General features: G+C 34.8%; 7 protein-coding genes across 7 annotated transcripts; 3 read left to right on the top strand and 4 right to left on the bottom strand.

The window, feature by feature from the left end:
• Positions 1-351: 351 nt before the first annotated feature.
• LOC130246378 (C-C motif chemokine 2-like) lies at positions 352-3,199 on the bottom strand. Its single transcript, XM_056479307.1, has 3 exons — positions 2,893-3,199; positions 1,139-1,253; positions 352-1,050 (listed from the first exon to the last, which is right to left on the bottom strand). Exons 1-3 carry the CDS (start codon positions 2,966-2,968, stop codon positions 570-572), a joined length of 672 nt encoding a protein of 223 aa, XP_056335282.1. The 5' UTR covers positions 2,969-3,199; the 3' UTR covers positions 352-569.
• Positions 3,200-4,668: 1,469 nt separating this feature from the next.
• Positions 4,669-5,610, bottom strand: LOC130236895 (monocyte chemotactic protein 1B-like). Its single transcript, XM_056467637.1, has 3 exons — positions 5,529-5,610; positions 5,219-5,330; positions 4,669-5,072 (listed from the first exon to the last, which is right to left on the bottom strand). Exons 1-3 carry the CDS (start codon positions 5,593-5,595, stop codon positions 4,961-4,963), a joined length of 291 nt encoding a protein of 96 aa, XP_056323612.1. The 5' UTR covers positions 5,596-5,610; the 3' UTR covers positions 4,669-4,960.
• Positions 5,611-32,231: 26,621 nt separating this feature from the next.
• xcl32a.1 (chemokine (C motif) ligand 32a, duplicate 1) lies at positions 32,232-33,945 on the bottom strand. The gene is made up of 3 exons (XM_056467636.1): positions 33,370-33,945; positions 32,912-33,023; positions 32,232-32,784 (listed from the first exon to the last, which is right to left on the bottom strand). The coding sequence occupies exons 1-3, from the start codon at positions 33,437-33,439 to the stop codon at positions 32,586-32,588; spliced, it is 381 nt and encodes a 126-aa protein (XP_056323611.1). The 5' UTR covers positions 33,440-33,945; the 3' UTR covers positions 32,232-32,585.
• An 11,428-nt stretch (positions 33,946-45,373) lies between these two features.
• ccl34a.4 (chemokine (C-C motif) ligand 34a, duplicate 4) lies at positions 45,374-46,337 on the top strand. The gene is made up of 4 exons (XM_056467635.1): positions 45,374-45,495; positions 45,576-45,690; positions 45,769-45,849; positions 45,946-46,337. The coding sequence occupies exons 1-4, from the start codon at positions 45,420-45,422 to the stop codon at positions 46,088-46,090; spliced, it is 417 nt and encodes a 138-aa protein (XP_056323610.1). The 5' UTR covers positions 45,374-45,419; the 3' UTR covers positions 46,091-46,337.
• A 3,950-nt stretch (positions 46,338-50,287) lies between these two features.
• On the top strand, positions 50,288-52,091 carry ccl34a.3 (chemokine (C-C motif) ligand 34a, duplicate 3). The gene is made up of 4 exons (XM_056467628.1): positions 50,288-50,363; positions 50,443-50,557; positions 50,649-50,735; positions 51,940-52,091. The coding sequence occupies exons 1-4, from the start codon at positions 50,288-50,290 to the stop codon at positions 51,995-51,997; spliced, it is 336 nt and encodes a 111-aa protein (XP_056323603.1). The 3' UTR covers positions 51,998-52,091.
• Positions 52,092-54,563: 2,472 nt separating this feature from the next.
• si:ch211-122l24.6 (uncharacterized protein LOC557261 homolog) lies at positions 54,564-62,026 on the top strand. Its single transcript, XM_056467605.1, has 5 exons — positions 54,564-54,692; positions 55,038-55,130; positions 55,367-55,508; positions 58,166-58,280; positions 61,889-62,026. Exons 1-5 carry the CDS (start codon positions 54,617-54,619, stop codon positions 62,024-62,026), a joined length of 564 nt encoding a protein of 187 aa, XP_056323580.1. The 5' UTR covers positions 54,564-54,616.
• A 199-nt stretch (positions 62,027-62,225) lies between these two features.
• ccl20l (C-C motif chemokine 20-like) lies at positions 62,226-64,611 on the bottom strand. The gene is made up of 4 exons (XM_056467617.1): positions 64,471-64,611; positions 64,206-64,323; positions 62,642-62,719; positions 62,226-62,458 (listed from the first exon to the last, which is right to left on the bottom strand). The coding sequence occupies exons 1-4, from the start codon at positions 64,538-64,540 to the stop codon at positions 62,362-62,364; spliced, it is 363 nt and encodes a 120-aa protein (XP_056323592.1). The 5' UTR covers positions 64,541-64,611; the 3' UTR covers positions 62,226-62,361.
• Positions 64,612-71,236: the final 6,625 nt, after the last annotated feature.

Below are 71,236 nucleotides of genomic sequence, written 5' to 3'. Positions count from 1 at the left end.
GAGCAGAAGTATGATAAGGCATTTCCATCTAACCTTCAATTTTGGTATAATCTCATAATTATTGGAATGTAGAAGAATGGTGGAGGGCATTTCATTGTGAGAAAATTGTTTTAGGACATAAATGCACTTTAAACGAAGCAGATTACATTGAGGATGATGATAACACTTTAGTCAATGGGTACCAGTTACCAGCATTTTTCAAAATATCTCAAATAGTTTTTGAACAGGTCAAAGGTGAGTAAATGATGGCCAAATTTTAATTTTCTAGGTGATCTATCCCTTTAATATGTTTACATCAAAAATCATAAATACATTTATTTTAATTAGTTTATTTATAGAAAAAGTACACAAAACTGAAGTCACCACACAAAAAGGAATGAAAATGCCATGAGAAAACAGAGACAAATGGGCTGAGAGAAGCTATAATGTGGACTTTTCACCACTTTTATCACATGATTTACTCATTATAATTAGATGTCATTCATTTATCCTTGTATTATTGTTACATAGAAATTGTTCAGCTTGTTCCAACACACCAAGTTTTAAGTTCGTAAGTATATTGCTTTTTCCTACTTTAAACAAAAGTAATTGTTGGTGTTTTTATATGTGTCATCTACTTTAGATAACATTGTTACTGATGTTGCCAAAGACGTCACCTGTTTCTCCTCCACCTTGGACAAAGGATCCTGCTGATCTGTCTCTGTAGTTTCAGTTGATGTTTTTCTGTCGTCCATCTTCAGTCCAGATGTTGTTGTACTCTGGCTGTACTCTGTTCTATATGTTTCGATTGTTGTGAGAGTTGTACTTGTGCTGGTCTCTGGGCCAGATGTGTTGATTACTGTCACTGTTTGTTGTACAGTTGTACTCTTGCTGGTCTCAGTGTGTTTTCCTGATGTTGTGTGTGTTTCAGTTGTAGTTTGGCTGGAATTTGTGTGGCACTGAAGGTTTTTTTTGTGAGCTTCGTGTGTCAGACTCAATTTCTGAATCACTGTCTTAGCCCAGTCACTATTTGGATCTGAACAAATAACTTTGTTTTTCTTGGTGTAAAATCTGGGAAAAAAAAACATAATTGGAATATCCACACATTTATTTTTGAGCTGAGTAAAATTTCAAATATAACAGTATGACTTGATATTACCTGACAGCTTTGATAGAACATAACGGTGGTTCTTGTATGCTATAATTCACAATATTTACAGCTGGTATTCTGGTATTTGACACAGTAAAACAGCAGTCTGTTGGACGTTCATGACCTGTTGGAAAAGCACATGATAATATTAAGGCTAGTGATCATTACCAGTGTTGGGGAAAGTTACTTTTGAAAGTATTGTATTAAAATATTAAGTTACTCCCAAAGAAAGTAACTAGATGCCTTACTTAGTTACTTTTTATGGTAAGTAATGTGTTACATTACATTTGATTTTGCATTACTTACCTTTGCATTACTTGCATAATTTTTTTATGTAGGAGTGCTGCAATTAACAATGCACTGTATAACCTACATCTTCATTTACCTGTTATCAGATTCAAAATAATGAGAATATATCTATCACCGAAATGTAATTTTTTTTATGCGTCCCAAGATGTACAGTATTTGTTTTTTTTGTTTTCTATTTCCTTTCTCTTTCTCTGCTCTGCTCTCAAGTAGGAGATAATGACTATCACCTGTTGACGATGATCTGTTCACTGATTGGAGGATGAGAGGAGCAGTGGACATTTAAGCAGCATGTCTCTTCTGTTTTGTGTGTGTGGAGGCTCTTGTTTGAGGCTTTTCATTTCTGATCCTTTAAAGCATTATCTGTTGTTTAAGAGCGTGAAATGTTTGTCAGTTATGTTAATGCTGTTGTTAATAGGCATGGGATGATAACCGTTTTCAAGATATAACGCGGTTTGAAAAAGTCAAGCTTTTAAAACCGTCAAAATTTTCTGCAATACCGTTCTTAAAGTAAATGCACAATTTTTTTATTTGTTTATTTTTTCAGGACAAAAGTATCTCCAGCAGTTAATATCTCAAAAGATGCTGTTTTAAATTGTTAAAAAATCTGTGTTTATGAAAATAAGGAAAACAGAAGTCAATGATTCATTTAGCCTGACATGTTTACTGTTTCAAAATATTTAAAATGTTTCTTAAATTAAAATATATTGTCTTCAAAAGGGAAAATAGAGTAGTAATCACATTACCGCAAAACCATGAAACCGTGATATTTTATTCAAGGTTATCACCGTCAGAATCTTATAGCGGCCCATGCTTAGTTGTTATTCATATGTAGTTTTTGCCTCAGAAATCAACTTTTTGTTAATTTTGGATTGGGTTTGTTGAAGAGGGGTACTGTTTTTACTTTTTGTAAATGTTTTTCTCCTGGTTATGTTAGTAAAGGTGTGAGGGTTTAGTTTTTCCCTTTCTATCAGTTTGAGAACTTATTGTTTGTTGTTTTGGCTTAAAGCTTTCTTGAAACCCTCCCTTAATAATTAAATAAATAATTTGTTACTCTTAGTTCAGTTTGCATTGTGACTTTCCTCTTTGGGTAATTTCTCTTCCGTTTAGTCTTTTGAAGATTGTCATGCGACCTCATTGCTGACACACACACACAAACACACACACACGCAAACACTCCACTAATATTTTGTTGCAAAGCTGTGCTCCTCTAGACAGGAATAGGCAATGTAACACTTTACCCCTTGCTTAGAAAATCAATATAATAATGTAGTTCATATTTCTTGTAATGTGTTACCCACAACACTGATCATTGCATTAACTGATTAAGATCTACACACATGTACACTCTCTCATGAAGATATAGTATCAGCTCAAGTTCTACATTTTAGTCAAATGTAAGACACTGCGGCCAAAACATGTTATTTATCTTCAGAAATGAAATAACCATATCTCACCGTTCACTCGTTCACCACTGCCAGATATTATCCACTGTGTTGAAATAAGAAAAACAGCAAACTGGTTGAACTTCATCTTGTCCTGTTTCTCCCTTTGTGAATGTGAAACGATATAGGAAAAAATCCAAACTTTTCATCAATTACAGTAAAGTTACTTTGAAACTGCTGACTATTTTTACTTAAAGAAAGAAACTGAGATACAGAGAACCTGTAAATCGAAGTTGTAAATGAGGGCTTTGGTAGCACTTCCTTCCTTTATAAGCCAGAGCAGTACATCGTGTTCAAAAATAAACACATTATGTTTGTGTGCTTCTGGGGCAAAATTGAACTACTGTATTGCAAACAACTCAAAGGGGATTGGGCTTTTACTGTGACTGCAACTAAATTGTGGAATGGACTGCCTCTATATGTTAGACGAGCATCTTCCAACTGTTTTTAAATCTTTTCCTAAAACCCACTTGTTCAATTTGGCCTTTAGCATGGCCTGAGATGTTGACATTGTATGTTCATTTATTTGTATTGTGAAGTATTGTTACGCTTTGTTTTGCTCTATTGTTAGCACTTTGGTCAACTGTGTTGTTTTGAAGTGCATTATAAAAAAAAAAATTGAATTGAACTGAAAAACAACTACGGTGGCGCAGTAGGTAGTGCTGTCGCCTCACAGCAAGAAGGTCGCTGGTTAGAGCCTTGGCTTAGTCAGTTGGTGTTTCTGTGGATATATAATGTTTTTAGCAAATTATAATTGTTCATTCAAATAAACCTTTATTCCAATTTTCAAATTTTAATACTTGTCCCCAAATTTCGAGAGGGGTCTGGATGCAGACTCAGTGCAGTTCAATCGTAGCTGCATCCAATGCTTTTTAATGCGCTCACCTAACCCTTCCCACTCCTTTGGGTGCATTGTGTCTGAGTGATGCAATCTCAGCTTGCATCATAAAGGCTGCATCCAGATATTATTGCAAATTTCACTCCCATATAATAAGATTGGTTTTATAATAGCGTGATATAAGGCTTAATTTAAACAGACTTTTTTATGCACCTGTATGCTGTATGTAAAATCCATTGAATAATTGCAGCATTAGATGATGATCAGAACTTCTCCACTAGCTCAACATCTACCCACCATCTGCTGAAGAGCAGTTAAAATTATCAACAGCATCATCCACACGTCTATATAAGGTATAGCTACAAAGTAACTACTAGGGTATAAATAACTTTATAATGTATTGGGCTTTTAATGGGGAAGACTGTGGACCCCTGTGGTTCATGAAGGTACATTTTACATACACACAGGCACACAAATAGTTTTATGACGTTTATTTTTGTGACGAGTTGTAAAAAAATTTCAAAATGCTGTGCGTTGGACATGCTTATAGTTTGTGCCTTCATCACACACACAAACAACTACTGCCAGAGATGTGTTTCCATCACCTATATTGAACTGTACGGAATTATTATTTTATTATTGTGTATATACAAGTGTATAATAGTTAAACAACTACTGGCTAATTCTCATATTATCACTTTCTCTCTTTTTGAACATTTTAATAAGCTCACAGCTTCCATCATCTTCTTCAAATGTGCAAAGTTCAAAAACACAAACTTTATTTTGTACATATCAGTACTGCAGTTTACATGGCCCACTTTTCAACATCAAAAGTTGCCACAATGCAAGGTCCCACAATGCATTTCAAATCTTTAAATGAATGCAAATTTTTTTTTAATAAAAATCATAAAAATATTTAACACTATTAGTTACTTTGATTATGTGTAGAGTACAGGCAGAGATTACAACAATTTTAACAACAATTCCATTTTTCATATCAGACAAAACCATAAAACAAAACTGACCAATGGCAAAACCATTTAAACTCACTATTTTTGTCCTTTAACACATCTCTTTCCTGATATTTTTCCTTTAACCTTCTATTGGACATTTGCGGTTGTCTGGGAGTTCTTTTGTTCACTCGTCAGCATTGTTGTTGTAACTCTGCTGTTTAGTGGTATTTCTGCTGTTATTGGATCTTCTGTTCCTCTGCGTTCGTCTACTGAAGCTCCCTCCACAGCTTCAGGATCCTGCTCTCAGCTTCCTCTGGTCTTCATCCACCTTCCACATAGCACTCTTTGTCCAGCTACTTTCAGGTTTAGAACAGAGCGTCTTCCCAGCGACCGTCTGGAACCTATAAATAGAGGGATACTTTCTTATTAGTGCTCTTTATTATTTGATTTGGTTCTTGTCATGATTTTTATGGACTTAAAGTAACTTCATATTACAATGATTGTCAAAGAAGAAGTCAAAAAGGCAGTCACTTGTTAGTTTACTTACAAGACCGCTCTTATCGGACACATTTCTTTAGTTTGTATTCTGTAGTTCAATATTTTGTCCAAATGTGGTCTTCTGTCTCCAAGTCTGAAGCAACAACTCACCGGAGGTCCATCTGTAAACAGAAACACAATACAGACAAATTAAACGCTACGGTTAGTCGATTCACGTTGATTAAGAGCTTCTGTATGTTATTTCTTACTCTTATTCAGAGGAAGGTGTCCACCAAACCATCATAGCTAAACACTCAAAACAACATATACACCATCTTTAACTTCACTCTCTTTGTATGTGTAATCTCACATACACTTACCTGCAAACACGCTGATGGACCTGAAAATGACCACCAAAACACAAGCTGTGAAAATCTGTCCGGTCATGTTGATTCATCAAACTAGTCTGATCAACAAGATGCGATGGTTTTAATATAGGGGAAGGAAACCACACATCTGCCTACCTGCTTGACGTTGTAGCACTTGTGGTCACAAGTGTTGTTGTCCAGTGGAAAAGATGACTTGAGCTGGTAATTGATTTACACACAGACTATAATATAAGCTGTGATGACAAATCTCCATTATCAAAGTGATAAATAGATCAAAAATGACCAGTATGGGTACGGAAATCATTATTTATTTTGCATACGTGTGAAATTTCAGTGGTGAGATTAAGTCATTTCCTTTGGAATTGGAGTGATCAGAAGTTCTACTGTCAGTTTTTACTCGCCTTCAGGTTGATCACTTAAAGGATGCAGACCTGGTGCAGTTGCAATCTGATCTGTATGCAATGCTTTTTAATGGGCTCATCTAACCCCACCCTTAACCCTACCCCTCACAGTGATGTCACTAGCTCCACTGAGTGCATTGTGTCTGATATTGCATAACCAAGAGATGCAATCTCAGCTTGCATCATTAAGGCTGCATCCAGATACTATTGCACTTAAATTCATCATGTTGACCTAAAAAAGCTGTTTGAAAGTGACTTGAGCTGTGCTTCATTCAAAAGCACTATTCACAATAAAAAGAGCCCAACATTTTACTAATGTGATCACAGCTTTAGGTTTTCACTCTTTTAAAAATTGGCCTTCACTGACTAGACTTTGAGACTTTGACCAGAGTTTTTGTCCAGAAGACCTTTGCACTGTTTCTGTTCTCAACTGTTTCATCCGACAACAACAAATATGCAATAACATTAAAACATTACACTGTAAAAAATAAATCCGTAAAATTTACAGTAAAAAAACGGCAGCTGTGGTTGCCAGTATTTTACCGTTAAAAATACGATACAAACCGTAAAAGTAATTCCTCATTTTTACAGTAAACTACTGTATTTCATTAATTTATAAATGTAATATGTCTGTATTTTGAATTATTAACATCATCTACACATCTTTTGTTACACAGTTAGACACGTTAACACAGCCATATGCAGATGGTGATGAGGGAGTTAGATAATGAACCAAAGCTCATCACAAATAACTTTTCTCACAAGTAGAAAAGTGTATCAGTTTATAGAAGGTGCTCAGTGTCATTCACACAGCTACTAAACACCAGTGTGGTAACACACATAAAATTAAAGTCATGAAATAAACATTGTTAATCAACATTAGATGTAACATAAATCTCTAAAGTACATAACTGATGGGGAAACAACTAAAAATATCTATATTAATGTCAACAAGAAGCATAAAAGTTATGTGCCATGCAGGGAATTCTGGGAAAGTCAATTTATGGTTATTCGCCGTTTATATTACGGAAACATACTGTTAACCAGGTTACGGATTTTTACTGTAGCATTTTTACAGTTTTTTTTAGCATTGAAATCACGGCCATTTTTTTACAGTATTAAAAGTACTTTTATATTTTATTTTGATTTACTAAACAAAAAACACAACATTAGATGAATTATACAAAATTAGTCAAAGGTATAGTTATTGCCAAATAATTTATTCTCCTTAGTTTTAAACCTTTATCAGTTTATTTCTTGTTTCAAACATAATAAACAAAATGATCAAGAATGAGTTTTACAAGTTTAAAAAATTTTTTAAAACAGTGCATGTTTGTAATAAAGTAAGCTGAGGCCGGTAAAATCATTGTAATTCATCACCACATCCGCATGTCTGTACAATTATAAGAGAAGACGCTTCAATCCCGGTTTTTGGACATAAATTTGGTTTATTTTGTAGATCAACATAACGGATATCCATACAGCAGTGGATATTAATGTGTATCCTGTCACATGCTGTGCAAAAACAGAGTTAAACGCATGCGCTGCGCGTGCGTGTGCATGTGCGTGAACTTTGTAACAACATTGTGTGTGACTCTTTGTTATGTTTCTTTATTTAATCAGTTGTTTGTTAAAAAGGATAAAGTGAAATGATTTTATTGGGCTGAGCTCAGACATTTTTAGTTAGACTGAAGAGTATTCCAAGATGAGGGGTTGGCATGACTGAAGACTCGCCTCACCATTTCAAATTCAATGATAAGATTAACTTGAACATAGGGCATACTGGCTTTTTGACATATGAAGAAGGGAACTTCGGTATGAAGGCACCAGTCCCACACGAGCCTTGTAGACTAGAGTCATCTAGTGGGTGTACCTTCTTACATTCAGAGACTAACCCCTAGCCTGTAACAAACCTCAGAGTGCTGTAAGAAACAGAATTTAAAGGCTGAAGACATTTAGTTGAAGCATTCATATACAGTACAAAACACCCTAGTCAATCAATAGTAAAAATGTTGCAGACACCAAATGTTTACGAGCTTTAATAAAAAAGCAGGATGCAATTCGATTTGGTTAGTTCTAACCAAATTTGCTACGTGTTCTTTGAAAGAAAGCTCCTGATCAAGTAAAAAGCCAGATTTAAAACCATAGATTTTATGAATTTGCAAAACTTCTTTAGATCATTTAAATGTTTAGTCATTTTAGAGAGGTAAAACTTTGACTTGGCTCTCACTGTCATGCCAATTCTACATTGTCAAAAAGAGAGACCCTACACCATTCAAAATGACACAAGTCATGGGCAAAAGCTTGCTTATTGAAGTGTTTGATATCTCTTTTGACAAGTATCTGAGACTTCAGTTTAGGCAGCTTAACATTTCTGACCACAGCTATGGCACAGTGGTCACATAGGCTGCATTTACACTGCATAGTTCAAGTGACTCAATTGCAAATTTTTATTTATTTTTTTTCTCCCATGTGACAGATCGGATATGGCTCATGTATGTGTAAGCAGGAACAAATCACATGGATTCCGATTTACTCAAATCAGATTCAGGCCTTGTTCATATGTGGAAATTTATCCGATATGAATCGGATCGGTGTTCTCATATTTGCAGTGTAAGCAGGTACAGTAGATCGGATTTTCACCCTTCAGTGCGAGTCGCACATCATTAAAAACCGTAGCGAATAATATCAAGTCTGACGCTTTCTATTCAAAACAGACTTCAGCAGAGTCCCAAACCTTAATTCTTATATACGAGGACTAAAACAGCTTTTATATTGTCATATAGCACAAGTATTTAAGCATGTTAACGAGAGCGAGAAAGCGCAATGTCCGCCACGTAACCAATATAAACTAATATAGCACGCACACATCACGTGCATAAATCACGCCATGGACATTACATTAAGATGCCTAAAGGTTTTAAAAAAGCCTATATATCAAAAGAAGATGGCCAAATGAGAACTATCTGTTATAAACTATAGTAAAACAGCTTGTCAAAAGCTGCGAACAGATTACATACATTAATAGAGAAAAGAGCGCTCTTTTATTATCAGCTGTCAGTCAGCGCCCGCTCTTTTTTTTTTCTAGTCATTTTGCCTTTGCCATGTGCTGTGTAAATGCAGACGATCGGATACGTGTCACTTTTAAAAGATGATGTAAGCAGGTCATCAAATAAATCGGATACAGTCACAAAATCGCAATTGACCATCAAGATCTGCAGTGTAAATGCAGCCTTAGATCATTTACAAATACCCCAATATCCATATATTTGTGTGGGGCATTTGTGAGGATTAAATCAAGCAAAGATGATCTAGAGGGACTTTTGATATTTAGCCTAGCTGGACAATGAATTATTTGGCTAAGGTTTAAGGAATCACAAATAGATTTTAAGTTGTCAGATGATCTCGTTAACCAGTCTAAGTTCAAATCACCCACTAACACCAGTTCATTGGAATTCAACTCAGAAACATAGTTATACACTGAAGGGGGTCTATAACAACCCATAATTGTGAGAGACCGTTACTTTATAAATTCCATTTTTAGAGCAAGAAGTTCAAACTGTTTTGGGATAGAAACAGAGGATAGGAGGGTAGCATGAAATTAGTTTTTTTATATATAAAGCTACACCTCCACCTTTTCTATGGCGATCACAGTGATAAATATTATAACCTGGAATAGAAATATCAATCACCAGGACTGCTTTAGTAAGCCATGTTTCAGAAAGAACAAGAATGTCAACATCTGTAGATTGAATCCAAATTTTTATAAAATCTAATTTTGGTAATAGGCTGCGAACATTTATGTGTATAATACCAAGATCAGACCTGCATGTAAAATCACCAGATGTACCACTATTATTTATGGGGCGACCAGGATTTAGCTCGACATTGCCGTATAACAGGAGCAGAAGTATGATAAGGCATTTCCATCTAACCTTCAATTTTGGTATAATCTCATAATTATTGGAATGTAGAAGAATGGTGGAGGGCATTTCATTGTGAGAAAATTGTTTTAGGACATAAATGCACTTTAAACGAAGCAGATTACATTGAGGATGATGATAACACTTTAGTCAATGGGTAGCAGTTACCAGCATTTTTCAAAATACCTCAAATAGTTTTTGTACAGGTCAAAGGTGAGTAAATGATGGCCAAATTTAATTTTTTGGGTGATCTATCCCTTTAATATGTTTACATCAAAAATCATAAATACATTTATTTTAATTAGTTTATTTATAGAAAAAGTACACAAAACTGAAGTCACCACAAAAAAAGGAATCAAAATGCCATGAGAAAACAGAGACAAATGGACTGAGAGAAGCTATAATGTGGACTTTTCACCACTTTTATCACATGATTTACTCATTATAATTAGATGTCATTCATTTATCCTTGTATTATTGTTACATAGAAATTGTTCAGCTTGTTCCAACACACCAAGTTTTAAGTCCGTAAGTATATTGCTTTTTCCTACTTTAAACAAAAGTAATTGTTGGTGTTTTTATATGTGTCATCTACTTTAGATAACATTGTTACTGATGTTGCCAAAGACGTCACCTGTTTCTCCTCCACCTTGGACAAAGGATCCTGCTGATCTGTCTCTGTAGTTTCAGTTGATGTTTTTCTGTCGTCCATCTTCAGTCCAGATGTTGTTGTACTCTGGCTGTACTCTGCTCTATATGTTTCAATTGTTGTGAGAGTTGTACTTGTGCTGGTCTCTGGGCCAGATGTGTTGATTACTGTCACTGTTTGTTGTACAGTTGTACTCTTGCTGGTCTCGGTGTGTTTTCCTGGTGTTGTGTGTGTTTCAGTTGTAGTTTGGATGGAATTTGTGTGGCACTGAAGGTTTTTTTTGTGAGCTTCGGGTGTCGAACTCAAGCTCTTAATCACTGTCTTAGCCCAGACGCTATTTGGATCTGAACAAATAACTTTGTTTTTCTTGGTGTAGAATCTAAAAAAAATACATAATTGGAATATCCACACATTTATTTTTGAACTGAGTAAAATTTTAAATAGCAATTTTAACATTATGTCGTGAAATTACCTGACAGCTTTAATAAAGCATAGCAGAGTTTCTTGTATGCAATAATCCACAATTAAATTAACTGGTATTCTGGTATTTGTCACTGTAAGACAGTAGTCTGGTGGACGTTCATTACCTGTTGGTAAAGCACATGATAGTATTGAGGTGAGTTACCAGTGTTGGGGAAAGTTACTTCTGAAAGTAATGGAGCTCTGCAATTAATAATGCATGGTATAACCTACACATTCCTTTATCTTAAAAACGCATACAAAAATAATAATGTAGGATAATGTTATCTTCTGAGAACTTCCTGACCCCAGACCTTTATGTGTCGGATATACACATTATTGAAAGTTTAAAGCAATGTGTTTGCTAAGTTTTAACTTTTTGTCACATTGGTTAAAATCTGTCCATTGAGACAATCACATTTTCCTTTCCTTTGACGCATTCAAAATAATGAGAATCTATCCATCGCCGAAATGTGTCTCTCATTGAGTGCATGATTCAACTTGACTACATTATTTTCTTAGCAATTTATTTTTTAAAAGGGAATTCATTAAACTCGCATTACATTTTTTAAAAAAGTAACTCAAATATTATTACTTATTTTTAAGTAATGCATTACTTTACTCATTACATATAAAGTTAATATAATTATGTAATTCATGTTATTTGTAATGCACTACCCTTAACGCTGATCATTCCATAAACTAATGTACACAATGATAATAATGTACACACAATGATACTGCGGCCAAAGCATGTTATTAATCTTCAGAAATGAAAAGCTCATATCTCACCATACACTCGTTCACCACTGCCAAAAATCATCCACTGCATAGAAAAAAGAAAAGCAGCAAACTGGTTGAACTTCATCTTGTCCTGTTGCTCACTTTTGTGAATGTGAAACAATGGAGGAAAAATCCAAACTTTTCATCAGTTAAAGTTACTTTGAAACTGCTGACTGCTGTTACTTAAAAAAGAAATAGGAATACAGAGAACCTGTAAATCGAAGTTGTAAATGAGAGCTTTGGTTGCACTTCCTTCCTTTATAAACCAGAGCAGTATACCTACTTCATGGTTAAAAATAAATACACAGTTTGTGTGTGTGTGTTCTGAGGCAAATAAGAACTATAACAGCAAAAACAACAACAATAACAATACTAAAATTATAATAATAATTTACTTTACATTACAAAATTTGTAATTTTCTGTACATAACAAAAGACCATCATATAAAATACCTTGTGTCTTTTATTTATAAATATTTTTTTTTTTTATATTTTATTCATTTATTTTATTTAATGACATTTTTTCTTCTTCTCATTATAACATAGCATTTTAAATATTAAAGGGCACCTATCATCTTTTGTAAGCTGTTTTGTCAGAACTGTTAAAAAGTTAAAGACGGTAAAATCGTTGTTATTAATTACCACAGTCGCATGGCTGCACAATTATAAAAGAAAATGCTTCAATCCCGGTTTGTGGACGTTAAATCAGGTTTATTTTATACATTAAAGAGCCCCTATTATACATTAAATAGGGTCATATTTTGGTTTTAAGGGTCTCCAACAACAGGCTGTTATGCATGCAAGGTCAAAAAAACACTTTTATTCTCTTATAATATGCATTTATTTTCACCTAATAATCCCAGCGACTCCCATATGAATCGTTCAGCGATTTTATTTGTTCCCAAAACCCTCCTTAGCGAGGAAACCCTCCAGAGCGAGCAGAAGGGCTGCCAAAATCACTCTGGACCCCTCACACCCAGCACACTGCCTCTTTGAACTTTTACCTTCTGGTTGACGCTACAGAGCACTGCGCACCAGAACAGCCCGACACAGAAACAGTTTCTTCCCTCAGGCAATCCATCTCATAAACACTTGTTGATAATAATTGCGAAACCAACATCACTACTTGCTATACACTTTTATACACATATACACTTAATTAACAACACACTTTACATGCCAATTTGCACATAACAGCTGCACATATAACGTTGTATATAGTAATAAACATGTACATACACTTGTCAATCTTTATATTTGCACTCACTACTTCTATTTTTTTCTAAATATATTTATTATCTGTTTTTTGTCCTGTCTCTGTTATCCTGTTGCACTGTCACGAAAACAAATTCCTCGTATGTGTGAACATACCTGGCAATAAAGCTCTTTCTGATTCTGATTCTGATTCTTAGCGCGAAGCTAATCTGCACTAATTGGACAGATGACAGCATGTTGCATTTGGTCGACAGCATTCACCGTGAGACAGAGTAAAATACCCAGCACGACATATCAACAATATTGAAGTATTCAGAGTGCATAGTTTATGTGTGAGCATACCTGCCAACTCTCCTGTTTTTCCCGGGAGTCTCTTGTATTTCAGACCCATCTCCAGCTCCCCCACCCCTTTTGTTATTTATCCCGGAAAGCTCCCTTAATTTCTTCCTTTAACAAACGGCAAACAAATCCCCAATTGTAAGCATGTGAATTGTTGAAGGACTCGAACAGCACAAGCCTGGGCTATAATGCTGTGGTATTTTTGACAAAATAAACCTCAACCACACTCTTCACAGTTTTATCTTTGGGTAGAGAAAATAACACAAATTTTCCCTCACACTTCCAGTAATATCCAGCTGAGCACAGCGTCTTCATGACTTGATTCAACCGGATCTGATACAGTGTTTGTCTTCCTCTTTTTCTTTGCTACTGTTTGTGGGCGGGATTTGCGTGTGCAACAATTGGGCAGGGCTTAAGTTTTGTATCATCATCACGCCGAAACGGCTAAAGACTCGTTATTAAGACGATTAATTTGAAGCAATACGAGTCAACTCTTTTATAAATTAATTAATAGTTTTAAACACTGTCCAACTTTCAACTTTTCATTACAGAAAGGCGTGAATTACCCCACAACAAATACATCCAATAATCATTGTAGTATTTCTCATCTGCTTTCTTCATGTTTGTCACTGTGCTGTTTATCGGACGCAGCTGAGGTGGAGATTGAGGCACACTCTGACAGGCACGTGGAAATGATGGGCAGAGAGAACTAGCTCATTTGCATTAAAGGCACAGGCAACAAAAACAGCAATGTGCCCAGGGCTGAAATTGCCAATATTCTGAAAGGTGTAATAAATAATCTGATGGGTATTTTGAGCTGAAACTTTACAGACACATTCTGGAGGCACAAAAGAAGGGGTAAAATATGTTCCCTTTAATGCCTGATTGCAGTAGGTGTGTTTGAGGTTTCCACCTCTGACTGACAGAGAGGAGATGAAAGTAGAGGGATAATGTCTGACACTTTATGCTTTCCAACGTGATGCTTCCAAGGTGTTTGCATACTTTATAATGAAGTGTCAAACACACAGCTGTTTTCCTCATTTTCATTAAGTAACAAAAACACTTGCCATTCAGTACTCCATGTAACATTTAAACAGTGCCTGTATGTACAGTGCAAGCGTAATGATCAGGCCACACTTTCACTGTCTGTAAAGTGAATTAACTGCAGTTAGATGATGATCAGAACTTCTCCACTAGCTCAACATCTACCGACGATCTGCTAAGGAGCATTTAAAATTAGGAACAGCATCTTCCACACTTCTACATAAGGTATACATTAGCTACAAAGTATGACTACTAAGGTATAAAGAATGTTATGACTATGGACCCATGTGGTTTACGAAGGTACTGCAAGGGTCTGTGAACATTTTACACACACGCGCACACACACACACACACACGCACACACACACACACACGTGTATTTTATGACATTTCTTTTTTGTGACAAACTGTACTGAATTTTCAAAATACTGTGTGCTGCCTTCATCACACACAAACAAACAAATACTGGCAGAGTATTGAACTGTGAGAAACAACATGATGATGTTGATGGTGTTAGTCTGCACCAGAGTTTGTTTGCATCTGCACATTGGTTGCACATTGATGGCTTTTCTCAAACTTACTCAAATAAACTGCATCCATCAGACTCAGAACGTAATTGCAGAATATTATATAATTAAGACCCTGGTCTTAAGTTAACTGTGAATTTGTAAATAATAAAATCTGAGAGTTAAAAAAAATTTAAGTACTGAGAAAACTGCATTCAAATTTACAAAATGTCTTCACTTAATATTTTAATCATTTTGGTCAAAAAATAAAAAAATGGACTCTTAAAATGTATTGTTTGGCTATTCCCACAAATAAATGTGCAGCTTTAGACCTAATAGCTTGATGTTTTTTTTAGCGATGCAGGATATATCGGCGACCATATCGATATCGGCCGATAAATGCTAATTTTTAAGATTATCGTTATCGATCCGATGTCTAAATTAGTCCGATATCTTTAAGCTAATAAATTACGGAATTGTACAGAACTACCTGTCTCGCACATGCGTGGGCGGAACTTGTTCAGACTTGTCCTGTGCACCATAATGGAGCTCTCCTCCCATTATTTATTCCTTCAAAGTCCGTCCTTTCTTCATGTGGTATTGCTGTGCGTTAATAACTCAGTAAGTAACCATATTCCTTATCATTGCAGATATGTTTGATTGAGTGCCATTGTGTATTTTGGTTTAAATCACCTCAGGAAAAAATATTACATGTGTAAACATAACAGCAGCGATGCGCACGTGCTAAACAACTCGTTGGGTTGTTTATAATCTAAAATGATTATTTGTTATTATCAATGCGTTGCTTGCCATTTGTTGTTGATGTAAGATTGTATTCAGTTTGATCGGAATATTCATATTGATAATAACGAGCGTGCATAAGGGCTGTCACCGCGTGCACACACACACACACACACACACACACACACACACACACACACTCACTCACACACTGATCTGACAGCATTCACCGCAGCACGGAGGAGATGTGCGCAAGTCACTGAATCCAGCATAGGGGTTCTCAATTCACCACCACCACAGTGTGTCTTTATATTATGCTCTGTGTTTGTCATAAAGTCATCTGTGCTCAATAATCAGGTGTTGTATCAAAATCTGACTCCGAGGGCAAATCTGAGCCCGCAGTTGAGTAAAACTCACAGCGGTTTATCATAAACTTTTCATCGATCAATTTTTCCCACAATTGACAGCAAGAATGAATGCAGAAGCATTGTCTGATCGGCAAGCAGCACCTACATGTGTTCAAAAGAATCTAGAACTCCAAATAGGATGAATATATGCCGCATTTTCTAAATTAATACAATCTGTATTTAGCTTTTCACTTGTACGATGGCTTTGAACTGTCAAAACACCTCTAAAAAAGGCTTTTTCGGACATTACACATTTGTACATATGTACATCACTGTAATACGTTTTGTTCAAGAAAATCTGAGCTGGTTTCAGTCCTTAGCGTTTTAATTTTCATTTTATTTAAAATATATTTAACTTGTTTATCGATTAAATCCCATGTTGTTATTTAACCTATTATTTTCATGCAACAGTCAAGTTGCATGTTAATTTGCTATGAAGAAAAGGAAATAATTGATTTTTGGCATGCTGACTTATGTGAAATCGTGAATATAGGTCTATATATTCACCTTGCAATTTTGAATGTAAAGCTTTTTTGCTTTGATTATAGACTATTCAGTTCATAAAAGCAGTTTAATCTTTTATGAAGTTTGCTGTATAAAAATACAACATTTTGAAATATTTATAATTATCGGCCTATATATATATATATATATATATATATCGTCTATCAGCCTCCAAGTCTGAAGAGTAATTGGTTATTGATATCGGCCAAAAAATCCATATCAGTGCATCCCTAGTTTTTTATTTTTTTTAATTATTATTATTATTTTATAATACTAATTGTAATAAAGAACTATTGGCCAACTACTGGCCAATTTTCATATTGCCACTTGCTCATTTTTTAAACTTTTGAATAAGCTCACAGCTTTGATCATGTTCTAAAAATGTGCAAAGTTCAAAAACACAAACTTTATTTTATATATGATTGGTACTGCAATTTACATAACCCACTTATTAATATCAAAATTTCAAACACTTTAGCTGCCTTTCCACTGCACACGACATTTGGACACGACTGTCGGAATATGCTCCCTTGTGGCAGTCGCACAGAATTTTCAGTTTTGTTGTGCACCACAGAAGAGAAGCTGATTCTTGTGGTGTTAGAAATAAAGGAGTACAAAAGCAAGAACTTTTATTCTCTCTGCATTCACCGTGGTTGAATGAATGAATACTAGAAACTCATAGACTGCAAAAAATTTTGGAGTGAATGTGGAGACAACATAAAAAAACAATATGTTTTATTACTAATTTTATATAGACTTTTTTTCTGATTAAAAAAATAACGTGAATTTTATTTCTCATCTCGCACGCATGGACCTGCTTGGACAACACTGGAATACATCACATCCGGTCGGCCGATCGCATACAGTCTAGTTGCAGGAGTACAAATATTTCTTCTAAAATCTGATCCAAATTTTCTGCTTACGGAAATGAATGGAACTCCCGGACTATTCACCATTGGAAATGAATGACTTCCGGTCTGTCGTTTGTTGTGTGCAGTGGAAAGGCGACTTTACAAATGTGTAAAGCTATTAGTTACCTAAAATATTATTTTAAAGTGCAAACAAACAGTTAACAACAGTTAAACTTTTCATATCTTACAATAACCAAAACAAAACTGACCACTATTTTTGTCCTTTAACACATCTCTTTCCTGATCTCTTATCTTTGGTCCACTTTTGGGCATTTGCGGTTGTCTGGGAGTTCTTTTGTTTGCTCGTCAGCATTGTTGTTGTAACTTCGCTGTTTAGTGGCATTTCGGCTGATATTGGATCTTCTCTTCCTCTGCGTTCGTCTACTGAAGCTCCTTCTACAGCTTCAGGATCCTGCTCTCTGAGCTTCCTCTGTTCTTCTTCCACCTTCCACATGGCACTCTTCGTCCAGCTATTTTCAGGATCAGAACAGAACTTCTTGCCAGTGACAGTCTGGAACCTATAAATAGAGGGTTACTTTTTTATTAGTGCTCATTATTATTTGATTTGGTTGTTGTAATCACTTTTTATGTACTTAAAGGTGCAGTATATAAGTCTGACATGCAGTGGTTGAATTAGGTATTGCATGCCTGGTTCAAAACACATGCAAGTGCAGGTTGCCAGATTGGCAACACTAACAGGAGGGAACCTGACTATCGAGCCTAAAGACTCATTTAAATTGTGTTCTGGAGTGCCTGTCATTTTGGTTTCTGTCAGTTCACACAGGGAGCGCATTCTCTCATTCAGTGCATGATTCTTTACATAACTTTCAGCAATTTTTTAAAAAGCTAATTATTAAAGTAAAAAGTATCTCACATTACATGTTTAAAAAAAATTAACTAAAATATTATGACTTATTTTTTAAAGTAATGCATTACTTTCGCATTACTTGATCAATGTTGAGGGTAACACATTACATTTCAGTAACTGAATAAGATTTACACATACTCTCTCTCATAAAGATATCATATCAGCTCTACATTTCTACAAAAGTTCTACATTTCTACAAAAGTTCTACAATTCAGTCAAATGAAAGTTGCTGTGGCCAAAACACTTTTTTTTTTTCTTTTTATCTTCAGAAATGATATTTATCTTATACATATTTATCTTCAGAAATGATATTTATCGTATACATATTCATCTTCAGAAATGAAACGGTCATATCTCACCATTCACTCGTTCACCATTGCCGAAAATAATCCACTGTGTATAAAAAAAAAAAAACACAGCAAACTGGTTGAACTTCATCTCGTACTGTTGCTCACCTTTGTGAATATGGAACAATAAAGAAAAAATCCAAACGTTTCATCAGTTAATGTTACTTTGAAACTGACTATTGTTACTCCAAAAAATAAATTGAAAATCAGATAACCTGTAAATCGATGTTGTAAATGAGGGCTTTAGTAGCACTTCCTTGTTACTAATACGTACATCATGATCAAAAATAAATACAAAGAGTCTGTGTGTGTGTTTGTGTTTCTGGGGCAAAGGTGAACTATTGCAAACAACAGCAAAAACAACAAAAACAAAGCTATAATTTACTGCAAAAGGACATTACATATAAAATATCTTGTATCTCTTATTTCTAAATCATTCTTATTTGTATATTTTATTCATTTCTTTGGTTTAATGACTAATTGTTGACTTCTTGTTATAACATAGCATTTTAAATATTAATGCCTGATTACAGTAGGTGTGTTTCTGTCAGGGTTCTGCCACTCCGGTCTTGTAAATTATTGTTTTAGTGGCAAAGTCCAGACACTAGTTCTGTCTTGTATGTTGTGCTCGGCTCGAGTTTTCTCAGGTCTTTTCTGTCAGTAGTCGCGTTTCCACTGTCACTTCCTGGGCCTGATCGGGCCACAGCGGGGCTTCCTTGGGGCCAGCGGTCGCCCTTTTTCGGCCTGCCAAATACCTTGGGCCAAAGAGGGCCAGCTGGGGCTTCGGGTGGAGTGAAATGATAGGCGGACTTTGCCCGAGTATGGTAAAGTTGGCGTGCTGCCATTACACTAGTTTTTCAATTGCATGCGAGTACATGCAAACATTATTATTACACCTCCCTAGGTAGGCATCCAGGAGGCATCTGAAACAGATGCCTGAGCCACCCCAGCTGACTTCTCTCGATGTGAAGTAGCAACAGTTCTACTCCGAGCTCCTCCCGGGTGTCAGAGCTTCTCACCCTATCTATAAGGGTGCGCCCTGCCACCCTGCGGAGGAAACTCACTTCGGCCGCTTGTATCCGAGATCTTGTCCCTTCAGTCATGACCCAAAGCTCATGACCATAGGTCAGAGTAGGAACGTAGATTGACCGGTAAATCGAGAGCTTTGGCTCAGCTTTTGGCTCAGCTACTTCTTTACCACAATGAACTGGTACATCAACCGCATTACTGCTGCTGCTGCACCAATCTGCCTGTCAATCTCAATTTTTTATTATTATTATTTTATAATATTTTTAGTTATAATACTTGTTGTAATAAAGAACTGTTGGCCAACCACTGGCCAATGTTCATATTGCAGGGTTCATAAGGTCATGGAAAACCTGGAAAAGTCATGGAATTTTGACATGGCATTTTCAGTATTCAAAAGCCCACAAAGTTTTGGAAAAGTCATGGAAAACAGATATCTGTATACTTGAATATAGGTTATTTACTTCTTTTCTGTCCTTGGCCAATCACATACTCTCTCATTATTAGTGCGGTGTAAACATTATCAATTTGACAATTATTGAATTTGAACTTGCATTGTTTTTCTTTTACCAAGCATAAGTAGACATTGCATGAAACAATAGGTCATAAAAATTTACTTGAAAGTCTTGAAAAAATCGTGGAAAAGTCATGGAATTTTAGTAGTACACATGTGTATGAACCCTGATATTGTCACTTGTTTACTTTTTGAACTTTTGAATAAGCTCACAGCTTTGATCATGTTTTAAAAACACAAACTTTATTTTGTTCATATCAGTACTGCAATTTACGCTCATGACCCACTTCTCAATATCACAAGTTGCCAGAACAGAGATCAAAGCCCCACAATGCACTTCAAATTCTTAAATAAATGAACAAAAAAACATTCACAAATATGTAAAGCTATTAGTTACTTAAAAAGATTATTTTTACAGTGCAGACAAAATGTCAACAATTCCATTTTTCATATCTTACAAAAAACCATAAACAAAATTGAGCAGTGACGAAACCATTTAAAATCACCATTTTTGTCCTTTCCTGAGCTTTTTCATTTGACCTCCTTTTGGGCAATTGCAGTTGTCTGGGAGTTATTTTGTTTAGTCGTCAGCATAGATGTGAACAGCACTCTGCTGTTTAGTGGTATTTCTGCTGTTATCATTTGATCTTCTCTTCTTCTGCGTTCGACCACTGAAGTTCCCTCTACAGCTTCAGGATCCTGCTCTCTGAGCTTCCTCTGTTCTTCATCCACCTTCCACATGGCACTCTTTGTCCAGCTACTTTCAGGATCAGAACAGAGCGTCTTCCCAGCGACTGTCTGGAACCTATAAATAGAGGAATACTTTCTTATTAGTGCTCGTTATTATTTGATTTTGTTGTTGTCATTACTTTTTATGCACTTAAAGTAACTTCATATTACAATGATTGTCAATGAAGGAGTCTCTTGCTCCTGTGGTTTACTTACAAGACTGCTCTTATTGGACACAAGTCTTTAGTTTGTATCCTGTAGTTCAATATTTTGTCCAAATGCAGTTTTCTGTCTCCAAGTTTGAGGCAACAACTCACCGGAGGTCCATCTGTAGATTCAAACATAATGCAGACAAATTAAAAGCTACGATTAGTCTGTATTTTATACTTCACGTTGATTGAGAGTTTCTGTATGTTATTTCTTACTCCTATTCAGAGGAAGGTGTACACCAAACCACTCGAGCTAAACACTCAACCACATTAACACCAGCCTTAACTTTACTCTCTTTATATCTTAGATAAACTTACCTGCAAACACGCTGATGAACCCCAAAATGAACACCAAAACACAAGCTGTAAAAATCTGTCCGGTCATGTTGATTCATCAAACTAGTCTGATCAACAAGATGTGACTGTGTTAATATAGAAGGAGGAAACCACCCATCTGCCTACCTGCTTGACATTGTAGCACTTGTGGTCACAAGTGTTGTTGTCCAGTGGAAAAGATGCCTTTGAGCTGGTAATTGATTTGCACGCAGACTATATTATAAGCTGTGATGATAAATCTCCAGTGATCAAAATGATAAATAGATCAAAAATGACCAGCATGGGAACGGAAATAATTATTTATTTTGTATACGTGTGAAATTTCAGTGGTGAAATTCAGTCAGTTCCTTTAGAATTGGAGTGATCAGAAGTTCTACTGTCAGTTTTTACTCATTGGTCACTTTATTCTGTTTGAAAGTGACTTGAGCTGTGCCTAATTCAAAAACACTATTCACAAATACAGGGTATATGCAGGAATCCTAAAGGTAATTTCAATACTTTTTAAGACTTTCTAAAGACTTTCTCAGAATATTTTAAGTGTGACCTCATTGCCATTTCAAGTTCTAATTGGTATCAAACCTTTAACTTAATAAACATTTGTTAATAAAGAGTTGTAGTTAAATAAATTAATGGAGCACAACCATGCAACAGAACTTAGATAAGCTCGGAAGAAACAAAGCTTGAAAGAATAAATAACACGGTTGTTTTCAGCGACAGGCTTAAGCCACTGTTTCAACTCATCTTTCTCCAACCAGGAGTACGCAAACATACATTTTCCCATTGTGCCGTCTGTTTCGCTTTATGGTTTCGCTACATGTGGAGAGCGTCACATCACCTTCCCGTGTTTGTCGCAAATTACGTGACATCACCCGGACTGAACCAATTGCATGGATCGAACATGTCGTTGTTAATATTAAGAGGCAAATAAATATATATTTTTTGCTGTCAAACACTTTGGACAACGACCTTGTCAAAACGTGATTAAGAGCTTTTAATATCTTTTAAGGGCCTTAAATTTCTCATAATTTATTTGTCAACTTTGTCAAATTTTTTAAGACCCCATGGACACCCTGAAATAAGAGCCAGATATATTACTAATGTGATCACAGCTTTAGGTTTTACTCTTTGTGTGGTCAGTGAACTTTACTGACTAGACTTTGAAAACTTTTTTTTAAAATAGCACCAACCTAACCATACTTAAATTTGTGGTTAGTTGGGGGCTAAGTGGAAGATGTGACTGGGGCTTTAGGTGCAGACAGAATATATTCATGAACAGACTAGGGTAAAAGTCATCAAAATCATAAATAAATCCCCAGTGATCTGAGTGATGGAACATGCCGTTGGAGGGTATTTTAATTCTTCAGTTCCTCTGTATTCTTTATGTCCAAAATAGCTCCCTACCCACTACATTAGGTGTTGGACACTCTTTATGAATGTCCAAATTCTCAGTATATCATTTCATCACTACATCATTTTCCAAAATCCAGTGCATGGCTTGCCACAAGAGTCAACTTGAGGACATTGACTGATAACATCATAATAATTAATGCATCAATTATCAATTGTGCATATACTTGTGTAGGTTGTTCTTCATGATTATTATTTTTTTAATATTTATTAATTTATAGTCTTTTTATAATTAGATTTTTCACAGTAGTGTTTTTTTATATAATTCAAACAATATAAATGTGACAAGCGGGTTTTCTTTGTTAGCAAATAATATAATAAATGAGACAAAACGATCAGGGAGTTAGATTCAGAATTAGATAGATTCAGTAAGCTCAACATGACATATTACAGATAATAAAATGAAATCACTGTCAAGAGGAGGCGGAAACGTTCAAAAAAAAATTTACGTTCTAAAGTTGCCATGACATTAAAATGTTCTCTTCTTATATTCTTTTTATATTTATAGTAGAATTTGGTATAAGTTGTGTATCTGTGCATTCATGCATTCATTCATTCATTTTCTTTTTGACTTAGTCCCTTTATTAATCCGGGGTCACCACAGCAGAATGAACCGCCAACTTATCCAGCATATGTTTTACGCAGCGAATGCCCTTCCAGCTGCAACCCATCACAGGGAAACATCCATACACACTCATACACTACGGACCTACCCAATTCCCCTGTACCACATGTCTTTGTACCACAGACAAATAGTAACTCATGCACTATACAAAACAAGAGAACATTTGTTTTCAAGTGTAGCTGGTTCGATTAAAAGTAGAGATTTCGTCGGCGCAATAGCCTAGTGGTTAGCGCGTCGACATATGGTGCAGTAGCACGTCAGGGCGTCGCGAGTTCGAATCCCGACTCGATGACATTTCCCTACCCTACCCCCCTCTCTCCTATCTAATAAAGGCAAAATGGCCAAAAATAAATCTTTAAAAAAAAAAAAGTAGAGATTTCAAGCTTTGTGTTGATGTATACACTCACCAGCCACTTTATTAGGGACACCTTACTAGTACAAGTTGGACCCACTTTTACCTTCAGAACTGCTTTAAAACTTTGTGGCATAGATTCAACAAGGTACTGGAAATATTTCTTAGATATTTTGGTCCATATTCACATAATAGCATCACGCAGTTGCTGCAGATTTGTCAGCTGCACATTCATGATGTGAATCTCCCGTTCCACCACATCCCAAAGGTGCTCTATTGGATTGAGTTCTGGTGACTGTGGAGGCCATCTTAGTACAGTGAACTCATTGTCATGTTCACGAAACCATTCTGACTTGATTCGTGCTTTATGACATGGTGCATTGTCCTGCTGAAAGTAGCCATCAGAAGATGGGTACAATGTGGTCATAAAGGGATAGACATGGTCAGCAACAATACTCAGGTATGGTGTGGCTTTGACGCGATGCTCAATTAGTACTAATGGGGCCAAAATGTACAAAGAAAATATCCCCCACACCATTACACCACCACCACCAGATTGAACCATTGATACAAAGCAGGATGGATCCATACTTTCATGTTGTTGATGCTAAATTTTGACGCTACCATCCTGTTTTCTTAGGTGACAGGAGTGACACCCGGTGTGGTCTTCTGCTGCTGTAACCCATCCGCCAAAGGTATGACATGTTGTGCATTCAGAGCTGCTCTTTTGCATACCTCGGTTGTAACGAGTAGTTATTTGAGTTACTGTTGCCTTTCTGTTAGCTCGAACCAGTCTGGCCATTCTCCTCTGACCATGTCTATATTTGCACCCACAGAACTGCCGCTCACTGGATATTTTCTTTTTTCTGACTATTCTCTGTAAACCCTAAAGATGGTTGTGCGTCAAAATCCCAGTAGATCAGCAGTTTCTGAAATACTCAGACATATTATCCATCTGGCACCAACAACCATGCCACATTCAAAGTCACTAAGGCACCTTTATTCCCAATTCTGATGCTCGGTTTGAACTGCAGCAGATCATCTTGACCAAGTCTACATGCTTAAATGCATTAAGTGGCTGCCATGTGATTGGCTTTTTTGTGTTAACGAGCAGTTGGACAGGTGTACCTAATAAAGTGGCCGGTAAGTGTATCTCATGTCTGTGAAGCAAGTATTTGCTAAGATTCCTGTGTGTTTGCTGATCCCTGATTGTTCATTACAAAAAGCTTCTCCCCCGGAGAATCCTCAGTATATAGCGATCGATGATTGGCTCCTGTACTAGAAGGCGGGGCTTCATTCGCCATATTGATCGTTACACTTTTCCCCATTCAACCCAATACAAGTGACATGTCTTGTATATTACATAGTCTTTGTCTTTCCCATCAACCACTGGATTGATCAGATTGATCTCTAATGTAAAAGATGCCTTTAAGATTTTCTGATGTTTTGCTTTCTAAATAAAGTCACATAACAACATGTCAATGTGGTCAATCGATTTGTCAAAATTATTGTGGACCATCAACTGAGGAAAAAAAAAGAGGCATGAAAGTCAAACCACATGCATAAATCTAAAGGCTTATCTGTCAGTAAAACCACAGGTATACTTTCATCATCACTCTAACCCAACACTTACCTTGACATGTGAAACTGCTCCTGGGCTTATCTACACAACACTGTACTTCCTGTGTCACTGCGTGCTGCTTGTCGGAAATACATACTGTTATGCCTTCCGATAGTCAACAAATAGAACATATTTCATGTCACATAATTATTTTACTGTATTTGTTTAGCTACAAGTGAATGCTAAATCACATGTCTTTGGGGGAAAAAAAACATGCGTGGAAACTAAAAAGGGGGGAAAACCCTCTGAACTAGCGCTAGCTCTGTGTAGTAGCAGGCTCTTTCTCCTATGGTCTGAAACACTCATGCTGTGAAACGCTCATTAACCCACATACTGAGCTCTCAAAGTGAGGTTTTTCTCTCTCACGCCTGCGACACCACACACACACGTGGAAAGCGTTTTGATTTCAGCCATTATGGAGCTTTTCAGTGGGGTACACGTTTCCATCATATCTTATAGCTTGTATATATTTTTAAAATGGTTTGCTCCTTTTGGTTCATCTTTGGAAAGTCAGATAAAAATGGGAGATTTCTGTCCCTCCACAGAAAGTGTATTTACCCAAAAGACTAAAGGAGATCAAAAGGCAAGTCTGTGTGACTCAAATGGTGCAATGCAAGTCAAATAAATAGATTGTAATAAGTTGGAACAAATTGAACACTTTTTTTTATTATTATCATTAAGGCTCATGTTTGTGTGCCGTGATGCACATTTTAGCTTTCACAAGAACCGATGATGTTTGTTTTGTTTCAGGCAGAGCCAATCCTCCCTATATGCTGTATACACATGATCCATAAGGCCATAGAACCACCAGGGGGCCCCCTTGCTATCCTGATTATATTTTGACAAGTGCTATGCCATAGGTGTCAAACTCAATTCCTGGAGGGCTGCTGCTCTGCACAGCTCTAACCTTGATCAAACACAGTTGATCCAACTAATGGTCTAACTTCAATTATTTAGATCAGCTGTGTTTAATTGCAGTTACTTATTATGTACATGTTTAAATACTGTTCACAAATTCAACAGTTGTGGATCAATCCATTTTGAACATGATGTTTTTTTTAACAACAATCTTTTTTCAAAATTGAACATGCTTGAGAAACTATGAACTGAAAGCCAGAAATTCATTTCGATATATGGTATGTATGGAATGTTGTGTTATCACTTTGAAAGTTTTAATAATATTGTTAAATATCCCAATATTTGTTTTGTTTTTAAAATTATCCACAATCTTTCTGCTCCATCGTAATAAAAAAAAAAAAAAATCCACATTTAAAAACATCGCGAATGACACGTTCTATGGTAAGGGAATGTATTGTCCCTAGACAAAAACATCTTTTGGTCAGTCTTCTATTTATAAAGCCACACACCTATGGAATTCTCTCCCAACATAAATAATCACATGTACAAATTATAAAATGTTTTCATGCCTGACTAGGGTTTTTGTCAAATTTGTACACACTGAGTGAGATGTTTTTGACTTGTCAGTGTTTAGGTCATACGATGCCTGTATGTTTTAAACTGACTTTTTAACTAATTAATTATTACTGTTTTAATTTTTACCTGTCCAGGGACTGCAGGTGGAAAATAGCAAACCAACTACAACCTGGCACAATGCATCTTTCCTTTTTGAGGTTAATGTAATTTTTTGTGGATGTCCCTTTGTAAAAAATCCATTCATTCATTCATTCATTCATTCATTCATTCATTCATTCATTCATTCATTCATTCATTCATTCATTTATTCATTCATTCATCCATTCATACAAAATGTTTATAATTCTTAAAGTCATATTTTTTTAATCAATCTAAAAAGTCCTGTTTTGCTCATTGAAATAACTAAAATAGTTTAATTTATATTGTCCATGCGGCATTGAGATTTATGCATTTGTGTTGAATGTTAAGATGTGTTTAGTCAAGTAATTTACAAACTTATTGAGTAACTGATTTACATTTCAGACACAATAATTAAAAATGTGATTTAAATACAATTGTAATAATGTAATTAGTAATTAATTGCTTTTTTTGAAGAAACTTAGCCAACAGACACTATGAAGTTATTAAGAAAATTGCAACATTCAATTCCTTTAAAGTCATGCACCATTCTTATGTATTTCCTATGCGCATAGCTGAAGCTGCTCTTCAGTCTTTCGGCATTCAGCAGTGACATTTAATTTACTAGAACTTCATCTGGTTCTCCTCCCAAAATGGCCTCTTTGGCTGCATTTACACTGCATGGTTCAAGTCACTCAATTCCGATTTTTTTTTCTCCCATGTGGCACAGATCGGACATGGCTCATGTACGTGTAAGCAGGAACAAATCCCATGAATTCCGATTTACTCAAATCAGATTCAGGCCTTGTTCATATGTGGAAATTTATCCGATATCTGATAATTTAATTGAGATAATCGGATCTGTGTTCTCGTGTCTGCAGTGTAAGCAGGTAGATCGGACTTTCACCCGTCAGTGCGAGTTGCGCATTATTAAACACCGTATCGAATGACGTCAAGTATGATGCTTTCATTTCAGAACAGACTTCAGCAGAGTCCCAAACCTTAAATCTCATATACGAGGACTAAATACACTTTTATTTTCCATATAGCACAAGTATTTAAGCATGTTAACTAGAGAGAGAGAGAGAGAGAGCGGGAGAGCGTAACATCCATCACATAACCAGTATAAACTAATATAAGCTGTTGAACACATCACGTGCATAAATCACACCATGGATATTACATCAAGATGCCTACTGGTTTAAAAAAGAAGATTAAAAGAAGATGGCCAAATGAGAACCTTTCTGTCATAATCTATATTAAAACAACCCTGCAAACAGATTAAATACAGGAACGGAGAAAAGAGCGCTCTTTTATTATCAGCTGTCGGTCAGCTCTTTTTTTCCTGGTCAATGCGCCTTTGCCGTGTGCTGTGTACATGTACACAATCGGATCCAAGTCACTTTTAAAACATAATGTAGGCGAATCATAAAAATAATAATAAATCAGATACAGTCACTAAATCGGAATTGACAATCAAGATCTGCAGTGTAAATGCAGCCTTTGTTTACAAGTTTGTGAGCATTCGAGTAGTTGCTCGAAAGTGTTTGCGTTTAGTGGGACGAACTATAACTTGCGCTTGATTCTTAAAAATTACAAAACAAGAGAGCGTTTGTTTTCAAGTTTACTCAGCAAAAGTAAAATTTACTCAGTTTAGATTGTATGGGTCTCTTTCTAACTTGAGTTAAAGTTACTCAAGTTAATGAGACAATTAAAGGATTAATGAGGTGATGATTGCGCACTGATGAACACTTGCTGTTAATAAACAGAAACACAGAAGAGAAACATAAAACTACAACTGACTTCAGTTTACGGTAACAGTTAGATGAAATCAGCTGAGATATAATACATTGAATCTCTCAAAATCTCAGCAGAGGATCATTAAGCAACTCCACAAACAGCAGCTTTACTTATTACCAACCTGTTTGCCCTTATTTAAAGAGGGACCAAATACTCTCTGAACTGAGTAAATTTTACTCAAAGGATTTTGCTGTGTAGTTGGTTTGATTAAAAGTAGAGATTTCAAGCTATATGTAAAAACACGTGTGGTCATTTGCATTAGCAGTGTAATTTAATAGAACTCATCTATGTTAAGCTGCTTTGACACAGTCCACATTGAGAAATAAAGATTAATTGGACTGAATGTAATGTATTCCCTGTATTTTGTTTATACAGTGAAGAAAAAGTGTCATATTTTTTTTATTAATTATTTCAGTATTTATATTACACTTAAATTTAATAGTCTAAGTTGTTCAATTTGCTCTTATTTTTTAAATGAATTGCATGACAGTTTAAAGAGCATCTGTAAAATATATTGTTGTAACGCCACGCCAGCAGAGGGAGCCCTCACCCAACTACTGACACAGCTCCGCTCTCTCTGCAGTGACTTCCTATTTGTGCTGTATTTCAGCAAAAGCTCAGGCCATGCTTCCTCGCAAAATATTGCCAGTCTACCTGCCTTACCAAACTCTGCCTTACCAAGTTTTTCCAAGAGACTTTCATGACTGCCTGCCTGTGTATGACCCTGCCTGCCTTGATCAAATACGTTATCCGTCTTTGCCCTCTTTCTTTGTTTTGGACTGCTTATTGTTGCCTTTAACTTTTGCCTGCCTTCTCACAATGTCTTTTGGATTTGCGCCTGTGTATCTTGATCTGTTTTGGACCGATAATTGTTGCATTGATCCTCTGCCTGAATTACTACTACGTCTCCTGGAATTGCCCCTGTGTTTGTTGTTCGGTTTGGATTGCTTACATGTTGCCGACTTTCCGCTTGATTACTCGTTGATGTCTCTGTCTAATTCCATTAATAAACTTCTGTATATGGATTCTAATACTGTCTCAGACTGACCGTTACAATTGTAAGTGTCACTGCTAAGTGTGGATTTGTTAAATAAGCTGTCAGAGAAGAAAATATTAGTCTTGAAGATGTTATAAATAAGTTTTGAGAGTTGATTTTTGTGGATATGGGCTAGATGCTGAACATGCAGACCTCACTGAATGTCAGAGATGGTAAAATTATCTAAAATTGAATATCTACAAACTCCAAAAGGTAACATGTTCATTATTTAATTTTTTTTATTATTATATAGTTTTTTTGCCATTGCATTTGTGTTTAGATATACAGTTTAGTACCATGTCTCTAAAGACCCATATACTGTACTGCATGTATATTGTTGTCAATATTCATGGATACCAAGAGTTGTGGATTAAACTTCTTAATTGGTATGGATTTCCGTATGAATTTTATATGTTAAAAAATGTTTAGAAGCATGAGAGTTTTGCGTGATTAAAATTAAATGGATGACAACCATGAGTCATTGAGAATTCAGTCTATAAATTAGTGTCTGTATTGTTCTCTAACTTGAATAACTCTGCTATACATTCATAATGCCTGTAGCTCACTTTGTGCTGTCCCCTATGCGTGTTAATAACAGACAGACACATTGTCTCCTTGTCATTTAGCACAGCTGGAAAACCACAAGGAGGTATTTAAGATGACGACTTGCCAAATCAACCACAGCAAAGAAACGAGGACATTTGCTCTTCCACAGAACTGGGGATGTGGGTGTAAAAACAATGACCTACTAAAACAAATTATAATTAATTAGAACAGTAGAATGATCAAGCAACCATACACTCTGTTTCAGAAAGTTAATAGTTTGTACCAAGCAACAAATAGCATTCTTTCCCCTGTTAAACAGATAATGATAATAAATTCAATCCATTAAGTTAAGAGCAAATAAACATACAGTACGTAACAGGATGTTGGTATCAAAAAGGTATGTGTAATAGAGGTTAGTCAAAATTTGTGAATTAGTTGGTGCCAATGGCCTAGTGGTTAGTGTGTCGACATATAGCACCCATGTGCTCGTGGCGACCCAAGTTCGATTCCCGGCTCAAGGTCCTTTGCCAATCCTTCCCCTCTGTTTGCACCCCACACTTTCCTGTCTGTTAATATCCACTGTCCTGTCATTACTGGTGAAAACCCCTAAAAAATAATAATAATTAAAAAAAATTGTGAATTAGACAAATATTATAAAACAGTCAGAATTATTAACCCCCTTTTGATTTTTTTTTTCTTTTCTTTTCTTTTTCCAATATTTCCCAAATGATCTTTAACAGAGCAAGGAAATTTTCACAGTATGCCTGATAATATTTTAAGTATTTTGTTTGTTTTATTTTGGCTAGAATGAAAGCAGCTTTTATTTTTTTTAATCCCATTTTAAGGTCAAAATTATTAGCCACTTTAAGCTATTTATTTTTCCGATAGTCTACCAAGCAAACCATAGTTTTACAATAACTTGCCTAATTACCCTAATCTGCCTAGTTAACTTAATAACCTAGCTAAGCCTTTAAATGTCACTTTAAGCTGTAAAGAAGTGTCTTGAAAAATATCTAGTAAAATATTATTTACTGTCATCATGGCAAAGATAAAATAAATCCGTTATTAGAAATGAGTTATTAAAGCTATTATGTTCAGAAATGGGTTGAAAAAAAATCTTCTCTCCGTTAAACAGAAATTGGGAAAAAAATAAACAGAGGGGCTAATAATTCAGGAGGCGCTAATAATTCTGACTTTAACTGTAATTTGATTTAGGTATATAATGTATATAGATAGCTGTAGTTCATTTGTCTGTTTAAGACTTGTTGTTGACATTTACAACAAACGTTCACATCTTTAGGGGGTTTCATGTATTCATTTTGTCCTACAGTGCATGATAGAATTTAGTCAGAAGCCTTTGATTTATCATTGTTTGATTTCTTTTATTGCTCACAGGTGGTTTAGCTACTGTACCGTGCTGATATGGTATATAGATAGTTTAGATGCTGAACTTTACATTGTGGTAGGAAAATAACTGTTAGCAAAAGAATCATATACATTTATATAAACTTTACAACAACAGCATTACGCTTGTTTATTTTTATTTATATATAGTTACATTAATTGAATACATGCAGTTCAAATGGCTTGATACAAAGGATTTTAATTTATTTTACAATATTACCTCTACTGTATGTACAAGAATACAGGATCACAACAAACACATTAGACCAATAAACATTACAACATAGAGCAAAAAGTACAAAAGCACTCTCAATGGGTGCTCCGCCAAACAGTAAAAGGTGCACAAAAAAAAAAAAAAAAAAAAAAAAAAAAAAAAAAAAAAAAAAAATATATATATATATATATATATATATATATATATATATACAAAAGGGTGGCAACACCAAAGCTCCAAAAGTATAGCAATGTATTAAAAGAAAAAGGCTGACACAAAGTGTGTAACGTTTCGAGCACACAGCTCTTCATCTGTCTGAAATGTTACACACTTTGTGTTAGCCTTTTTAATTTAATAAATAGATTTTTTTGAGCTTTGGTGTTGCTGCCTTTTTGAATATATATAGTTGTTATTTTAATAAAAATATTTTGTAAAAATATATAAAATAAAAAAAACTTTAATTTCTTTATTATTACATTTAAAAAAAACTGTTCGATGTACAATAAAGTGCATTTTTTTCTCAAAAGAGAAAATCTTTAAAAAATGCAAAAGTGATACTGGTCAGTTCTAATGGTGATTTTTCAGGTCTGTTTTTTAATCTGTGCTGATACCCGAGCCGTATTTGTCGTTGATGTATCCTTATGAACCACCTTCACTGATGGACGGATTGTAATGTTTGACTGACGTCGTTTTTTCTTTCCATTCAGGTGCTTCATTGCTTTAATGGCCCATGGTGAAGTCGGATCTGAGCAGATTGTGACTCCTTTTATTGTAAGAAATCTACACAATGAAACACAACATATAATATTTCAATTCACATCATGGGTCACAAAAGATAAACTAAAGTTTTTAGTCTAGATTTAGTTTGTGTCTTAATAATACAAGATAAATCTGAACATATTCTTACCTTACAGCATGTACAGGGAACAAAGGTTTTTGCTGGATAGTGTAGCTACGCAGATTCGTGTGAGGAGTTTTAGTATCTGTAGTAGATAGACAGCCGGTTTTATGTGTGTCTTCTGGAAATAAAAGCAGGACATTAGTTTGGAGCATAAACCACAAATTACAAAAAAATTATAATAAAATAGAAATATAATTATCAATAATTCAATATTGCGTCCAGTTGCAACACTACAACCATTATACTGTACACTGAAAAACATAATTCAAAGACGATTCCTTGGATTTACAAAAGTCTTTTAAGGTAGGTGGTTGTAAACAATTTGTTCGTGCTAAATTGAAACAAACAAATTAGGTTGAACGTTACTAAATTCAATTTGTTTGTTTAAATTCAACACAAATAAATAGTTTGCAACAATTTTGCAGACAACATTTTTGTCAGTGTAAGTAAAGTGTTAAACCCACCTTGTACTGAAGACGAGACCAGAAGCCACAGCAGAAGAACTGCGGAGAAACCTGACACATGCAACTTCATTTTCCAGTTTGTTTGCCACCAGTGATGTGACCCCCTCAAGAAAGACTGCGTCTATTTAAGCTCAGCCCTGATCTAGGGCTAATGGAAGAACACCCCCTCAATCAGCTCCACTGTCATGCCACAACAGGTTAAAAACTGAGTAATACCAAAGCCACTAACCTGAACGCTGGCTAAGGGCTCACCATGTCATTCATTCAAAGTTGTATAATTACATAACGACTAGCCAAAATAACTATTTAGAGACAATAAATGCCACACTCAATGAATAGATAAACAAATAAATAAATAATTGGCAAAGAGCTTCTCTCTATATAAGTGGCCTAATGATAGATGTTTATGTATGTGAGTAGCTTTCAAAGTCATAAATGTCAACTTCTAACAGCATCAACAGAGTTGTTTAAAAGAATGTTCTGCAAATGCATTAATAGTATCGTGCATCTCTTACTTTGAAGTTGTACTTTGCAGGATTGAATCTGGTTGTTGCATTTCCTGATTTTCTAGGTCATGGTGGCCTTTTCTTTTTCTCAGACCACAAACTGAGGGTCTTTATCGTTTTTCAGTTGTCAAGAAGGCATCGTATCAGATCTTTGTGGCTGAATGCAAAGGTTATGTAAAAAGCTGACAATTTTTTTGGTCAGACTGTTTACGTCAATTGTATTGATTTTAATCTCTGTAAAGTATAACAGTTGTGTTGAGTACTTTGGGCTCCACGAAAGACGAAAACATTTCTGCTGAGAATGGGAAGGTGAATTTATTTCTACAATGGTGAAAGATAAGTGCATTTGCATGTTGTAAAATGAATAAAGATAAATAAAAGTACAGCCGTCTGCTTTAAAAAAGCCATTAGTTGACTAATTAATATGTCAGTTAACATGTTGCCTTAAACTTAGTAAGTAAATGAACTACTGTATGTGCATAATTATAGAAAATAAGTCATTCATTCATTCATTCATTCATTTTCTTTTTGGCTTAGTCCCTTTATTAATCTGGGGTCACCACAGCAGAATGAACCGCCAACTTATCCAGCATTTGTTTTACGCAGCAGATGCACTTCCAGCTGCAACCCATCCCTGGGAAACACATTCACACTCATACACTACGGACAATTTAGCCTACCCAGTTAACCTGTTCCACATGTCTTTGGACTGTGGGGGAAACCGGAGCACCCGGAGGAAACCCACCCGAACGCAGGGAGAACATGCAAACTCCACACAGAAACGCCAACTGACCCAGCCGAGGGTCGAACCAGCGACCTTCTTGCTGTGAGGCAACAGCACTACCTACTGCACCACTGCGTTGCCGAAAATTAGTCAACTTAACAATTTTAAGTTACAACAGTAAAATTAGTTTGTTGCATTTAAGGGTACTGGTTTACTCCCTTAAAGTAAAGTGACTTATTGCTTGGGGCATCATGGTGGCTCAGTGGTTAGCACTGTTGCCTGACAGCAGGAAGGTCAAGTCCCAACTGGGCCAGGAGACCTGTGAATATGAATATGAATATGAAGTTTGCATATTCTTCCTGTGGTTCCATGGGTTTCCTCTGGGTGCTCCGGTTTCCCCCACAGTCCAAAGACATGTGTAAATGAAAGAGTGTATGGGTGTTTCCAAGCACTGGGGGTTCATGAGTTATTTATGTCATTCACTACATAAAACAAAAAAGCAATTCACTACATAAAAAGAGTAATTGACAGTTCTTTCTGCTGTGGCGATCCCTGATAAATTAGGGACTAAGTCAAAGAAAGTGAGTGAGTAACTAATTGCTTTTTACTAGTGACCGACATCAGAGTGCCACTGACTGGATGTGTGCTACAAGCAGAGAAACAAACAGCAGAGAACTCACGGAGAGTAGCTATTCAGTCACAGTAACTTCACTCGAATAATGACATTTGCTGTTTGTTCAAACTGCTTATTGAAATAGAGCTGAAACAACACAACTCTTGAGTTCTTTGAGGAGACAACTTAGACCCAATCCCAATTCTATTTTTGTACCACTACCCCTTCCGCTTGGCCCTTAAAACTGAGTGTGAAGGGGAAGGGCTTCAAAATTTACCCCTAAGAAATGAGACTGCACTACAGCACCTGCACATGTCTTCATACAGTATGTCATCTTGATCTCTTGCTTCATGAGATCAGACGATTGGGACTGCTGTTGTTATTCCAGTTGTGTTATTTTTTTTGGTATTTATCTTCAGGAAATCACTGAAGGCATACAATATGTTATCATAATGATCTAATGTGGCAATAAGATCATAACTATACTGTGCATACACACCATGGCCATATTCATCAATGTAAACACACCAAAAATATTCTTGGAAATTTTCTTACCCCTTGGTTTCGAGTGTAGTCCTGAAAAATCTTCGTTCTAAGGGCCATTCACCCTTAGCCCTGCGCCTTCATGCTAAAGAGAATTGGGACACCCCTACCCCTTCACGGGAACGCGCAAAACGAGGGGGAAGGGCTAAGGGGTAGAATTGGGATTGGGCCTTAATTGTTTTATGTTCAATCCACTTAAATTAGTAAAAACTAAATTAACTTAATTCCTTGATGTTGTCACAAAACAAATTGATTGTAACAAAGTAAAGTCTGTGAGGTCTTAAATGACACACTGCTCTTTTGTACCCCTAAAAAATACTAAAGAATGGCGGCTGTGAGAGATGTACATATTTATAATCATGCCTTCTCCAGCACAGGAACTGCTTCATGTGTTTAGAGACATGACATGGAGACATGGAGTGAAGCGGTTGCGCTTTTCATCATGCTAGTGACCTCTTCAGACTTTAAAATCTCCCCATGAGCAAGGTGTACACACAACTGTACCAGCTCTGCTACTTCACCCTCCAGTGTATTCATGTTCACGTTTGGCCAGCGAAGAAATTAAATTGGTCGTGCACAACTGAGTCTGGTTTCTCTCAAGGTTTTTTTCTTCACTTTCACCAATTAGTGAAGTTTTTTTTCCCTCTCCGCTGTCGCCACTCGCTTGCATGGTTCGGGATCGGTAGAGCTGCGCATCGTTGGATTTGCTCTTCAGTGTTTGGACTCTCAGTAGTGATTTTTAAACCACACTGAACTGAGCTAAACTGAACTGAACTTAAACACTACAAACTGAACTACACTGTTCCAATTTACTATGACCTTTTAAGTGAAGCTGCTTTGACACAATCTACATTGTATAAGCGCTATACAAATAAAGGTGAATTGAATTGAATGTTGCTAACTTGGTGATGTTGTTCTCCTCTCTGTCCTCCTCTATAGATATGAGGTATGAATCAGTCAAAAATCAAAGAAGGCCTAGTTAGATTTCCCAAAAAAGTTATCTTTGGTGATGTGTTTCAAACTGCCAAAAATTTTAAATTTGTTTGAAATGATGCCATTTCAGTTTGTTTTTCAGTTTAATTTAATGTATAATGGACCTTATGCAACAGTTTGCCTTCTGATAAAATTGTCAATTGATTTTACTTGTTACAAATTTTGTTTATTATTCATTCATTCATGTTACTTCAACTTAGTCTCTTTTTCAGAGGTCACCATAGTGCAATGAATGATTTTTGGCCATTCAAGCTGCAACCAAGTACTCGGAAACACCCACAGACATTCATTCACACACACACTAAGGGCATTTTAGTTTATTCAATTCACCAGTAATGCATGTCTTTTGGCTGTGGAACCAACCAGAGCACCTGGAGGAAACCCACGCGAACACGTGCACATGCAAACTCCATACAGAAATGCCAACTGGCCCAGCTGGGACTCGAACCAGTGATCTTCTTGGCACCTCATATGATCTACGCACTGCAGGGTACATTGTCAAACATTGTTGGTTGCATCAATTTAAAAGTTTCAAAGTAGGGTAATCAAGACCTAAATAAAAGGTCTCAGTTAGAAATGCAATATCTGCTTTTATTATATGTCGTTTTTTTGATGGACAGACCTTTGCCTCTGGGATCTTGATCCTAAAATGGTTGGTCAGCAAAAAATTGTTCTGTAGAAACTCTTTAATGAAATGTTCTGTCATATATCATAGTCATAAATCTTTTGGTTTTTCAGAAGAATGAGACTATGTGAAATGGGGAAGCCCAAAAAAGGAAGGCAGAAAATAAAAGCAAGTCTGTTAAAGAATTAAAAAAAACAAGAAAAAAAAAAAAAAAACGGACAGTAGGCAACATCCTTTTGCAGTATTACAGTAATACGCCAATTCCTGAATCATGACTGTGCACACAAAATACAAGAGAAATGTGGGTTAGTGTGGGGGTGAAAGTGGAAGGTTTACTTTAAACCACATTCCCCATATTTTAACACTTCGATTGAGGTCAAACTGTGAACTTGAGCTGTGAACTGAAGCAAAACCATAAAGCACATTTAAGCAGAAATCTTGATAAGGCCATCATGCCAGCCACTAGTATGTTTTTTGGTGAGAGGAAGCACTCAATAGCCTCTAGATAATTTAGTCGTTCCAGAAGAAACATAATGGCAACTCCTAGCAAGTGAAACAAGAAATCTTTTTTTTTTTTCTAGGTCGGAAGAGTGCAGTGGCCTGATTTGGTGTGCCGGAAGCCTTGTGTGCTGCTGAGCAAAACTCATGTGAGACTCTAAAGGTACTGTATGTGAAGCATATGCTCTCCAACCAGGCTGAAATCACAGGACACTCACGTAACAAACTAATGTCATATGCTAATTAAAATTTAACATGTTGGTATAATTATTACACTGACCTATACCTACAGTACATCATTAAAGCAGAAAATAAATCCGTTCTACAGTGCTTCCATAATTATTAAGTTTTAATTCTGATCATATTTTTCTCAAACACACCGTACCAATTCCAAGCCATAAAAAACATCATAAATACTAATCATTTTGTATAAACATTAATAACCTTGTTAACCTTGTTAACCTTGCACTTGTTAACCTTTCAAGGTAGAAGTCAAGTTGAAGGGACCAACACCGTTTTTCTTGTACAAGTTTAAAGAGTTTATCTTACAGAATTTGTCAGTAAGTTAGTTTTGGGACTTCACTTTTAAGTCCTCGCTGCACAAAAATGCCTTTCTTACTCAGATTTTTTGTTTTGTTTCTAGTCCAAATATCTAAAGATTCTTAAAGCAAGAAGCATTTTATAAACAAGCAAAATATATTGTCTGGTTTTAAGAAAAAAATATGTTAAAATTAAGTGAGTTTTTCCTAAAAAACAAGCCAAATCATCTGCCAATGGGTTAAGTAGAATCAAAAGGAAATACAAGATTTTTTTCAATTGCTTGTTTTAAGGAAAAAACTCACTTAATTTGAGCAAATTATTTCTGAAAACAAGCCAGTATTTAGCTGATATTTCTTGTCTAGAAAATTTATTTAAGAATTTTTGGATATTTGAACTAGAAACAAGAGCAAAAATCTAAGTAAAGCATTTGTTTGCAGTTCTGCTCTTACCCTGATCTGTCCATCTTTTTTATTCATGAAGTATCAGCAGCTCACTCTATCATTTCATCTCCATTTTGTTTAACCAGACTTAAATTGCCTAGTCTCACACTCTGTCAATGAAACAGATTTCCGGTCCCAGTTAAGACATTAAACATCGATTCTAAATGATTATGTTCAAAATTATTAGCAATTACTAAGAGTTAAGTAGTTACTTGGGTGGGAAATACAGTATATGTTTGCATAATAATTATGTATATTCTATGTCTTGAGAACCTGCATAAAAGATTAAAAAAAAAAAACCCTGATGTCAAAGTATCGATGGGTAATTAAAGAACATCTATTTACATCCTGTATTTTCCAGTAGCGGTTTACCATATTCCCAGTGAAGTCTAAAAAAAAAAAATGACAGACACATAAAGTATTGCATCCTCTTTTTTAATGAATGAAGTCATGGCTTGTACTCAGAAGTGAAAGTGGTGGTTTCCAGAACCGGATAGCTAAATTGTGGTAAAGTCACATGGATAATTAAGATAGTGAGTGCAAGAAGCAAATTTGAAACAAATATATATTCACAATGCGTATTGCTACAGTACATTAAATCAACAATCTAGAGATTTTTACCATGGTAACATGTGTTTTTACTGCCTAGTACAATCAATATGACAGTCTCTAACAGCCTATTACTTAAATGTTGACAGCAATAAAAAAAAGTCAATATACACTGTAAAAAATACTGGGCTCCACACTATTCCTTCATGTGGTCCAACTCAACTGTTTTTACCAATGTAAGTGAGCTGAACATAAAACAATTAAGTTGTAAAAAAAAACTCAGGAATTGTTTTGCTTCAGGTTATTTCAAATTAGAAGTCTGAACAAGCAGCAAAAATCTTTTTTTGTGTGTGTGTATCTGCAAGCAGCAAATCAAAATTAATACTTTGCATTTTACAAACTGTGAGTAACTAGAAACAACAAATAATACATATAAATATATTTCTAAATTAACCTTCATACTGTATGTAAGAGATAGATGAAAAGTGTTTGCTCAGAGTGAATAGAACATACCGGTGACCTTGCAGTCTGTTCTATAACTCATTTTCTTTACTCAGTGATCTGAGGTGATGACATGACATGATTTTAGGTCAAGTGACGACTATAAAAGTGTAGCAAGTGAGTGACTGGAAGTCATGTGCAACTCTGATGTGAGTCATTTGCACGCTGTATTTGAATAAATCTAATGATCTGGGCCTAAACAAAAAAAACTTCACCTTAATAAATACATGTAAGCTGTAAGACTGTCGAAATATTTGTATAATAAAATAATATTTAATTTTAAAAATATTATTTACAGATTTTCAAACCCATTAACCCACTTTGGCTAATTAATTTAACCTCTGACATAATACTGTGATAATTATATAAGACTATGCAAGGTAGGTTGAAATACGGTTGTCTATAGGGCCAAGTGGTACCATTTATTTCCTTTTTAGATTTTTTAGACTTTGTTTTAATAGTGAAATTTAATTTTAGTAAACAAAAAGCAAATCTAATTCAGTAAAATGATGAAGCGTATACAGTTTTTAATAAAAAGTACATTTTAAGGCTCATTTTCGTATGTTTCACTTTAGTTTGATGACAAATTCAGTTTTAATCTTTTTATAGGTTTTATTTTAATGAATTAATTCAACTATACTAATATACTATACTAATCCAACCATGCCTCCCACACACCCCACTTATTTTTATTACTGTTTTTAAATATAATAAAATAAAGTAATGGTATTGAGAGATATGTTCTACTGTGCAAAAGTGATATACTTCTTTCACAGGTGCTTAATAATAAATCAGTCTATTATTTTGATTGGTTTTCATGAAGACCTTTCATTTTCTTTATTGCCATGAGAAACGTTTGTCTCAACTCCAAATGCTGGTAGAGTAAATTCAGGATTCGAGGCTAAATGTATTGTCTCCCGCAGGAGAGATTTGTTTTAAAAAAAGTTATGCTGTACACAACCACCACAACACAACACAACGTATAACATACACATAAAAAAAAATCACAATCCTACACTGTAATAAATTGCCAGAATTTTACAACATGTTACTGTAATTTTTACAGTAAATTACAGTCACTTTACAGGTGACACTTTACAGGATTTAACTGTTAAATTTTACATATTCAGATTGTTTTTTTTTTGTGAAATTATGGCAGGCATCGTGATTACAGCAAATAACTGTAAAAATGGCCTCATTTTTTGCACCTTAGTTATCGGAATTCAAACACTATTAATAGTTCATTCAACATTGAAATTAATACACATTAACTTTTATGCTAGTACAGGTACTTTTTTGATGTTCAGAAATATTTACAGAAATATTGTTATTTTGAAGTACCTCACAGTAATTTACTGTGAATCTACATACAGTACCTTACTGTGAAAGTAATGCAATTATTAGCCAGTAATTTACTGTCAATTTAAGGTCAGATATTTTACAGTATAAAATACATCTTAATATAATAACAGTTCTATTAAAACAATAATTTAAAAATATAATGTATACCCACTGCCCTTTGTTTAGCCAACCAATGCATTTATCTTAATCTTTTGAACAAGATTGACATTCCACATCCATGAAATCCATTTATTTATTTATCTATTAATTTTATCAGTTTATTTATGTTTTATTTATTCTTTTATTTCCCAGATTCTTTTATTCCGTTCGCATTTTCTGCATTGAATAAATCATACAGCCCTAAATGTGGTATATAAGACGGTTTCAAAATGTGTAACCCAATGGAAAGCAACTGCTTTCATTCATGTTCATGTACCTTCATGACGCTTGTCTTACCTAAAAAAAAAAAAGAGGTCAGGATGGAAAGTACGTACAAGGGTGAATATCCCACCCGAATCATTCATGATCTGAGTGACTCTCTCTTACTCAATGATCTGCGAGTTCTCCAGGAGCTTCACATCCTTCCTCTTTTCTGCTCCAATGAAGATCTCCGGCCACAGGAAGCATCTGCTAAGCCCAAACTGGGATCTCCGTATCACGCGTCTATAGACATACAGAAAAAACAAATACATTTTTAGGGAACACTTTAGAATAATGGTCCATAGTTAATGTTACACTATAAAACTCTAAGATAATTAAACTTAAACTGTTTGAGGAAACCGATTATGGCAAACCATTTAAGTTTTGAAACAAATTGGGTTGAGTACTGTAAACTAAAATTTATATTGAGTCATGCACACATATATTATTTGTCAAAATCATCAAACATTTAGAGTATTACTAACTTAAACATTTTAAGTTCAGTTATCAATAATAATAATAATAATAATAGTAAAAATTCCTTACATTTATAGAATCTCCTCATTTACCACCAGTGTGCAGCATCCACCTGAATGACGCTACTGCTGCCATATTGCACCAGACCGCACACCACACACCAGCTGATTGGTGGAGAAGAGACTGAGAGGTGAAGCCAATTATGATATTGGGATGTTAGGAGGCCATGATGGCCAGAGACTAGTGGGCAAATTTAGTCAGGATGCTGGGGTTAAACCCCTACACTTTTTCGAAGAACATGCTGTAACATCAAATCGGAGTGAGTTCAGTTAATAGAACAAATTAAGTTAAAACATTTTGGTATTGCTTCTAGCTGGGGCCCCACTTTGTGGGGAGGGCTTGGGGAGTTAAGATGATTCTAAGGGCCCACGTCCTTTTGGCACCCCCAGAGTTAATATTAGGGGGCCCAATCAAACCGGCAGCAAAGACACTAAACCCGCACCACTTCCCCCCTAGCTTCCGCGACCCCCCCACCATCCACTCTTCACTTTCGTCTATGACAACATCCCACCCCCTTCTTCACCTTGTCCGCGACAACCTCCCACCTTCATCTTCACTTTCGTCTGTGACATAATCCACCTCCCAAAACAAGTCTTCAAGAATGTTGTCATGAGACCCATACCAGCTTATAGCATTAGAGTTAACACAAGAAAAGTAATTAATTATTTCATAACTCGTTAGGTTCTGCTTAATATAATCATTTTATGAGTTACCATGACTCATTTTCAATAAGTCAAACATTATTAAAGTAACTTTTTAAAAAATTATAAGTTAATTATTTAATTTACTCATTTTCACTGTTGGGTTTTACAGTGTAGGTAATGTATTTACTAACATTAACTAAGTGTGAATAATTTTTTCCTCCAGGTGCTCCAGTTTCCCTCACAGTCCAAAGACATGCGCTATAGGTGAATTGAATAAGCTAAATTGGCCGTGTATGAATGCAAGAATGTATGGGTGTTTTCCAGTGTTGGGTTGCGGATGGAAGGGCATCCACTGCGTAAAACATATGCTGGATAAGTTAGCGGTTCATTCTGCTGTGGCGACCCTGATAAATAAAGTGACTAAGCCGAAAAGAAAATGAATAAATGAATGAATAATTTTGTAAAGCATTTATTAATCATAGTTCAACATCAACAAATGCATTATTAAAATCCAAAGTTGTGCTTGTTAAGATTAGTTAATAAGGTAACATGAACTAACATGAACGTTATTTAACTTAAATAGCATTATCTAACGTTAACGAAGATGAATAAGTACAGTAATAAATGTATTACTAATTGTTTGTTCATGTTAATAAATACATTAATTGACATTTAACTAATGGTGCATTATTTTAAAGTGTCACCCATTTTTATCTATATATTGTTTAAAGTAGGAATTCTCAACTGCTAGGAGGCAGCCCACTAGTGGGCCTCAGCGATCCTGCAGGTGGGCCGCGAGATAAAAAATGTAACTCTCAATATTATACTATAATTTCTGGATTTCATTATTAATATGCTATATTAAAAGGACAGAAGTAATGCACTTTCTCCTGTTCTCTGATTGATTACTTTAAAGTGCAAAAAACAGCTTTATGATCACGTCTGCAACTAGTATGCCTAAGTCTGTTAATTCACAAACTATGTGAATGAACTACTATCTGCCGTTTCTACAGATTTAGGTTGTTTTACTCTATTTTACATTTGTCTGTATATTTTTGACTTGTAGATATTTAATAGTAGTGTGGGGATGGTATACACTTTAACCCAAAGAATGACCAGTCTGTCAGATGAAGAAGAGCCGGAGTCAGAGATTCAAATAATTAAAAAAAAGTTTATTGAAGATAGTTTGCAGTTTCATCAGCAGAAGCCAGTTTCAACACTCGCAATGAGTTCCTAGGCTGCTCTGCTTACAATAACAACTCAACATCAATTATACTCTCACATAACATCATTAACTGCGTCATACATATACTGTAGGTGTTCAAACCTGACTGGTTAAAACACAGATAGACTAGGAAAATTTCCACATGGGTGCGTGCGTACAATTCTGAACAATATCTTAAGCATAAACGTCAGACATCCACTTGACTGTTTAGAGCTGACTCCAAACTTGTGAATTGGATCCACAATCAAATAGAACACACACACTTAAAGTATAATCTGTTTCTTACCCAAGGCTGAGTTTACTCTCAGCCGTCTTTATCAAAACTGGTTAAAAACCGGTATAATCTACATTCAGGCAGTTATATCCTTACTACACAAAGTCTATCTTGAATAAAAGTAGAATCACTTTAAAAGAATTAACAGTAAATATAGCAAAATCACTTTAGACATTTTAGATAGTATTAACTCATAGAAATAATAATAGGAACAGTTGTTTCCAGTCCTCAGCCCTTCAGTTCCACTCGAGGTCTCCGTGACCTCTGACCTAGTTTGGTGGCTCATGAAAAAGTTACACATAGACAGGCAAATGCACTGAACATTCTTACATAGAGCAGTGTGTTAACCTATTCATTAGTTAAAATCATTTAAAAGTTAAATACTCATTTAAATAATAAAATAATGATATTTAATAAAGATAACGAGAAACAGGATGATGCAAAAAGGATAAATCGTTGATCCATGCTGAGACGGATTGGAAGATATAAATCTGAATCCTTCAGTAGATATTCAGTCAGTCCAGTTTAAAACAGAAGCTGGTCTTTTGCAATCTCCTTGTTGACCTGTGGTTCTCTTTGAATCGGTCTATAATTTGTCAATAAATAAATGTTTAAATGAGCATATCATACAAACATTTTAAAGAAAATGTCAGACAGATGGGCTTTCAAAAATTGATTGGAGAAAGAAGTGGGCTCTGAAGTGAAAAGGTTGAGAACCCCTGGTTTAAAGAACACTGGACTAGTGCATGAAAAACTACAAACCATAAAGAACAGAAAATAAAATCTGCATTATTTCCTCACTGAATGATGCTCTGACTTTCCATCCATTCATTCAGTGCAGGATTGCACCATCAAACATCCGGAACAAAACCACTGAGTGAGCATAAACGCAGAGGGGTGTTTCTCCAGAAACTCTAAATGAAAAAAATGATGAAAAATGGCAAATCTGTCGTAAAACGTAAAAGACCTAGTTCCTCATTTTGACTATATAAAAAGGGTCAGCGCAAGTGAGATTTCAGTGAGCATCTCCACCTCTGCATTAACAGAAAACTCCAGAACATCCACAGAGAACGCAACATGCAGCTCAACCAGAAGATGATGATGAGACTTGCTGCCATTGCTGTCATTATGTCAGTGATGATCATGAAGACGAGTGAGTATCTGCACTATTTTACTCCAAAAAATAATCTGTGTGTTGTCTGAGACATCTAATCAAACTCATCGGTTCATTAGATGGACAAAACCGGTTTGTTCAATGCTGCACAAGCGTCTCCACCAAGGAAATCACGTTGCCTATAACCGGATTCAAATATCAGAGGAGAAATCCTCCATGCGTCAAAGCAGTCATGTAAGCATTTACATAAAGAATATCTCTTTTGACTGATTCAAGTATACAATATATCTAAATGTGTTTATTCTTTGCCAGTTTCTTCACAAAAGAGGGCGAACAATGTATTCACTGGAACCAGAGCTGGGTTCGGGAGAAGATCCAGGAGCTCATAATCTCGTAAGACTGAAAAGTAGAGTTTGGTAGAAGTATTAAGTGTATCGACCTACTGTAAAGACTGTGTGTGATCATACTTATGTGTTATGCTTTATTCAGAATGGAGAAAATTAACAGCACTGTTTCTACACCGCTGAAGATGAACAGCACTCTCTCTACACTTCTGAGGATCAACAGGACTGTTTCCACAGCTCTGCAGATGAACAGCACTCTCTCTACTCCTCTCTCCACCTCATCTTCTTAATAAAAAAACTCTAAAGATGTTTAAACTGATCAAAATGAAAATAAGTTCTGCTGAAATAAGTTAACTTGTTTTAAAAAATGCTGTGGATGCTTCATGCTATTTATTGTAACTTATTGTATTGAGAAATTGTATTTATTTGGTATTTTAACAATTTAACTAAAAGTCATGTATTGTACTGTACTGTACTTGAATTGTATGCTTGTCATCCATAAGTTATGTTACAATGAAGAACTTGTACACAGACAAATTGTGTTTAAATAAAGTAGTCAGTAAATCTTAAAGCAGTCTTTGTCATATTATATTAATCGCTGTATAATAATGCTCTATAAAATGACAGTTTAATAGTTGTTGGTATTATATGATTAGATTTTTATTTCTTTATTTATTTCTTTATTTATTTATTTATTTATTTATTTATTTATTTAGCATTACAGATGTATAATTATAACTTTAGAAGAATATTAAGCTTAACAGGTTGTGGTTATATAAATAAGTAAATGAACAGTATTGGGCAGTAGTGTCGCTACAAGTAGTGATGCTAATAGCTGAACTACATTTGCGTACCTTGGCTCTAAGCATCAAAAAATAAGGTCAAGAATCTTGGTGTGATTCTGGAGTCAGATCTGAATTTCAATAGTCATGTCAAAGCAGTAAGTAAATCAGCATACTATCATCTCAAAAACATTGCAGGAATTAGATGCTTTGTTTCCAGGGAGAACTTAGAGAAACTTGTTCAAACTTTTATCACCAGTAGGGTGGATTACTTTTATGGACTCCTCACTGACCTTCCCAAAAAGGCAGTCAGACAGCTGCAGCTCACCCAGAACGCTGCGGCCAGGATTCTGACCAGAACCCGGAAATGAGAGCACATCTCACCTGTCTTCAGGTCTTTGCACTGGCTCCCAGTTACATTCAGAATAGATTTTAAATACTATAACTTGTCAATAAATGACTAAATGGCCTAGGATTGCAATACATCATCGATATGCTCACTGAATCCAAACCTAACAGATCACTCAGATCTTTAGGATCAAGTAAATTAGAAATTCCAAGAGTTAATAAAAGCAGGGTGAATCAGCTTTCAGCTACTACGCTCCCCACTGCTGGAATCAGCTTCCAAAATGGATCAGATGTGCTCCAACATTAGGTAAGTTCAAATCAAGACTAAAAACACATCTGTTTAGCTGTGCCTAATATAATATAGCAATTTAATGTAAATACAGTATTTAAAATTAAAAAATACTATAGTGTTTATGAAAAACACTATAGGGAAGTAATTCAAATACTTAGTTATATATAACCCTATATTGTTTTATATTCAAATTTTTTCTTTTTTTTTTTTGCTGTTGTAAAATAATGAAAGTATGTTAATTACTATTAGTTCAAGATAGTTATTAATAATACTATATTATGTATTAGAACGCATAATTCATTAACAGAGTTGTAAATACTATATATTTAATGTATGTATATATATATATATATATATATATATATATATATATATATATATATATATATATATATATTACATACATATCTTTTTTTTTTTTTTGCTTTATACAGTATGTCCCTTTACTAGACATTACTATAGTATTTTAAATGTGCAATACATGATTTCTTGATTTTTTTAATTTTTTGTTTTTGCTGTCTAGTAAAACCCACGCGAACGTGGTGAAAACATCCAAACTCCACACAGAAACGCCAACTGACCCAGCCAAGGCTTCATATGGGTACATCTATTAATCAAATTATTTATCACTTCAGTCATTGATTCATATTTGGGCTGTGCTCTCTTAATCCTAAAACATATGTGTTTTAGACAGCAGCTTTACATTTAACCGGAGAGGAAATGGCCACCCTGACTGAACCTGGTTCCTCCGAAGGTTTTTTCTTCTCTTCCGTCAATTAGTGAAGTTGATTCCTTGCTACTGTTACCTCTGGAGCTGCTTTTCAGCCCAGCAGCCATTTTGATGTCTATAATAATACTATTGTAATAACATCACAAAACATGTCAAAACTGCCCCTTTGACTACCAAAACAATGACTCAAAAAGTATTAAAATGTATCAAAAGTTTTTATCATCTGAAAGATTGATTACAAGTGCCAAATTAACATTGGATTTTGTATCTCTACAATGCATGTAACCTATCTTGATGAAAAAAACAACATCAACTGGAAATCTTACACAGAAATAAAGATGACGTGACATATTTCAGTTATTGCTTGATTGAATGAAAAATTGACAACATCACTTCATTTTGTAAAGAGATGATCCCAAGATATCCATAATCCTGCACCAGGCAGTATTCTGTGGTCGTCATAGAGGGGTGGAGTGCATGAGACTGATTCCTGAAAGACCACCGTGACAGACAAATCCTCGCATTGATCGTTTGGACCAGCCTGACCCTCTGCAGCTTCTCCACGATGGACGTCCAGCTTCTCCAGCCTCCGGCACCTAGACTGCAGCTCCACACAGAAAGTTTGGCCAGAAGAATAATGATCGTGCCCTACAGAGCCTAGTTCCTCTCTAGGTTTTTTTTTTTTTTTTCCTTTGTCAGTTAATGAAGTTTTTTTTGTTTTTTCTCTCGCCACTGTCACTACTGGCTTGTTTGGATCTGGACTTGTAGAGCTGCGCATCGGTGGATTTGCTCCTCAGTGTTTGGACTTTCAGCAGTGAAACTTAAACCACACTGAACTAAACTAAACTTCAACTCTAACATCTGGACTTTACTAGAACTATGTTAAGCTGCTTTGACACAGTCTACATTGTGAAAAGTGCTATATAAATAAACATGAATTGAATAGAATTCTTCACATGTGTTGTTTTTCCTCTAGGTGGCAGTACTCTCTAATATTAGTTATTCTCATTAAGTGACTTGAAACAGTTTTCTTGATGCATTACATTTAAATAGTCATCCTTTTTTCTTTAATTTTGATTTTGTAAAGCAGCTAAGGTGGTTAAACACATTCGACTCTTTTCTGAGATGTTTGACAATAGACCCTTATTGGTATTTATCTGGAAATTTTGAAAATTATTTTCAGACTGGACATTTGGGTAAATAAAGACAACCTCAATCAATAGGTCACATTTTTCAAGTACGTTTTTTTACCAACTTTAACATAACGGTTGGGTTTGTCTGTATTTGACTTTTTTCCCCATTACTTTCTATTAGTAATGTTCATTTGTGATTTGTGTCTTATATTAGACTGTATATAATAATACATTGTGTGGATGAAAAAAAAAAAAAGTTTTCTTCTTTATGCCAACAATTATTAGAATATTCCTTGAATATTTTTGATATATTTACTTCTCTAATAGCAATGTGCTTTTCTAACTTAATTTGGGAAGCTTTAAAGTCAATTTATCTCAACCAAATATTGCCACATCCTAACAAACCAATGCAAAACGTAATTATTCAAAGACATACAAAGATTTCTATTTTGCAATATTTATGTTAAATAAATAATATAATTAGCATTTAATGAAGTGCAATCATACCCAGTGATAAAAAGCACCAGATTTAAATGCATGGTTGTTGAGGTAATCATCAGCAATTAATTATATTCAGTTTATTTATTTATTTTATTTATTTATTCATAATGTTTTTATTTTTTTACATTTGCTTATTGTCATCTAAAGCTTTGTAGTGCAATTTCGAAATTTACAGTTCATTCTAACAGCTTTAAGAAGCTGCAATGCAGTGGAAATATTTGTTTTTAAGACCTTGAATGACAATAAAATCAAGTTTTGACCATTAAATTACTAACAGTCACTGCTAGAAAGATACATAACTTTTCTTTTCCTCATTGATGTTCCCACACCTTATTTGATGTCATTTGGTGACCAAACAACTTGCAATATCCATGGTTCATTGTCCTCAATGAAGTCAGGCTTTTCACATGACCAAAGTACATCCCCAAACTTTCTCCGAAAAATCACTGCATCACTGCATTTTTCTTTTCATCCATCAGTTGAGCAAGTGATTGCACCATCAAATATCCGGAATAAAATCACAGAGTAAGCATATCGGAGGGAGGGTGTTTCTCCAGAAACAATCATGAAGACGTGTGCAATTCCTGTGGAGAGTCTGACCTTTGGTTCCTTTTCCTGATGACACATAAACAGAGCTGATGTGATTGAGATGTCAGTGAGCATCTCTACATCTTTGCATTGAGTGAATCAATAAACACAAAATGCCGCACAACCAGAAGATGATGATGAGACTTGCTGCCATTGCTGTCATTTTGTCAGTGATGATCACGGAGACGAGTGAGTATCTGCAATATTTTACTTCAAGATTCATCTGTGTGCTCTCTGACACATCTACTCAATTTCCTCTATCCATTAGATGGACAAAACAGGTTTGTTCAATGCTGCACAAGTGTCTCCACCAAGGAAATCACATTGCCTATAACCGGATTCAAATTACAGATCAGAAATCCTCCTTGCCTCAAAGCAATCATGTAAGCATTTTTATGTTATGAAGAACATCTGTTTTTTATCTTTATGACTCAATTGTTGTTACTAAATCTCTTTAACTTTCTTGGCTAACAGTTTCTTCACAACTGAGGGCCCGAGATGCAGCCACTGGAAGGAGAGCTGGGTGAAGGAAAAAATCCAGGAGCTCAAAAGATTTCAAGCGTTTTCAAGTCACTGATGAACGGGTTTCCTATCTTGGTATTTAAAAAAGTCTATTCCTGGGAATTTTTTGTTTTGTTTTTTGTTGTCCAAGTCAGGGAATATCAGGGAATTAGTAATTTTTTTAATTGTTATGTTTCATTTTGTTAAGGTTATTCTATTTTTTCAGCTCTATTTAATTTGTTTCTTACTAATCTGGAAGTCACTTTAATTAAATGCAGTTTTTTCTTCCCGAAAATCTAACTATATCAATTATTATTCTCATCTTGACTATTAACGTCATGCAAAATAATATTAAATCTAAAATCTTTTTAACAGTATACAAAGCACAACAGCAGCTTTTTTTTTTCCATTCCTTATAGGGCCAAGCAGAATCTGCAGACATTTTTTACTATGTGAAGAATTTTGTAAAAAAAAAAAAAAAAAAAAAAAAAATCCAGGAATTTATGCTGAATAATTTTAAAGTATCGAAACTAAAAACATAAAATAAATAAAAAAAATTGCTTTTAAACTTTCATTTAATATTTACAATGTAAATCCAAATTGATTCACTTAATGTGTAAACAAAGTAAGTCTCTTACTGTATATAATGTATACTAATAGACAGAAAATATTGCTTTAGAAAGTTTATTGCAAATATAAATCATATGTAACGTTTTCATATTAGTTAGAAACTTTACTGAAAATAATTTAAAAACAGAATAAATATAAATTTAAACACATTTACACAAGTAAATAAATAGACTTAATGACAGGAAAAAAATCTTGGGAAATCTGCGCATTTCTGTGGACGCAGTTTTTGTGTGGGCCTACTTATAGCCTATGGGTAGGTAATGGAAGTTCAGCTTTTTAGTCAGAGTAGTTTAGTGAAAAGTCAGGGAGAGTGGGAAGATTGATATGTGACCCTGGACCACAAGTGACATTTTTTCAAAATTGAGATTTATACATATCTGAAAGCTGAATAACTATGTAATAGGAAAATATTTTGCAGAGAAATAACTGTTTGAATATTCTCAAACTGAGGGTTTACAAAATCTAAATATATAGAAAAATCACCTTTGAAATTGTCTTAATGAAATACTTAGAACGCTGATTACATATCAGGGTCACATACACTGATGCAAGAGTTTTACTGACATTCAGTTAAAATGAAAACAGAAAGAGAGAATGAATTTTTTCAACATTTATGCCATCTCTTTTTTTTTAGATGGGATGAGAAGATGAACAGCACTGACTCCACACCTCTATCAACAACCACTATTTAAAAACACTTTGTACATGCTTATAGTTGGCAACATATTTGAATTAATTTAAATATAGCTGAGTTTTTGTGCAATGTAATTAATTTAAATGTATTTATCCTCCATTCACTGTGCCTCTACTTTATGATTCAGCCATTTCTATTAATGAATAAATGTTATGTTTTACACAGCTGTGTCCATGTCTTTCTATGTCCTCCATCATTGTGTAAAAAATGTGTGAAAACCAATGTATTTATTTATCAATATTTATCTGATTCCTGATTGTACATTTAGCCAACAATCAAAAATAATAATAATTTGATGTTGTTTAAAACATTTAAAATGAGCTAAACAACACAATTTTTAAGTTCAATCCACTTAAATTTGTTAAGTTAACTTTAGTGATTTTGTTGGGACAACGTGAATGAAAGACAAATTGTGCTTAAATAAAGAAGAAACACTAAAGTATTTTAAAATCAGTAAACCTTTCTTCTAATTCACATTAGACACCTTAGAACTGAACCTTATAAATCAGAGATGCCCAAACTAGGGCTTGAGGGCCAAAGTTGGCCTATGGTAACCTTTGATTTGGCCCGCCATCCCATCCGGGAAGAAAGGAAGAATAATGGTGATGTTTTGTTGTTTTATTGTTAAAAGTTAACTGAAATTATATGTTTCAATTAAATGGCGGATTTTGTCTAAATGTACAGTCACCAGACATTTTTAATTATTATTTATTTATCAGGATCCCCATTAGCCACTACCAAGGTGGCTGTCCTTCCTGGGGTCCATTGAACACAAAACAAAATTACATTAATACATAACAACAAAGACCAATAAAAACATAATGCAGAGACATAAACAATGCAGAGACTTTGGTGAGCTAATCAAGTTAAGGCACATTCTGCTCGACTAGCGTGTTCAGCATTGAACTCCATTGTGTTATAAATGTGATTGTTTGTGTTTATGTTTAAAGTTATCATTTAAAAAGTTATACTGCATTAGATAATATGACTTAATGTTTTCTATTTATTTTGAAATATTATGAAATAAATTAGGTAATTACCCATGGCAACTTTGATTTAATATAGTTTGGTATATTTCCCCTCGACCCACGGCTCTCAATGATATTTGGGTTTGACACTTGAAGTTTGGGCACCCCTGTTCTAAATAAGTCATTTCTGACATTGAAACACTAAAAAAAGCCACCATATCACCACCATTATGAAATTAAGTCCTAATTGATTTGCAGCTTCCTCAATTTGATTGGCTTGTGTAGTCATTTCAAAAAATGAAATAGACACATGCAGCATGAACACATTCTCCAACTGTGCTGTCATCATGTTAACATGGAATCACTAAGGACTTTACCAGCAATTGTTAAATTGCTTCAGTGACATAAACAACAGTATTGAAAGTGAAGTCAAGGACATTGTATTAACATTTTTTAAGTGATAAAATAAAGTACACTTTTTTAAGTACACATGATTGTCTGGTGTACTTTACTTCATTTCTAATTTTTCTTACAATGGAAAGCAATGGTTACAGGTTTTCAGCTTTCTTAAAACATCTTTAGTGTTCAGCAGAATAAAGAAACTCATAAAAAGATGCCCAAAGTAGGGCCTATTGGCCACAGTTGGCCCATTGTAACCTTTGATTTGGCCCACCATCCCATTTGAGATGAGAGTGGGTAGGAGAGGAATGGGGCAAATGCCTTTAACACAGAGATTGTCATTTTTAATTTGGCGTAACCTTTTTTGTTTGTTTTATTGCTGAGATACAAAAAAGCAAATTAATTAAAAATCTGTCACTCAACAGATAGTGGACTATGCAGAAGAGATCAGCAAGGCAAAAACCAATGTAATTATGTTATAAATGAGATTGTTTTGTTTTTTACTAGTCATTTTTAAACATTATTAAATAAATTAGGAAATTACCCATGGTAAATTACCCCTCCGATATATACCTTCGGCCCACTAGCCTAAATCAAGTTTGGTTTTTGGCCCTTCATAAGAAAAAGTTTGGGCACCCCGTCATAAAGGATTGGAGTCACTTAAGGGTGAAAGAGTACATTTTTATTTTTGGGTGAACTATCCCTTTAAGAATGACCTTTGTGTAAGGTAGGCTACATATGCAAATGCTGTTTGAAATACGTTTTAATTTATGTAATCGACAGTAACAGCAAGTTCACCTGTAAATTGTGAATTCACTATTTATGCTTTGGTTGTGTAGCCTATGTGCCTAAAATGGTAATAAATTGAAGGAAACAAGTCTCTGTAAGTTAGGAGGGCGACATGCTACTGTTATGTCTCTGATTATTCTATTTTGAATAATAAATAAGCTCAAGTAGGCTATTGATATATAGATTTATTATTATTAGTTATGTTTTAGCAATCTTTTCTGAAGCAAGGAGGCAGTTTGCTGCTACGATTTAGTTTTTATTTTTATATAAATAGCAATATATTTCATCAGAAAAGCCGTCAATCTGGTCACGTGGTTACATGCACGAGCAGCGCTCAGTAAGCTTGTTTGAACTTGAAGCGGTTTCGGGAGGCACATTACTTTACCGCTTCATTCGCTGTGAATTTGTCTAATCGAACGACCAACGCAGGATTTTGACAAATTATCCACGAACAGTGGAAAATGGGGTCATTTCTTTCGATTCCAGTGAAGCAAAAGCCTGAAATATATGAGCTTCCGACTTGGGTGCAAAGAGACGGTTAGTGACTGCGTTATTCGATTAACATTAACCGTTGATACAAGTTCAGAGGTGTGGAGTGTTTGTAACACTTGTAATATTTAACTGTTGTAAACATTTACTTTGTTTATTTAATAATTTTTCAGTTTTTCCCATTTGTTTAGCAATATGTTATTTTTCCAATTTGTAAATCAAAAGTAAAATAAAATATATTTGACATTAGTTTGACATTAGTTTGTTAATATAACGTTATTTGGTTTACACTTAACTTTAAGTTAGCTGGGTCAGCCTAGGGAGTATGACACGATATTTACGTTAATGTTGACGGTTTATGTGATGTTGAAGTTGTTTATCGTTGTGTTACAGATGATGAGATATTCCAAGAATTCAATGAAAACATTTGTAAAACCATGCGTCGGCAGAATTTGCGTTCCAGACAGGAATTGAACCTCTTGAATGGTATGTCACATTTTCTGAAACATGTAACGTTACTGTAGGCCTGGAAGTTTGTCTACAGCTTCCTAAAAGCAACTCTTCTATCGTTTTGAAAATAATGCACAAACATAGCTTGTTTTTATTCACTGAATATCTAGAATATTCATTACCAGCGTTCATAATAGGCACTGGCATAATCATCAGGTGTTGATAACATTTTTTTGTCTCTTTCTCTCAAAAAAAAAAAAAATGTTTTTCAGCATACAGACGTAACTGGAGTTCAGTGGTTGAAAAATTGATGAAAAAATACCCCAAGTGGTCTTCTGAAGACATCTTGAACCTTAGATATCGGTATGAGATTGTGGCCAAACGTTATGGCTTTCTTCTCCACTTCTGTAACTTGTAAGTGTACACATGCATTGAACACTGGTGAACTCAGACACAGATTATTTATGTATGTACAGTTGAAGTCAGAATTATTAACCCCCCTGAATTTTTAGCCCCCCTGTTAATTTTTTTTCCAATTTCTGTTTAACGGAGAGAAGATTTTTTTAACAGATTTCTAAACATAATAGTTTTATTAACTCATTTCTAATAACTGATTTATTTTATCTTCGCCATAATGACAGTAAATAATATTTTGCTAGACATTTTTCAAGACACTTCGATACAGCTTAAAGTGACATTTAAATGCTTAAATACAGTAGGTTAATTAGGTTAACTAGGCAGGTTACGGTAATTAGGCAAGTTATTTTATAACGATGGTTTGTTCTGTAGACTGTCGAAAACAATATAGCTTAAAGGGGCTAATAATTTTGACCTTAAAATTTTGACATTAAAATTTAAACATAATTTGGGAAATATTTTAAAAAGTAAAAAAAATAAATATATCAAAGGGGGGCTAATAATTCTGACTTCAACTGTATGTATGTACAGGGCTGAAATGAACCTTTTTGCTTGGTAGCACTGGTGCTCCTAACTTTTCAGAGCCAGAGAACATATATATTGCATTTGAAAACAACACTAATCAAAACTAACAATCAAACAAAAAATAAATGCCTGCGCCCACCGGCCCTGCACACACTGCTGGATATGAATAAAATGATAATAACGTTTTAGTTGTGTCTGATATTGCACAGATGCTATTGACAAATAACTAGGCCCACACACGCACAAAAATCCACAGACTTCCGCAGATTTTTAACCCATCATTGAGTCTATGTATTTACTTGTATAAATGTGTGTGAATTCATATTTACTCAGTTTTTAAGTTAATTTCACTAATATTAATGTGATATAATAATAGTAATATTAAAATTTTCATATGATTTATTACCAATACATTATTAACGTAATTTAAGGACTTGCAATTCTGTCTAATTGTATTTGCATTGCAAACATTAAATAAAAGTTAAAAAGCTATAATTTTTTATTTCACATATTAAATGTTTAGTTATTTTCCTAAAATCATTCCGCATAAATCCAGATTTTTTTTCTCTAAATTCTCTGCAGAAATAGCAAAAAATGCCAGCAGATTCTGTTTGGCCCTACATGTAACTTATTATTTAAATTGCATATGTTATCTTAATACCAATAACGGTCTTTTCATGAGCTGCAATATTGGTTTTATCTCCTTCCTGCAGGCTTTGAGGTTAATGCTATAGGCATGTTCATAGCGGATTTTAACCCAATAGAAGTCTTTCATGCACTATTCGAAAAGTGTAAATGGTGTATTAACATTCACCACATGATTACTAATCAGATGTGCCATTATTTATAACTTTAGGGGATTTCTAAAACAAAATCTTCAGCTCTTTATATTTTTGTGGTTGTAGCTTCCTGTCATCTGTAGGAAGAAGCATTGACTGAGTGACTGACAGCTGATATTAACCAGTACATTCGCATTCAGTTCTAAAGCAGTGAGTCAATCAGAAGAGCTTGAAGGCAGGGCAAGCATTGCTGTCTTGGTTCAGTCAAAATCCTTTTAAGTCAAGTCATTTCACTCGGCGACCATCTTTGAAATGCCTCTCGGCATCTGTTGGAATGGAAAAACATCAAATTCTTCAAAACTGCTTGACAAGCTTATGATTAACGTTCATATTATGGAACATACTGACCTCAAAAGCACCTATTGACCTTAAACCGTCCACAAGAAGTCGATCACCTCGATTACTTACTGAGTGACCCAAACCCTTCCCGACAACCAACCAATAGTGTTTTCAAAAGCAAGCATAAGAGAAAAGTGCTCTGAAACCACATAGTTTCACTTTGATTTTACATTGCCTTTATCTATCTTGTGGAACTGCTTCTCCGGAAGCTCTCAGAACCTGAGCACTCTGCATCAGCATCAGTAGGACACCATACTAAGTGAAGCAAACTTATTTGATTACAAATCATAGACACTGTTAAGTTTTTTTGCGGTATTTATTTGTTGTTGTGAATAGGCATGGGAAGATAACCGTTTTCAAGGTATACTGTGGTGTGGAAAAGTCAGGGTTTTAAAACCGCCAAAATTTTCTGCTATACCGTTCCTAAGGTATGAGTAAAAATTATTTTATTTTTTTATCCGTCAGAATCTTATACCGGCCCATGCCTAGTTGTGAAAAGAACTGCACAAAAACAATCCTTTATTTGTCAATAGTATGTCCTTGTTAATATCATTAATGTGAAAATGAAGAAAAGTTATTGGTTTAATTCTTTTTGCCTAAAAACTGCTTAAACATTATGTTTAAAAATGTTTTTGCAGTTTCACAAAAATGTAGGCTAAAGCACATATTTACAACGTTGACTATTTCAGCTGTAGGTTGCATTAAATTCTAAACATACAAAATAAAATAATCGTTAAATAATTTTAATTATGGTAAAGTGTCAATTAATTAGGGTTTTGATTTAGGTCATTTAACCCAGGCCATAGATAAACTACTGTTCTCAGGGGAAAAAAAGTTACTGTCCAACCAGCTTGTGCACGTCTTACGCTCTTAATTTTAGCCATTGATGTGACTATTCTCTCTTTTTTATTTTTCCTATTGCTATTTCTCTACCTTGATCTTATGGCACAGCAATGAGCTGCTTGACTCCATTTCTGATGAGTCTTCTCCTGAGCAGCGCAGAGAGATGTTTAGCAGTGTAGACACCCATCACTTCTACGCACTCAACTTCAAGGAATATCTTCAGGTTATGATTACAACAATACTTATGTCGTCTAGGGGTGTAATGATATTAGATTGACCAAGAATAAAATAAAATCATTCCATAGTTTGAGTTCTGAAACTAAAATTCTGAGTAGTAGACAAATGAGACAGGATTGATAAGGTGACCAAGAAGACTCAAAACAAAATATAAAACAAAATACAAAGTTTTAGCATTATTTAGTTCTGATTTGCCATTTTAGTTTTATGTGTTTATGTGTTTAATTCAATTGATTAAAATCATGGCTTCACTTTGCTAGTTTACATCAGCTCAGTAGCTCCACTAGATGTCGCCATTCACTTGTGTAGTGCTGTCAGCATTAATCTGCATGTAAGAATGGTAGACTATTTGAAAACGCAGGATTTTAAATAGTTTTGACATCCTTTATTCTAACGTGACTTTCAGTATAAATGCTAAGTCAGTCTATGTAGCAATTAAATTTCTGCAGAGAGAGTCTCATTGACAAATAGGCTTCACTTCTTCACTTCTAATATGTGTGTTAAAGTGTAAGCAACAAGATTTAGATTTTGAATACATATTAAACATAAATAATACTAGACTTTCTGCACTGGTACACATGCAGAAGTCAGTTTCTAAAAATAAGGAGACATATTTTAAAAACGATTGTCTTAACAATACTTATAAGAATAGAACTACAAATTGGCACACCATACCTCCACCAGTCCATACAAACTTGTGGAATGGAGGAAAATCACACAAAAGTTTAGTTCTCATTTACTAAATTCCAGCAATACAACCCACAGGCCTGCTTTTCAGTGATAATATTGAGATGATTACGCAGTATCACTAAAGTGCTCAAAAAACCTGTCTTGTCCTCATATATTCCAGTAGCATGTAAATGCCTACCTAGATTACATTCTTGAAACCGTAAAAATATTGCACATAAGAAATAATAATACTCATGAATAAAACACAAACACCCCAGGTGCGTTCCGACTGAAAGTACTGGCACATGTAAACATCATATCGGAATACATATGCCATAAAATTCCCCATGCTCTTTGAGGGTTTATCTGAGAGGATGATAGAATGAATCATTTATTTATATATTAAATATAAAAAAAATGAGTCGCACCAAGCAGAAAAAAATGTCATAAAATGGGACCATTTGCTCACAGTCTATAGCCTTGCCAGTGGTGTATCACGTAGACTGTAAAAAAATATGGACTTAGTATCTGTTATGTCACCCATAGGTTTCTAAAGAGCACAAATGAAGCTACAAGTGGGAGTGGCCAACCGTCGTCATTTTGTTCGTGCTCTGACCGGGGGTAACTAAAAAAGGGCAAAGAGGTTGAGCATGAGCCGAGCTACAGTGCCTGCAAGCATTATGCTTAGATAGGGTTTTCTTTGGGAGAAACGCTTAATACTTCATTACCTGCTATTCGCTTGTGTTCTGACCACATGTGCTTGGTTGTATACAATATCAATAAAGTGTTTAGTCTTTTAAAAACTCTGTAAGCTACTAAGCATTGTTCTTATGACATTTTTCTACAGGAGGAAAGCGATAATTACATCAAAATACTAATATAGTCTGTGTTAGTAAATGCAAGGCTATTTATGTCCAGGCATAACACTGTATGACAACGTTTCAGATGACTGTTCTATAGCCTACAGCCAGTTTTAGGGAAAGTCACTTTTGAAAGTATAATGCATTACAATATTAAGTTACTCCTAAAAAGTAAATAGTTGCTTGATCTCTTTCAGAACTTGTTTTTTTTTTCTTTCTTTTTTTAATAAAGGAGTTCTGCAATTAATAACGCATTGTATAACCTACACCTACATTTAAAAACCCATCAAAAATAATATTTTAGGATAGTGTTATCTGAGAACTTATTGACCCCAGAGCTACTGTATACATGCCATATATGCAGATTATTTAAAGTTTAAAGCAACATATTTGCTACTTTTGTACTATTTGTCTTAAGTAAAATCACTGTCTATTTAGTCTAGAATCGCTTTTTTATTTGATGCATTCAAAATAATACATTACGTTCTCTCACTGACTGCGTGATTCATTTTGACTACTTTAATTTTAATTCAGCAATTTGTTTTTTAAAGCTAATTAATTAAACCAAAAAGTATCTCGCGTTACCATTTTAAAAAAGTAAATCAAACATTATTACTTAATTTTTAAAAGTAATGCGTTACTTTACTTTTGACTTAGAAGAGTAATATTACTACGTAACTTGCATTATGGATTACCCCAACACTGCCTACAGCTAATAAATCTGTCAGATTGTGGAGTGCATTCAAGTTGTAAAGAAAATTATAAATGATCAATTATCTTAAAACAAATACATGTATAGATATGGTATATAAGTATGAAAGAATTTCTCTCACCTGGGCAATGGCGCCCACGTGAATGGTTTGTGAGCACAAATTAGTGCACACAGCATGCCATATTATCTGATAATTGTAAGAAATAATTTCAAAAGGCAATATGTTGTTGAGTTTAACAGCTAATCCGCTGGCAAGACCTAGCTGTCACTCAAGTGGCCACGCCCTTAATTATGAGAACTAAAAATAAAAAAAATTCAACCCCCTCACAGTTGTCATGAAGTGTTATATTAGTTATATACACCAAAATCATTGTTTGTACCAGGCTGTAAACACCTATTTTTCTGCTGCTAAGTTGGCTAATTTAACATTGGGGTCATTAGAAATGTGCTCTAATTTGCAGCCAGGCCTGGCGGAATTTTAATGAACTGCAGTTCCAGTTACTTCAGTATTTAGCTTCATGATGGAGAGTGGGATGTTGCCACTTGGTCACTGTTGTCAACTGTTCAACGAAAAGGCGCTAAACTTTGCCCAAAAATCACTAAAAGTCACTAGATTACATCATACGTTAATTCGCGTATTACTGACGTCATCACGTTCTACCATTTGTTTGTTTACAGCCTATATGGTCAATAAAGGGGTATTTATATTTGCAGTACGCTTTATGTAAGCATGTCAATGTAACTAAATTTATTGCTGTATGAATACAGTATATCATTATAGATGTGTAGTGAATTTGCAGTAATCTCTCAGATGTAATAAAATCAGACAAGTTCTGAAATTGTCACTAAAATATCTGTGATTGTAAACAAGAAAAGAATAAACGGTAAAATTAAGTTGTTAAAATAAAGGAGAAGCAGATCGGTTTGACTGTCCAAGGGAAATACCTTCACACTGCCGGTGCTAAATCATTTGCCGTCAGTACGCAGAGGGTTGATCTGCTCTCAGGCTGCAGGTGGGAGAGACTGCTGTAGAAGGACTGGGCTGCCTGTCAGTGCTCTGAGGAGGGGGAGGGGCCAGCGGCATCATTGAGCTCATTGAGAATAGTATTTACAAATGACAATCTATAAAAATCTTCAGTAACACACAAAAAAGTCGCTAGATTTGTCGCTAGTCGCTTTTTTGAAAAATTTTCGCTAAATCTAGTGACAAAGTCGCTAAGTTGGCAACACTGCGCTTGGTGTATCATCACACCCCTAATGTTGTCCCATTATAAACTACTAAGCACAGATCAGGTGTAAAAAAATATGTTTTAAATGTTTTATATTTATCTTTATATCTCCTTTCTTTTTTAGATAATGGATAAAATAGGCATTGAAACACCCGTACCTAGGCCTCCAGGAGTTGATGAAGACAGAGATGAGATTATGGTCTTAATTGATGATTTATTACAATGTCACATGAGTACCCAGATGGTCTATAAAGTATTCTAAATTTCAGACTGATCATTTCAGTTATAAAGCTCAACTGCAGTTCTTTTAATCCTTTGTTTTGTTTAGTCTCCCAACTGGGTTTTGACTTTTAAGAAGAGAACAAAGATTTGTTTTGTTTTTATTGTATTTTAATTTTTAAGACAAATCTGTACAGCTTCTTGAACTAAATATATTAGAAAAAAAGAGGGCAATAAAATAGTTCTGTGAAAAAACAAAGTTGAGATTTATTGTTAAAAATGATTAGTCAGGATAAATTTAATGCATGATAAACATCATCAGTGATTAATTCAGTCAGTTAAATGCTTTGTTTAAAGCCACATTCATCTGTAAAAGCTTCATGGGCTGTTGGTGGTATTTGTTTGAATCACACTATTCAGTCCAGCAGTGGTGAGGCGCAAAGATGCTTTGTTCTCCAGTTTAGCAATTTTAGACCTATACAAAAAAAAGTATAAATTCAGGTCAGGCTGTCATAAACAGAAAATCAATAAATGTTCCAGTTGGTCACACTATTCACCAGCCAGTGATGATAAATGTTAACTACAATGTTTCTATGGTACATTTGCCACATATTTTAGGTCATTTGTTTTTAAAATGTCACACACTTTGGCTGCTTACCTCAGACGTGCGAGTGCAGTTCTCACCCACTGATCCTCAATGCTCGCACATATCTTCTTATTTTTCTGGGTGATAAAACTGAGGAGAAAGATGAAAATAAATGTTTTTGGAGACAGTAGTTTGTTTTATATTTTCTTCTAAAAGTGGCTAAAAGTGGGTTTTTTTGTTTGTTTTTGTTTTTTTAGGTCAACTGCCTCTTAAAGTGAAGTTGAAAGTCTGAAACCAATTGTAAGTTTAACTGAATTTGAATAATATATATTGCTTGACACACACTAGTATTCGAAAGTATATTTAAAAAGTAACACTAAATAAAAATGTGTATTAAGGATGAATTACATTTATCAAAGTAATTACACATGCAGTACAATGTTACACAGGGTTTTTAGATAATTGCCTTTTGAATTAGAAGCACGTCAAAGAATGATCAAATATTTCACAGTTCACAACAACAAGCAAAGAATCTGTTTTAAATTTTTGTAAAATTTAAAAATCACTGTAAAAATGCTCAGTTTCATGCAATTTCTTCATGTTTTCCAAACACAAAACGTTAAATTAAAAGTTTTTACAAGTAGTTTTACAACAGTTTTGAGGTGGTTTTAACATAATTAAGTCCTCACAAAGAAAATTAAGAATTGTCTCTTTAATTTACTTTTAATGAAATTAAGGATTGTCTCTTTAAGCTACTTATTTAAAGTGAGCTGGAACAAGCATTAATAATATTTTGTATGTATATGTAATATTACATAATACACTTCAATTTAAAAGTATAGGAGAGCTCTGATTGATTTATTTTATGTTTTTGAAAAAGTGTCTTATGTTCACTACCCAATTTAAAACATTTTATATTTATATGTTATGTTAAATTGCTTTAATCATTCTTTTTTAGATTTCTATGCAAATTATTTCATCAACACTTTGAAAATTGAAACATGAACATTCATTTGACTTTTTCTGTATTTTTCCCTTTTTATTTTAATGTCAGTAGTTAGCTCAGCTTCTATCTGCATGAAAATAATGCTCTTCACATGATTTCAGAATGATACACTAGAAAAATTTTTTTTGCCATTTTTTTATTAATACAAATTAACTTTTTTCAGTCATCACAACTTACAATAATCAAACTGACAAAAACTATTGAGTTAACTTTTTTAAAAATAAATATATAAACCTGATTAACTTAATAAAGTAAGTTAAAGCAACACACACATATTTGTTGTCTTGACTATTTGTCATAACATTTTTAACTGAAACCCTCTAACTAATTTGTCCTTTTTTTTTTTTTTAATAATCTACAAATAATGCATATTTTTACAACTTTAATGCCACACATTTTCTTACATCTTTAAATAATAGTTGTTTTATTTTATATTAAATTATGTAATCAATTTTTTAATAGCATCATAGACTTTACAGTGTACTCGGGTGTTAATACCGCGGGGACTTTTTTTGCATCCGCTGTTCACCCTCATATTTAAATGCATGGTTAAATGTGCCTATTTTGGTATAAGTGTGGGTGAGTGGGTGAACCTTGATTCTTTCTTGCGGTCAGATAATGGTGACTCACATGATGGCATCTATACGGCACACCTCGAGGGAGCTCTGCTCAATGAAGCCTGCGATCACACCGAAGGGCAAAGGAGTCCGAGTGTATTTCACACAGCAGGCATAGTTCATCGGCCCATCTGACATCAAACGAAACATCTTTTTTACAGTCATATACTCATAGATCCATCAAAACTAGGTATGTTGCTTCTATTACATTATATGTTCAAATATAAACAGAAAGGTAACCGTAATCGCAAAAAAATATAAAAAAATTAGAAACTTACATGCTTTTGGAGTGTGAGGAAACAGGCTTAGAAAAACGATGCTGATGAGAGTGATGGAGACCAGAGACATTATGGAGCTTGTTTCAGATACACAGAGATGTGTGGTGAGGTTTTGCAGGGTCTTATATATGTAGTAGTGAGTGATAAGATCAGTTGCACACGTTCAATAGAATGTCAAATCAGATGCAGTTTCCAAAATGAGGACAGCAACCACGGGAAAAACAGAGGACAGGAAAGCCAATATTGCAATGTTACAAGACTCCAACCACAGATGTGGTGCAGAGTTATAAAAGACTTTGATCATATTATCTCGAGCAATTACACACGTCCCATATAAGACGTTACGCTAGTTTTAGTATTTTTTTTGTTTACATTTTGCACGAAGTCTGACTGATGTTGTATTTAATGTAAATGAGTAACCTGTGTGTAACACAGATTTAAAAATAACTACTGAAAAAAACTTCTTAAAAAACCCAATTCTATTTCAGTCTGTTCTATCGTATTATATTGTTTACAATGGTATTCATTGTTGAGTCGCGAAAGACAACATAGATACTTTTGTTTTCTTTTTATTCTTAGTCTGAGGCTGTATTTCTAAAAAAAATCTCCTAGAAAAATATCTTTATGTCTGTCTAACTACCATAGGACATGCTATGGGTTGCTATAGGCTAGTAATGCTTTTATGCAATTAGCATGCTAATTTAGGATAGCAAAATACCAAAAAATGCTAGCTTCATAATCTAAACTATGCTAATCTCTTTTGCAAATTACCAATGATTTTATCATAGTAAAAGCATAGTAACCATAGTTTTTGGTACATTGATTGAATGCAATACCAAATATCATGGTTAAAACATAATACCAAAAATCATGGTGATTTTGTGAGTTCCTTTGTATGGACTTACAATAACCATGTTTTTATCCACTTGTAACCAAGGTTAATTTTCTAAGTGGTGTATGAATACATGTTAAAACATTAAAAGCCTAAACATGTCAGTTGTGTTCAAAATATTATCAACATATTAGTTTATTCCAATGTAAAGGTAAGCACACTTACAACATGCTATACACATGAACACATTAGAAAATTAAGAACAAACAATAGTTAATAATGAACACATTAGAAGTGTCATAAATGTGTATTTAAAAATGTTAACATGCTAATTATTTCTAGAATAAAGTTTAAATATGGTAGCAACATATTTTAGCCAAATGTCATGCGGCTAAAATGTTAGAAAACATGCTAAAGCATGTTAGCATGTGTTATAACATAAAAAAAATGTGTGCTACCAACATAATGCTAGCAAAGTGTCAAAACCATAGACTGTAAAAGATATGGACGTAGTATCCGTGATGTCCCCCATAGGTTTAACAGGAAGAAAGTGTGAATTACTCCAAACACTCCAAATTTAGTCTGTGTTAGTAAATGCAAGGCTATTTATGAAACCCAGGCATAACACTGTTTGACAACGCTTCTGATGGCTGTTCTATAGCCTACAGCTAATCAATCTGTCAGTTTCTGGAGTGCATTACAGGTCTAAAGTAAATTATAAATGATCTTAAATAAAACAAAAACATATATAAAGGCCACGTGAATGGTTTGTGAACACAATTAGGTGCACAAAGCATGCCATATTATCTAATAATTGTAAGAAATAATTCCAAAAGGCAACTGACTGTAAAGCCACATAAAACAAAACAAAAATATGATGTATATGCCGAGTTCATGTCAGAGGTGAGATGACGGCAACCAGCAAGACCTAGCTGTCACTCAAGTGGCCACGCCCTTAATTTTGCAGATTTAATATAACTTAATATAAACAAAACAGATGAGTTATAAAACAATTTACCCCCTCACAGTTGTCATGAAGGGTAATATTAGCAATATGAACCAAAATCGTTCTTTGTAGCAGGCTGTAAACTCCTTTTTTCTGCTGTAAAGTTAGCCATTTTAACAGTGGGGTCAAAAAAAATTTGCTCTGTATAGAGCCTGGACTAGCAGAATTTCGATGAATTGCAGTTTCAGTTACTTCCGTATTGGCTTCCCGAGGGAGAGTGGGAGATTGCCACTTGGTCAAAACATGTTAGCTGTGTGCTAAAACATGCAAGCAGCATGTTAATCTATGATAGTAGTGTGTTAAATTATGTCAGCTGTGTGTTGTTTTTCTCAGCTGTTTTGGTACATTTTTCAGATCAGAATTGAAATTTGCAAAACAGTAAGTGCATTTCTCAAAATAATGTACAAACAGCAAAACACCATGGATTACCTGCAAAACCCAGTCTCTTGCTCAAAATCCTTAGTTCATCTCTCAAAACTAAATTTCTGTGTCAATGAATGTGTCAATGCTGTCTGAATGTATGGATGTCCTTGTGTATGGACAGTCAAATTACTTAGTCATATTGTCAATATAACAGTGTTCTCTGGAGGGGTGTTCTGATGTAAACTATGGATATGGATTAATATAATAACTATGGATATTTATTAATGTAATATCAACATATTAACAGATCATGTCATTGTGATACAAAAAGGAAAAGACAGCACTGCATAGCATGAAGAAACAAAACAAAACAAAAGTAGCAATGTGAACATAGGTAAATCTCCTATGAGATGCACAATACCAAAATTCTGACTTCGATACAAAACCAAAATTAAATAGCATAATACCGATATTAAATTAATACTACAGTGACCCCAAAAATGAAGTGTGTAACCCCTATTGATGAGCACTCGCAACTACAGCTGTCACTCAAAAGTACCGGTACTAAAAATGTGGAATCGTATTATTTTGAGAGCCAGGGTATCGTGATACTTTTTTAGTATCGGTATATCTTGCAACACTACCTTAAATTTACCAATTGTAGACAGATTAAAAAAAGTCAAATGGAAAATATAGGAAAATGCATTACGACAAAGTATAAGGACAACTTGTTTTTTCAAAACGCTATGAGAAACTGCTTTTTTTGATGTGCATAAGTGGCACACTGATCTGAAGATTGAACAGGTAATTTTGAGAGTTTCAATTCAGATCTGAGAAATTGATCAAAGGGACTGAGAAAACTGTAAAATTGTGATTCTTTCTTTCTTTCTTTTTTTCTTTCTTTCTTTCTTTCATATAAATTTAACATTCAAATCTGTGTGAATCATTCAGGCTAGGCTTTTAAACCAAAGTTTGTTCAAAGTGTACCAGTACTATCTAGTTTGTCCTCTTTATGACTAACATCAAAACTCTTATGTCATCTCTTGTCATGTATTTTGAATAATTTGTTTAGCTCTTTGAAATTTATTGATTTTTATCTGATGCTGCTACGTCACTACATCATTTAGACAATTCTTCCGTACGGTGTCTTGAAGCATCTCGCACTACCAAATACGTTAACAGGGAAAGTTGTTTATTATGCAATGCGAGGATTAGCTACGCTTCTTCTTTACCATGACCCATTTAGTGGTGAGAACGACAATTTTCCCCTCTGAGCAAAAGAACAAATTAACATGCACAGCTTCCGTGACCTAGAAAACGTCTCAATACAGAAATGTAACCATTTATGGGAAGAGTCAATGTAAATATCATATATTTAGTTATCTATGTTTACCTTTGCATCTGCACACTGTTAATTGTTAAACAGGTAATGGTTTTGTCATGGGATGCTGCCTTAAGATGCATTTCTATTAAAACCCTGCATACGATTGATAAAACCATGACACATGAATTGTATATATTTAGAAAACATCTCAGGCAAGGTGCAAGCTGTCTGTTGTGAGCACGTTCTATTTTTGTCGACTGATAAATCATTTACACTGTATTTCCAAGAGATTGCAACCAGGCTTAATATCTTAGCAACCCTGTGGCTGTCAAGATTTTTTTTTCTTTTTTTTTCATTATATCATGCATCATTTCCTAACTCCACTCTCAACAGCATGACAAACAGTTTTTCTGTATTTTTTCTTTGCTAGTATTATTTGCTTGGTTAGATGTTTATACAGTATGCATCTAGAAATGGTTTGATGGTTACATAAAAAGGTTGATGGAATAGAATAGAATAGAATAGAATAGAATAGAATAGAATAGAATAGAACAGAACAGAATAGAATAGAAATCTTTATTGTCCACACATGTAAAATTCGTCTCAAAAAAATATTTCTAAAGGTCACCAAACCTTACAAACACAGAGCACAAACAAAGTGATGACAAAATTGATGAGTAGATAGGATTGGAAATATGAAAATATAGGTGAATGGTTGGATGGACGAGCAAGTGAACAGACGAAGGTGGATTGGTAGAATGTAAACATTGTAAAAATGTTTTTATAAGTTTATAAAAGGATGTTTTATAAATTTAGTGGAATGAACATAAGGCAAATGTGACCCTTCTAGTAATATGCATCGCTAAGAACTTAATTTGGTCATTTACGGCAATTTTCTCAATATTACGATTTTTCGGAACTCTCAGATTACAGATGTTCAAATAGGACTGGTCCAGTTGACATTTCTCTGTGGAGTTTGCATGCTCTCCTTGTGCGGGTGTGGGTTTTCTCTGGGTTTCCCCACATACGGTATAGGTGAATTGAAAAAACTAAATTGGCCATAAATTAGTGTTTGAGTGCACGTGAGAGTGTAAACTGGGTGTTTCCCAGTATTGGGTTGCAGCTGGAAGGGCATCCGCTGTGTAAAATATATGCTGGAATAGTTGGTGGTTCATTCCGCTGTGGTGACCCTTGATGAATAAAGACTAAGTTGAAGGAAAAATAATGAATAAATACTGAATTATGTAAACCATATATTAAAATGTATATATATTTTTAATAGATTTTATATATTTTAAATCATTACTACATGCATTTACTATTCATTTGAAAATTTATTACAGAATTTTAAATCATATATTAAATGTATAAAACTCATGCAGTGGTTAGCACTGTCGCCTTACAACAAGAAGATTGGGATTTCTGTGCGGACTTTGCATGTTCTCTCCGTGTTAGCATTGGTTTCCTCCAGGTGCTCCAGTATCCCCCACAGTCCAAAGACATCCGCTACAGTATAGGTGAATTGGATGAACTAAATTAGCTGTAATGTACAAGTGTGTGTGTGAATGAGTGTGTATGGGTGTTTCCCACTACTGGATTGCGGTTGCAAGGGCATCTGCTGTGTAAAACATATGCTGGAATAGTTGGGTTCATTCAGCTGTGGTGACCTCTGTAATAGATGGTTGTTTAATGTAGCAATGTGTATCTTGTGTAGGTGAACTAAATTAATGTTCCTGTAGTATTTGTATAATTAATGAGTTCCGTGAACCAATCATCCTGCAAATGCCAGACTTCTTTAAAGAAAGTAATGCCACATGCAGTGTTTTGAGCACTGATACCATCTGTCAATCACTTTTTCCGCGGGACTCTGGCATGAATAGGCAGAGTGATCTGTGTCGTTAAAAAGGTGCCTACAAACTTAGTTGGTAAAAAAGGTGCACAACCAACAGGAACAAACCAACAGTGTCTGAGGTTTTCACGAAAATAACTAGGTACAGGTGAGCGAAAGATTGAAGCAGTGTACAGACACTGTGACACATTACCTGATAGATTCAAAAGACTGAAGAGTTGTTAGATAGAGACAAGATTAATTCAATTTCACATTCAACAGCTATAGTGAGACGCGATCCAGCAGTACATCCTTTATCAACTGTCCGACGTGCACTGCTCTCTGGGGTTTTGTGCTCAAAGCACCCGCTGACTCCTGGAGCTCAGACGTGCACATACGCTGCAGTGCATGACAGAGTGTGTATGTGTGTTTGTGTGTGTGGTCATGTGAAGTGCGTTTTCAATGGTATAGTGTGGAAGGAGGGCTTTTCAGAAATGCTAGATGTAACGCCAGTGTGGACGTGGATCGTTTTCTTTCTAAAATGTCATTTTAAACCTAAGACGTATTAGTGTAAGCAGGGCAGTCAGTGTGCATTTTTCGAGAGCAGGGTTGCTTCTGCGACGGGGGTGGGGCAGAGGATTGCGATGCCGGCTTAGCATCGTGATGTCTATCGCCATCGGCAATGGACGATGACATCTTCTATCGACCCAACCCTAGTGTTAAAAGTAAAAACTGTTTAGAGTTTTGTGTCTAGATTTTTGATAAATGACATCAGGGTTCCGAAATTTGTTACAAAAAAAAAAGTAAACAAATTGTTTGAATGAGCAGAAAATAATCATTTTTGAGTGTAGACAGACAGACAAATGTGAAGCAGACACAAAAAAAAGATTTCTGCAAAACTGTTGCAAACAATTTATATGGGCTGAATTCAAACAAATTCATTCATTCATTTTCCTTCAGTTTAGTCCTTTTCATCAGGGGTCACCACAGCGGAATGAACCGCCAACTTATCTAGCAAATGTTTTAAACAGAAGATGCCCTTCCAGCTGCAACCTAGTACTGGGAAACGCCCATACACTCTCATTCACACACATACACTACAGCCAATTTAGTTTATTCAGTTCACATTCAAAACCGGAGCACCCGGAGGAAACCCACGCCAACACAAGGAAAACATGCAAACTCCACACAGAAATGCCAATTGGCCCAGCAGGGACTCGAACCAGCGAACTTTTTGCTGTAAGGCGACAGTGCTAACCACTGAGCCACCATGTCGCACATAAATAAATTAAATTTGAGAGTTTATCTTAATTTGTTTGTTCAAATTCAGCCCAAATAAATAGTTTGCAAACATTTAGCTCAAAAGAAATGAGTAAGTCCAATGAATCATATTTGAATCATTTTTTTCAGTGC

The sequence above is a fragment of the Danio aesculapii genome, chromosome 2 (assembly GCF_903798145.1).
Source record: "Danio aesculapii chromosome 2, fDanAes4.1, whole genome shotgun sequence".
NCBI classification, from domain to species: Eukaryota; Metazoa; Chordata; class Actinopteri; order Cypriniformes; family Danionidae; genus Danio; species Danio aesculapii.
Note: the sequence above shows the minus strand (reverse complement) of the source record. Positions and strands in the feature narration are given on the sequence as shown.

What these genes read in the sequence shown, in the direction of transcription:
- ccl34a.4 (XM_056467635.1), top strand. Translation starts at nt 45,420, where the DNA reads ATGCAGCTCAACCAGAAGATGATGATGAGACTTGCTGCCATTGCTGTC. An exon ending in AGTGATGATCATGAAGACGA is followed by an intron (nt 45,496 to 45,575) that starts GTGAGTATCTGC and finishes TCGGTTCATTAG; the next exon opens with ATGGACAAAACCGGTTTGTT. An exon ending in ATCCAGGAGCTCATAATCTC is followed by an intron (nt 45,850 to 45,945) that starts GTAAGACTGAAA and finishes TGCTTTATTCAG; the next exon opens with AATGGAGAAAATTAACAGCA.
- si:ch211-122l24.6 (XM_056467605.1), top strand. Translation starts at nt 54,617, where the DNA reads ATGGGGTCATTTCTTTCGATTCCAGTGAAGCAAAAGCCTGAAATATAT. An exon ending in GGAATTGAACCTCTTGAATG is followed by an intron (nt 55,131 to 55,366) that starts GTATGTCACATT and finishes AATGTTTTTCAG; the next exon opens with CATACAGACGTAACTGGAGT. An exon ending in CTTCTCCACTTCTGTAACTT is followed by an intron (nt 55,509 to 58,165) that starts GTAAGTGTACAC and finishes CTTATGGCACAG; the next exon opens with CAATGAGCTGCTTGACTCCA.
- ccl34a.3 (XM_056467628.1), top strand. Translation starts at nt 50,288, where the DNA reads ATGCCGCACAACCAGAAGATGATGATGAGACTTGCTGCCATTGCTGTC. An exon ending in AGTGATGATCACGGAGACGA is followed by an intron (nt 50,364 to 50,442) that starts GTGAGTATCTGC and finishes TCTATCCATTAG; the next exon opens with ATGGACAAAACAGGTTTGTT. An exon ending in GAGCTCAAAAGATTTCAAGC is followed by an intron (nt 50,736 to 51,939) that starts GTTTTCAAGTCA and finishes CTTTTTTTTTAG; the next exon opens with ATGGGATGAGAAGATGAACA.
- LOC130236895 (XM_056467637.1), bottom strand. Translation starts at nt 5,595, where the DNA reads ATGACCGGACAGATTTTCACAGCTTGTGTTTTGGTGGTCATTTTCAGG. An exon ending in GTCCATCAGCGTGTTTGCAG is followed by an intron (nt 5,331 to 5,528) that starts GTAAGTGTATGT and finishes TTCTGTTTACAG; the next exon opens with ATGGACCTCCGGTGAGTTGT. An exon ending in TGTCCGATAAGAGCGGTCTT is followed by an intron (nt 5,073 to 5,218) that starts GTAAGTAAACTA and finishes CTCTATTTATAG; the next exon opens with GTTCCAGACGGTCGCTGGGA.
- LOC130246378 (XM_056479307.1), bottom strand. Translation starts at nt 2,968, where the DNA reads ATGAAGTTCAACCAGTTTGCTGTTTTTCTTATTTCAACACAGTGGATA. An exon ending in CAGTGGTGAACGAGTGAACG is followed by an intron (nt 1,254 to 2,892) that starts GTGAGATATGGT and finishes CTTTTCCAACAG; the next exon opens with GTCATGAACGTCCAACAGAC. An exon ending in TGTTCTATCAAAGCTGTCAG is followed by an intron (nt 1,051 to 1,138) that starts GTAATATCAAGT and finishes TTTTTTTCCCAG; the next exon opens with ATTTTACACCAAGAAAAACA.
- ccl20l (XM_056467617.1), bottom strand. Translation starts at nt 64,540, where the DNA reads ATGTCTCTGGTCTCCATCACTCTCATCAGCATCGTTTTTCTAAGCCTG. An exon ending in TGCCGTATAGATGCCATCAT is followed by an intron (nt 62,720 to 64,205) that starts GTGAGTCACCAT and finishes CTTTCTCCTCAG; the next exon opens with TTTTATCACCCAGAAAAATA. An exon ending in ACTGCACTCGCACGTCTGAG is followed by an intron (nt 62,459 to 62,641) that starts GTAAGCAGCCAA and finishes TTTTTTGTATAG; the next exon opens with GTCTAAAATTGCTAAACTGG.
- xcl32a.1 (XM_056467636.1), bottom strand. Translation starts at nt 33,439, where the DNA reads ATGAAGTTGCATGTGTCAGGTTTCTCCGCAGTTCTTCTGCTGTGGCTT. An exon ending in GGTCTCGTCTTCAGTACAAG is followed by an intron (nt 33,024 to 33,369) that starts GTGGGTTTAACA and finishes TTTTATTTCCAG; the next exon opens with AAGACACACATAAAACCGGC. An exon ending in TTCCCTGTACATGCTGTAAG is followed by an intron (nt 32,785 to 32,911) that starts GTAAGAATATGT and finishes TTCATTGTGTAG; the next exon opens with ATTTCTTACAATAAAAGGAG.